The sequence below is a fragment of the Natrix helvetica genome (genome assembly GCF_964273705.1).
Source record: "Natrix helvetica genome assembly, chromosome: 1".
NCBI classification, from domain to species: domain Eukaryota; kingdom Metazoa; phylum Chordata; class Lepidosauria; order Squamata; family Natricidae; genus Natrix; species Natrix helvetica.
This window is the reverse complement of record NC_138548.1, coordinates 123,806,736-123,867,683: the sequence shown is the minus strand read 5'-3', so window position 1 is coordinate 123,867,683 and position 60,948 is coordinate 123,806,736. Positions and strand designations below refer to the sequence as shown.

The 60,948-nt window shown below is 39.3% G+C and overlaps 2 protein-coding genes across 4 annotated transcripts in view; both read right to left on the bottom strand.

Moving 5' to 3' along the window:
* Positions 1-788: 788 nt before the first annotated feature.
* On the bottom strand, positions 789-43,814 carry GRK2 (G protein-coupled receptor kinase 2). The gene is made up of 21 exons (XM_081937184.1): positions 40,678-43,814; positions 30,539-30,615; positions 26,263-26,336; positions 25,013-25,114; positions 23,507-23,581; positions 22,592-22,653; positions 19,259-19,310; positions 18,540-18,631; positions 16,204-16,303; positions 15,321-15,399; positions 15,062-15,192; positions 14,239-14,333; positions 12,976-13,083; positions 12,735-12,801; positions 8,430-8,530; positions 6,697-6,763; positions 6,486-6,581; positions 5,227-5,389; positions 4,885-5,021; positions 4,490-4,603; positions 789-2,768 (listed from the first exon to the last, which is right to left on the bottom strand). Exons 1-21 carry the CDS (start codon positions 40,788-40,790, stop codon positions 2,598-2,600), a joined length of 2,076 nt encoding a protein of 691 aa, XP_081793310.1. The 5' UTR covers positions 40,791-43,814; the 3' UTR covers positions 789-2,597.
* A 13,708-nt stretch (positions 43,815-57,522) lies between these two features.
* Positions 57,523-60,948, bottom strand: part of KDM2A (lysine demethylase 2A) — a 74,307-nt gene continuing 70,881 nt past the window's right edge. For all 3 annotated transcript variants that reach the window (XM_081943292.1, XM_081943293.1, XM_081943294.1), the window contains one exon: positions 57,523-60,045. In XM_081943292.1, the coding sequence (XP_081799418.1) occupies positions 59,864-60,045 (182 nt within the window). In that variant the 3' untranslated portion in view covers positions 57,523-59,863. The remainder of the gene's footprint in view (positions 60,046-60,948) is intronic.

Below are 60,948 nucleotides of genomic sequence, written 5' to 3'. Positions count from 1 at the left end.
AAGTGGCATACTTTTTGTTCACAACTGTTATGAACCGAAGTCTTTCGCCTTGGGAGAAGGGCTGGTCTTCCCAGCATAATCCTGAAATTCTTAAGATTCTTAGGATCTTCTATCCAAGAACTGACCAAGGCTACATAGCTTTCAAGATCATCCAAGGTCAGGTATTTTATTGGAAGCCCCTTAGAATCACATGATTGAGAAAGGTGGCTACATATATTAAATAATATAAATAAGTAAATAAACAAATTTGCTGCTGCTACTTGCTGGGGCATTCCTGGTATATTTATATGAACACATCCGTGCAGATTTTCCTGTATGATGCAAAAATGGCTTGCCGCTGCATTTTTCTAAGGTATTTTTTTTCCTCAACTGCTATCTAGTTGGGTGTTAAGGCAGCTGCTTCTTATACTGCAGCTAATAGGCCACTAGTCTTTTGACTGCAGGGATGATAAATTATTACCTTAATTAATATTCCAAAGAGGGCCATTATCTCCCATTGTCTACACTATCTTCAAGGCCTCCCTTCCTGTCTAGTAGGGGAGAAGCCTGCAGGGTTAGAAGCAGTAAAAGATAAAGCTTCTCTAAGCAGCATCTGTAATAAGAAGATAAAATATTCTTTAGACAAGGCTGAAGATAAAAACTGTCCCTACCAGCCAATGTCCTCTGAGCAGAGGCTTGGTGACTTCTAGTACTGCAAACCCCAAGCATATGTACCTATATGGTCAGTGCGGGTGATCTGTTTTATCATTCAAGCAATAGACGCCACAGAAGAATTCATAATGCACTCGTGGGTTTTGGATTTTTTATTATAAAAACAGTATTTATCCCACTCATTAAAATCACATTCAAAAATCGGCAAAAAATCCATAATAATAACCCAGAGAAACGAACCAGAGATCAATATTTACAGACACTGCAGGGACAGAGGGGTTTTTATTCCACCTCTTCTTGGAAGGAAGGGGAGAAATCAGATGGCAGAACAGGCAAAATTCATCACATGGGGGGAGGGGGCATGCAGCAGAGGCAATTGCATGCGCTTGGGGCATGAGACCTGACCCCCAACTGAAAGCCGTCCACCCCAACCCCCATTAACTGCAAATGAAAGGAGGAAGGAAGGATACAGGGAGGATTCAACCTGAGATTTCTCACCATCCTGTGGGAGAAATCGTAACGCTTGGGTGGGTGGGGAGCTTGAAAGGGAACACTGTTTTATACAAGGCATACTGGAAAGGGGGGAGATGAGCAGGCTTAGCTTTTCAAACCCAACCTGGCCCCTTGGCACAAATTTATTTACAGAATCCTTCAGACACTTGGGAGTTGGCACGAAGCCTTGATCAGGCTGTTTTCAGCTACTGCAGTCCAGCTCCAGCCTCAAGAGGCCCCGAAATGAGGCTCAGGCAGGTCCAAATCACTTTTGGCATGAAAACCACTGCCCCTGCCTCTTTCCACAGCAAAGCAGCATAGATTTTGGCAGTGGAGACAGCAGAAATAGGGGCAATTCTCACCTGACTTCAAAGAAAAGAGCTGGAGGCATTAATATATTTTGGGCAAGACGAACACAGGGGGGCTCTCCAGATCTCTCCTGGGGTCACAGGGAGCACAACTTCATCTTTGCTAGGCTAACAGAAACAGGCACAAAACCATCTTGACATTTGGCACCGTTGATTGAGAACGCCTGTTCAGGCCTGGAATAGCAAGAGTTTCAGTTCCTAAGGCTGTTGCTGAAGAGGCAGCTGCTGTACTGGGTGGGAAATATCGTATTTGGAATGGCAAATGATAGGATAAGAAGGTAGTAGTAAGGGTTAAGGACCTGGACAGAGCACTGGGAAAGAACAGGACTACATTTTTATTAGGAATTTCTATTACTGTGTAATTGTTTAAAAGCCAGACCTCCTTCCCAGCCTGGAGTGGAACACCAGCCAATCCTGAAATATATGCTTAATGCTTAGCAATGGACACCTACGCAACACTCTTTGGATAGGTGAAAATGCATTATTCAGATCTCTCCGGCAAGAACTAAGATAGATTTCTTCGGGATCTACCGTAGAACTCTTGTCAAGAGTTCGGTATGGGAAGGTAAAGGGACAATTTCAGATTGTCTTGTGGATTTCTCCTCATTTCTGCTAGCGTTAAGAGGGCTTATTTTAAGACAATGTACATTCCCAAAATGCCATGTCAACAAGGCCCAAGCTAGCAGGATTTGTGGTATTCCTCATGTATACTTTGGCACACATCTGACACCACGGTGAGAAAGTAGGAAGGAACTGCTCAAGATGCATGTCACACTTCAGATTTCCTTCTGTTGGTCCTATTTAGGGGCAAGGCCTTAATTTCAGCCTTGCTCAGTAAGGAATGAGTAGACTCTTATCCACCTTATCAGTCTCCTGCCCCTGGAATGGGTATTGATCCCCATGTGCAGAGGGGATAGGGGAGGAGGGAACCTGTCCCATGCTTTCTGAATACCCCCACCCCCTCATTATATCCCTGGGGGTTGGGTGGACATCACAATGATCAGCAAGAAGAGACAGGAGAGGGGGTGGGGATGGTGGGCAAATCCAGCTGAATAAATTAAGGATGGGAAATGAAGTCAAGGAAGGTCAGAGGCCATTGGTACTGCTGCTGCTGCGCTGAATCAGTGGGACCTTGCTTAGCTCTACCACTGGAGAGCGTGGCTTATGTTTCATTTTGGGTACCCTCTGCAGCAGCTGTTGAGCTTCTTGATAAGCGTCACGCAGCTCCTTCTTCCATTGCACCAGCTCTGGATCACTCTGAGAGAAAAAGAACATGTATTAATGGAGAAGCACAGGAAAGACATATTCCAGAACAATAGCAATAATTTCCCTGACGGAGGGAGAGAGAAATTGCATTTCATCATCGGTCTTATTCTTCATCCTGTGAGCAAGACTTTGCCCTCTATGGTGACCATCTGATCCAGAGCCCTTATTACAAATAGATTTGTCTTTTTAAAGAATATTTGCTGTAAGGAGTCAGCAATATGCTCACTATATATTTTAGACTGCAACTTCCATCAAACATGAACAGTGGTTAGGGCTCATACCCCAATACCACTTATAATCCATTTAAGCTGAACTTGCAAAACAATTACACTTTAACATGCATTAGGACTCTTGAGCTGTTGATCCAAATCAGCAAAGACATCTATCCTTTTAAAATTTAGATATAAATGATTAAAGCTTCCAGGGATTCCCTTAGTGCTTAGCACCATGTCTCTATGCCAGCTATTAGCACCAGTGTTTTCTCCCAGCCAAGGAGAGCAACTGGAGAGAGAATTTCAATCTGACCCTATCAGCATAGTCCTGGCCCCTGAGGATCTACTTATTATTTGCCCTGAATGCTTTTTAATACCCACATAGTCTGCAGTATATGGAACGTGCAAATTGCAAAACCATTTTGGTTACAAACATCTGGGACATTATTTAGCAAGATAAAATCCCTCTAGATATCCACGGAAAGCAACAAGACAGAATTGCTTAGCTTTGCTTCCCTAGCTTGTATTTCTCTAGAGAGAATATAAATGTGGCTTTTAGTGACTGGGGAATATCTGCCACTTATTGCCTCCCGATATTGAAATAAAAGCTGCTTCTGATCCTCTGGATTTATTAACTAGATAATAATTGCGCAAATAATTGCAATTCAGCTCTATTTGAAAACTTAATAGACACAGATTATTCTAAGAAGCATTTGCCAAGCATACATGACCACTAAAACAATTCACTGTTCAAGTCACTTTTTCCATAAGCTGAAAAGAGTCTCTAAGACAGTAAATAATGGGGATTTTAGAGAACCACAATTTTAAAAAAGAAACACAGATTAGCCTAGAGCCATGATGGTGAGCCTATGGCACTCATGCCAAAGGTGGCACGCAGAGCCATATTTGATGGCACGCCAACCGCCAGCTCCGACACACGCATATGCGCACCAGCTAGCTGATTTTTCGCCCTTTTGGAGGGCCAGGGGAGGCTGTTTTTCACCTTGCCCAGGCTTTAGAAAGCCCCTGGAGGACGGGGAAGGTGAAAAACAGCCCCAATGGGCCAACCAGAAGTTTGTTCCCGAACTTCTGGATGGGCCCTTGGGGCCGTTTTTCTCCCTCCCCAGGCTTCAGGAAAGCCTCTGGAGGCTAGGGAGGGCAAAAAACGGCCTCCCCCGGCAATGGATCATTTCTGAACTTCCAGTTGGCCCGTTGGGGCCCTTTCTCACCCTCCCCATCCTCCAAAGGCTTTCCTGAAGCCTGGGCACGCCATAAGAAAAAGGTTCGCCATCACTGGCCTAGAGTGAAACAGGAAGAACAGGATGCAAGAGAATTTCAACTTCACTAGTTTTGCTATTTTTCTATTTTGTGTGGAATAAAAAACAATATCTTTCTTAGACAGATACCAAAGTTTAACTTCACAAAAGATTAAATCGACCACCAAGAAAGGTTCTTAGGAGAGACTTTATGAGAGGTGAAAATCAAAACAAAGCAACTTACATCACACTGCAAAACAAATTGCTTGCCTCCCCGGATCTTAAGCAGGATGCATTTTCGATCTTTTACTTGTGTCTCCTCCACTGACTGGATCTCTTCCATAGTGAGCAGGGACTGCTATAATGCCCCACCCCAACAAATATTTGATTAATGAAAAGAATTTCCAACATATATCTTAAATATTCATCTTTCACTTATATCTAAACAATGCCCTTCTCCTGGTGCTGTGCTATGGCCTTAAACACACACAAACCTGTGCTTCCCTCGGTATGCTATATCTCCATAAACACACACAAATGAATATTGAATTCTTCCAATCATGTATGGCAAGTCTTCATACAATCCCAAGTCTGATATTCTATCTTTCCCACCCTCTGGAAAAAAAGTTTGTTCCTTACCGGAGATTCTCCCTCTCCACGCCATTCCAAACGATTTGGGAAGAGGTAGAAATATCGCCTCTGCCACTGAGTAAGGAAAGGGTTCCCTAGTTTTGACATATAGCCATGCATGATGCAGTCTTTGCCCAAGGCATAATCTGTGCAAAATAAGTGAAGATAACAATATCAAGGCTAATAAAAAGTTGTTATAGGGAGCAGAATGGGACTAGTATCAATGAATCCAGACAGCCTTCCCACACTAAGAACAGGGAAGAAACACCCAAGTTTCCAAAAAGAAAATTCTTGCCGAATAAGTCTGCTTTGGCAAAGGGGTTTTGTGTACAGAACAGCAACGAGGCTCACCTTCCTCATGGCCCAACTGCTTGTTCTTTGCTCTTTTGCGGGCCTCCAGCTTGTCAGTCTCAGCATTGACTGTATCAAATACAGTCTCTGTCACCTCCTGCTGCCAGCGCTCTGAGATGGTGAGCGGAAAGTTGCGATAGAGCTCCTGGTCACTATCCAATAGCTGGGAGGAGAAACAAGTTATGTCACTGTGTCTCCAGGATCAGAGGAAAGCAATCTTCTGGGTTTCAGCTGATGAAACAGCAGCACAAGAGGCTACCTACTTCTGGATTTCCCACAACAGTCTTTCAGTGAGTTTCAACAACATTCTGCTTATGTTCTGTTTGCTCTTTTGGAAAAAGGCCTATTGTTTTCTCCTCAACAGTGTTATTTGCTCCAGCTCTGTCCTTTCTATTAGAAATATCTACAGTTCTTTGTGAATGTTTCAGATGCCATCTTTTCTACTACATCCTAATTTCCTCAGTACCTTTCCCAATCAGGAACATATTCCTTCACAAATCTCTTCAAATTTCAATGAATGACATGTCACCTGTTCAAGAGGTTGACTAGCTCTATTTCCTAAGGCATCCGGCTGGGTACAAAGTGCTGGACTAATTGGCCATTTGCCAGCAGAACAATTCTTAACATTACCTTATGTGCACATCATTACAAGCCAGAACATTCAGAAAATATGTATTAGTTCCTGAACTTCACTTCTTTTATTATCTAATAATTGTTGTCTAACAACAGACAAGAATTAGTCACACATTGCTCTTAATTGGAAGACCCCTGAATTGAAGAAAAAAATTGTATGTGGTTTTCTTCTAGGCTATGTCTTCCATAAATAAGAAACCATACTGAGTAATAGAATAATTGATGTATTGGATCTTAATACAATGGACTTTGTACGCAATAGACAAAATTTCTGAAAAAGTTATGTCACTCATGTGATGACTTTGTTATGCAAGTAATATAATTTGTGTCCATTTACTTTATTATCTTAATGAAGATAGTGGCGTACTCTCTAATTTAATTGACAATCTAGAAGACACCTTATTTTCCATCCCTGTATTAATTCCACTGTATCCTTTCTCAAAGTCTTTCTAATTTTTAAAAATGAGATACTGGCTGAATCAACAAGGCAACAAGATATTATACAGCTGCAAATTATGACAAACAGTTCTTCAACTATCATCGATGCATGACAGTTCTAATTGCAGGAGTACAGTTCCAATTGGTGGAAGCAAGCAAAGGGAAAACTAGAAAGTCTCCTTGTGTACCTTAATTCCTTTGGTGTCTTCTTCATCAAATGAGCCAATGTCAAAAGCATCTGCTGCATTTACCTCCCCGCGTGGTGGAATCAAAGGTGGAGGATACTACAAAGATATGATGAAATAAAGTTAGCAAAGAGCAGAATGCCGTATCTTTTCATAATGCCCAAATACATGTTATTTTCTTTTCCATCGGCCTTTCAACTACGGCTCCCCTCACCTTCTGGAGAAAAACCATCTGCCAATCCACACCCTGGAAAAATGAATTCTCCTTTATTTCAAGTGACCTAATGAAAATATAGAAAACAAAATAGTGATCATCTTTGACTTTGCAATAGCTGGACCTAAAAGGCAGGGGATAAAAAATGCAAGCTATGATGACCTTCATGAACAGCAAATATAACTTATCATGCTTATGTATTTTTATAATCAGTGAGGAATTCCATTAGTGTGGAATTTCAAATTTTAATTTAAACCTTTAGAGAATTCAGATAAACCTAACTATATATACCCTAACGGCATAGGGTTTCCTGCCTAGGCAGGGGGTTGGACTAGAAGACCTCCAAGGTCCCTTCCAACTTTGCTATTGTATTATTGTATATATCAACATCTATGGACTATTATCTTCTACTGGAACGCCCTGCTTACTCAGAAAAGTACATGTGTCTATTGCTGCAGTTACAAAACTAAAAATTCTGCATGTGTGCAGAAACAGCACAAACCAGTGTGCAAAATCTAATCCATGAACTTCAAATCTAGTGCTGTTGTTTTTCTATGAAAAATATGCTTCTTCTCCAGTTTGAAACTTAGAAATAATACTACTTAAAATCTCAGAAACTAAAGAAGTAACTGAATAAGACTTCAAATGGTTTTGGAGGTAGAGGAAGGGAAGGGAAATTATTATTCTATGGGCTCTTCCCCCCTCCCAATGAATAGCAAATAGAAAGGAGGGGGCCACAAAATAAAACTCCAAGATAAATTAAGCAAACATTCTAAATTTGCATATTATATGGTAACATTTATTGTTCCAAAATCTGGATGATCAGTCCACAGAAATTATTAGCAGGGTATACATTTAATCAACAATATGTATACTGTTAATCATAAGAGAGGCATGCAAAGAAAAGAGCCCACTTCATCAGATGTATGGCACAAGTAAAGGTTTGGTTCATCCTTATGGGACATGTACCAAATCTAGGGCTCTATGCATTTATACAGAGACTACATTGTATCTTATAATGGTTAGAGAAGAAAATAAATAAATTGAATAATGGATGATTTTATGAAATGGCAAATGAACCATAATATAATGCAAAAACAAGATTGCTGGTTGATCTTTCTTACTCAGGAAAAATGGTTTTTTAAAACAATAGCACTTCATGCTTTCAAATTAGCTATTTATTATTGTTCTGAAAACCTTTAGATTTCAACTCCTGATCTATATTCAATGCTAATCAAAAGACCATGAAAATAAAAGCCTTACTTATAAGTAAACAATATTTCTGGAGTTTACATAACCCTGATGTGTTTTCACCCATGCTACAAGGTCATCTATGTGGATTTATCAGATTGTGGCTTGAATTTGCAACTGAGGAATGGAGAAAATTGGCAGCCTTGAAAACTAAGGCAGCAGTCAGATACTGGGGAGTGGTTTTTATGATGCTGGTTCTGTTAACATTAATTTCCAAGTTTTGAAGTTTTGTGCATATTGTCTCTACAGTCATAGATTCAGGGAATACGTTATGATAGCCAAGGATATGAAAAGAATATATTCTTTGCAGGTTTTTGTTTTTCTTAAATAAGAAGTGAAGGAATTGTTCTCACCTGACTTCCAAACCCAACTTTATTCTAAGTAGAACTTTTTCTATGACTGAATATGGATGAATAACCTTAAAACTCCGGCCCATCCTCTACATCTCACATAGTCCTTCAGCACCTTGGCAGGACACTCACCCACGACCCATACAGCCCAGCCGACGGTTGACATCTCTCTGTAAAAGTCCCTCCAGCAAAGAACGTAGCTCAGGTGAAAAGGAGTCTGGCAGCTCCACAGCCTGTTGAAAAAGGAGGATAGGTTTAGTTAAAAGGTGAGAGATTGGAGAGGTCAGAGGAAACCAAGCAGAACTACCAGGGGTTCCATATCCTAATTCCTTCAACCTTTGAAACCATCATTTGTTATTCACTCAGGCTATCAGAATTGAATTTGAATTTGAATTTATTAGATTTGTTAGCCGCTCCCTCTCCACGAAGGGACTCGGGACGGCGTACAATAAATAAAATAAAAAAGCACATATTATACAATTAAACATTCCACGGAGGAGGTAAAAAATCACACAACAATCATTACAGTACATAGAAATAGTAATAATAAGATTAAAAATTAAAATACCCCAATATAAAATTACAAGTTTAAAAGATTGCCAGGAGGATTAAAATGGAGCTATGGTTGAGCCAGGCCGGCTAGTTGAAAAAGGTGGGTCTTGAGTTTTGAACGGAAGGAGCAGAGGTCGGTGGTAATCCTAATGTCGGGGGGGAGGTCATTCCAGAGGGCTGGGCCCATCACAGAGAAGGCCCTGCTCCTGGGCGCCGCCCTTTGGCACTGCTTAGTGGACGGCACCCAGAGAAGTCCCTCTCTGTGAGAGCGAATTGGTCGTAGGGATTCCCTACGACCAATCAGAAAAGACAATATTCCCAATTCCAGAAGCTGTGGGAGATCCCACAGAAATAGTGAATAACTTGGGTCCTACAGCCATGCCGTCATAATTCTAGTAGAAGGAAAGGAAGAATGCTAATATGCCAACCCAAAATCACATGCAATCAGCCTCATTTCATTTCACACAGCCCTCAAGCATTGTTCTGCTGCTTGAAAACTACAGACCCACTGGGAATTACTTTCACTTCTATCCTGTGCTTGCATATGTTTCGGCAAGAGATAAAGGGGGTTCAACTGCAATGGAATAGTAAAGAGGAAGGAGAGCTGAATAGTTTTGCAGAGTCTATCTATTTATAACTGTGGTTTTGCCCTCTATCAACAGTGGCCAGAGGGTTGTTTCTGTATCTAGACAGTTTCAGAGGAACAAGGTTCCCTATCTCTGTGTATAAATCCTCAGATAATTAAGATGATGATAATAAAATACATAAACCGTGGACATTGCAAAACCTGGAGACAGCAAAATAGAGAAGGAACTGGAGAAAAATCACAAAGGTCTGCAAATAGCAGTAGAATGACTGTGGCAAGAGAAAGTAAAGATAGTACTAATAGCGATAGGTGCCTTGGGTGTAATTTCAGATCTGGAGTACCCATTGAACGCCATCAGCATTGGCAAAATCAGCATCAGTCAATTTCAAAAGGCAGGTTGACTTGGAACAGTTTACACTGTGGGACAATCATTTTAATATTATTAAACAAATAACATTGGCCTATCTCAAGTCCTTGACTGTATAACTAGAGGACAACGGCTATGATCCTGGTGCCACCTGGATAGCATCAAGTTGAGGAAAATTACCAGTACTTGGCAAGTCAAAATCCAAGGTTAATTTACGGATCCCAGCCCCCCCCCCCCCCTTTTTTTTTTAGTCCTGGAGCTTCCTAAGACCATTGTGGCTGAGCATGCCCACTTCAGTTAGTCACCTTGTTTTATTTAATAGCTCACTTAATTACACAGGTTAATTTAAATGGAGGCTCATCAACATTGAAATCAAAATATAACTTGTCTTCCTGATTTCATACTTGATGATAAACCATTTCCAAATATCCTGGGTGTGTTTATACATCACATGCATTTTCTAGTTAGTGGGATACAGGCAACTGTATGTTGGCATTAAAAGAAGTCTTGATATTGGAGAGGCCAAACTTTCCCAGCATAGTATGAACACATTTCAATTAAAACCGTGTTTTGGTTCTTCTTGGGGCAAAAGGTGGCCAAACTAACCAGTACCAGCCTTATTAGCAGGGAATGCTATAAATGACACATGAATAAGACTGGTAACCTACTTTATACAGTCCCTATCCCACTCAAACATTTTATATGAAAGTCTTAATTGGGTAAAGCCATGATAAGTAATGGAGGTCTGTATCAGCAGATGAGAGAAAATACATTTAAAACAGCTATAAAAATGAGGAAGATTATATAATATGTATAATGGGTTTAAATAGTTAAGATTAAAAGAGACAGAGAAAATGTAGTGATTTTGATACAGTAATCTATTATTTGAAGTGATTTGAAATAACATAAATAACTTATGGGAGCCATTGGTAACTTAGAACACATAACTAACGTACACTGTACTGATTACAGTACTGAACAAAATTAAAAATAAAGCTGATGAAATAATTTGGGTTACGTCAGTGCTGTAAAAAGTATTCAAAGTTCCCTATCGAAGATAATGATATGTTGAAGAATGGAATAAGTACAAATTCTATAAATATTAGCGTACAAGCAAAATTGATGCAAAAGAAATTCTTTGCACTGTGAGAAGGTTGAAAAAGACTGCAGGTGATGTAATTGGAAAAGTACTAAAATTTGAATGTGGAGTTCAGCTTATTTAATGTGTGAGAACTCCATCTGGGCCTGACAATTGAAAAATGCTTTTATTGCCCTCTACAAAAGGATAGGAAGCAACAGTGAATATGAAAAGTACAGAAGGATTAATCTACTGGAAAGATGTTTGGCAGGATTTTGATTGAAGAGATGTGAGGTGATAATGTTCTTTTTAATGTTCTTTTTTCTTCCTTTCTCTTTCTTGTACTGTTTCTTACTCATTTTCTGCCAAAAGACGATAGCATAATATGTGCATATGTTTATATGTATGGTCTTTTCAATGTCGGCACTTAAAGATTACCCAATTCAAGTAACTAGCAGTAATTGCAGAAATGCTGAAAGTCAATTCTATTTCATCTAGCTAGAGAAAGACCCTTGACAAGGGTTAGATCACTTTCAAAGGGACACATTTAAGAACAAGTCTATTCAATGAAGAGAAATAAAAAAAGAATTTTTAAATTAAAAAACGGCGTAAGTTTAAATACCAATTCCTGAGGAAGAGGGAAACAACATAAGAGATTTTCTTCCCTGGTCTTTCAGCTTTCTTCTCGGAAACTGGATGCTGGACTAGGTGGGCTTTGGATTGTTTCAGAAAAGCCTGCTTTACACGCTGAAGACACTTGGATAATTTTATATTGGGGTTTTTATCAGCACGTTAGTATCAGCTTCCCAAATAGCTTCCAATTCCATTACTGCATGAAGTAGATGCTCATGTAAAAAAAACACTATTAAAAAAGCCCCACAGCCCTTTAAATTTTTCTGAGATACAGTGAAAGATAAAAAGGGAAGTAGCATTCAACTATCAATCTGGCTGAGTCATCTTGTTCCTTTCCTCAAATAGTAAAGTGTCTTGAGGTAGCACTGAGTATCACAACCCTCTCCTTCTTCCTTCCCCCCTATTTCTTATTTCAGGTTTGACTGCTGTTTCTGTACTGGCCAAAATGGAGGTATTGCTAGACTTGGGGAATCCCAAAGTCTACGGAAGCCAAACTTAAAAAAAACAAAACAGGCCAGTGGGGAGAAAACAAATCCTACAGTCATGAAATACTGAATAAAGCCAAAAAAAAACCCAAAACACCCAGGTTGTCATGAAACCAAAGGGGAAACTATAGAGCTGAGCATAACTGGCTGGTTAACAATCACATTGAATTTTGTTTGTGGCCCTACTTACTTAAACACATTGTTTTAATTTTCCTCTTTGGATTATTGTTGAAAGTCAAGAATGTTTTGTATTCTTGATTCTCAATCATTCTGTGTGATGAGGCCCTCTTATTTCCTGTTTTCTAAGGGACAGTGTACTGAATTTTGAGAGCTACAGCAAGGAGAACTTCTGTTCAGGCTTTGTAGGTCTTAAAACTGAAACTCCCAGACTTGGAAAATGACTTGTGAAGAGAATCTTAGGTTAAATATTTTACCAAAATACTGAGTGGTAGTGGAATTAGCAAAGAACCCTTTTCAAACAATTGACTGGACAAATATTCAAGTGAGCTATCTCACCTGATAAAGCTATCAAGTAGGTACACAGTATAGCAGTGGGAGAATCCAGTGGATTCTGCAAGGATTCCAATATATCCTTTGAGGAGAGGACTGGTTCAATAAGGAGGATAGAGATCATTTTTACAGAACAAAGGGAGGGAGAAATGCATGTTTTTTGAAGATGGGAGGATTGGAATCAAAGCTTACCCCTTACTAAATTTAATAAACAAAAGTAACTTACCATAGTGAGCGTCATGCGGTCAATCTCATGTTTATCTTTAGTCTTGTGCTGTCGAAAAGGGCTGTGCCTATGTAAGAACAAGGAGAACGTCAAAGGAAAAATTCGGGAAATTTCTCTTCCCTACTCTCTTGTAGTGCCAATTACGCCAGTCAACCCCAGTCTCTCCAGGCAGTTACATACAGCTCATGTGAGTGATTATGTTTCCACGTACTGCACTTTCTCAGCCTATTTGGCCACTTACCCCCTCAGAAGCTTGAAGAGCATGCAGCCTAAAGAAAACCAATCAGCACTGCTGTCATAGGCCACGCCTTTCTGCAAAACCTCTGGTGCCATGTACCCATGTGTGCCACTGTAGAGAGGATCATACCAAGAATTAAAAGAAGCAGAGCATTAGGCTAAAGATCCTTAGCGGGATGCATCAAAGGAAAACAGAATTTATCCTACTTTTCCACCAGAGATTTGAACTGCACTTTTCCCCTATCTTATGTGGTTTGTAAATGGAAAGCAATTACTAATTCTTCCTTGCATCACACTTAAAAATTGTAAATATGATATGTGGGTGTGTGCTTTAATACATTCTTAATGGAAGTGGTTTCAACTGGATAATCTGCTAAAATTCCAGAGATACCAAAATATATAATTACATGTGTAGGTGAATAAAGTCATTTCCACATAGGTTTAATCACCAACGCCCAGTGGTGAAATTCATTTTTTTTACTACTGGTTCTGTGGCTTGGTGGGCTTGGCAGGGGAAGGATACTGCAAAATCTCCATTCCCACTCCACTCTGGGGCCAGCCAGAGGTGGTGTTTGCCGGTTCTCCGAACTACTCAAAATTTCCGCTACCGGTTCTCCAGAACCTGTCAGAACTTGCTGAATTTCACCCCTGCCAACGTCCTGAGAGCATCCTTTTATCTGATCATTTAGAAGCAGAAAATGCAAAAGGCAAGTATGCAATCAAGAGATTGGAATGTTGTGATCTGTTGATCCATGTTGCTAGTGTATATATATATATATATATATATATATATGTATGTATGTATGTATGTATGTATGTATGTATGTATGTATGTATATATATATATATATATATATATATATATATATATATATATATATATATATATATATATATATATATATATATATATATATATATATATATATATATATATATATATCCATTATGCACAGTTCATATATAAATGATGGACACGTTCAGCTAGAATGGAATGATATTATTCCCTATCACAGATTAAATATGATCTTTTTGAGGAAGTGACGCAAAATGTTTCAAATTTTCCAGATAGTTTGAATTAACCCTAACCAATAAACTAGCTAATGGGGGTGGACACTTATATCTTAAATCATCTGGAAGGCATAATAACTAAGGAGTTAAGGGGTCTGGTGGATGGAAGCATGCTCCCATATTTATTTCTGTGATAAAATTAGGTATATATCTAGTGCTTCTGGGCAAAAAAAGGAGATTTCTTTCAGATACTCACACACTGGCATGAGGCTTCTTTTTGGAGAAGTCACAGGCGAGTCCCAAATCTGAGATGCGGACGTGGCCAAATTCATCTAGCAAGATGTTGGCTGGCTGTAGAGACAGAGCACCATTTAACAAAATAAGTGTTTTATTTTTATTTCTTGGACTCCAGAGTGCTGCTGTGAAAATGGTGATGAAAGAGGGCAAGCAAGCCCAGCCTATTGAAATTCTTCTGCCTCATGCTGTGACCCCAAGCCTCTGCAACAGCAATTTGGAATCAACCAAATAAAGGTAAATCTCTGCAGGAGAATTGAAGAAGTATTTTCCGAATGATGAATTCAGCTCCCACAGTGGTTAGCTTAGGTTTACAGAGGAGCACAATCAAGGTATAATATACAAAACAAGCAACAAAACATGATTGAATCCTACTTTATATGAAGCTATAGAGTGGGTATCCATTATTTTAATAATTCAAAATAGTTAGAACAGGAATGTGAGGTACTATGGAACATTAATATTTTAGAATATTACTTCAATTTATTCAGTAAAATAATTCACACAGTAATCAAACTTCCATTTTCTAAAAGAGACAATAGAGCTTGAGTTTAGTGTTCTCTGATCAGAAATCCCTCAGCCATATCATATTGGCTCCTAGATAGGAGATGGAAGAAATCCGAATGCACTACCTTTTTCTCAGAGAGGAATGAAACATTGAAGCCTCATCATTGAATACCAGCAATCTACTCCTTTTGTGAAATAAAGCCAGTAATGGTGATGGTGGCTCTGCTGGACCCATTATACAGGAAATGGGATTGGTTAGAAGAGGTGGATGGTCTCACCTTGAGGTCACGATAAACCACAAAGCGATTGTGCATATGTTCCAGGCCCAGGATGATCTCTGCTGCATAGAAACGCATCTCTGTCTCCGAGAAGACCCCATGCTGGGAGAGGTGATAATGTAGATCACCCCCTGTAAGGAGGAAAGGAAAGAGCTATGTGATGGAACAAGACACAGCCGGGGGTGGAGGAGTCGTTTAGGAAAGCACATGAGGATGGCAGAGAAGAAGGGGCTCTTAGAGGCAGGATCCTGGCTCTCACCATTCATGAGGTCCAGGATGAAGCTGAGCTTGTCGGGTGTTTGGAAGGCATATGACATGCACACGATGAAGGGGCAATCCTGGCAGGGATCCAAAGAACAAAGTTACAACAGAAAAAAAAGACGAAGAAACTGCATGCATGCGTACATCATATATTGATTGATACATTTCAGCTCACACTCTCACGCAGTTCGGCTCTGGCATCTTTGCTGTACCTTCTACAATCTAACACATTCTGTGTTCACACTTATTATCCAACTCATTCAACTGCACACACTCACGCTTGCTTCTTACAATCTTGTGACAATGAATTGTGTAATAAATCACTCAGTTTCCGGCCTCACAAACTAGTGCTGCCTCTTGTATTGATCCTATATTCTACAATTTCTGCAGTGTGTCCTGCACCAATACCTACACAATACATAGTATCCTTCCTTGCTTTCCCACAACCCCATCCTGTAAACACTTGTAGGTATTTTCCTCCTGTTTTTCCTACATGCTAAGAAACCTCCCTGCCTTTCTTTCTCTCTTCAGCATACTCCATACACAACACATGCTCTCCTCTAATTTTCAGTGCATGCTGCACTGCCCCTATTATTCTTTCTGGCACAGATGTTGCAGCATACAGGGATGCCATCTTTGCTGCTAGGTTACACTCCCAGTATCAACAAACCAACACTACCTCCTTTACATATCTTCTTCCCTCTCCATGTCAGGTGAGTTCAGCAAAATATCTATCTCACCCATGCCAGCTTTGACTTCAAGTCCCCAAACTGTCACTTGGAACGTTTTTAGACGTTCCACCAAAAACCTATAGGGTGTAGGTTCAGAGCTTGTGCATTCTTCCCACTTCTCCCAATTCCTCACAGAGTAGCCAAGCTCACCCCAGTGCTGACAAGAGACAGCATGATGCGTTCATTCAAAGCCAATGTCTCCCCCTGCTTCATCTTAATACGCTTCTTATCTAGACACTTCATGGCGTACCTATCAAAAAACAGAAGAGGTCACAAATTGAATGATCAGAGTGTTAATTTTTTTGCCAAAAGTATCTGATGATGCTCCTATCTATGAAATCATCCCTGCAGATGTCCCTCCAAATATAACCATGTGACAGTACTTCCGATGAAGCTCATAATGTCCTTATCATGTTCTTTCTGAAGAGAAACTTGTCCTCCCGTTTAGGAACTTCAGATATTTTAAATGAAAACACATTCTCCCTGATCACAGATGCCACTATATTATCCTATGTTTTCCAAGCTTTCCTTTTATCTCCATAACAACTCTAAACAATAACTGTCCAGCTTGCCAACAATTGGAAAACTCTTCGGTAATTTTCCTGCTGGCTCCCGCTCAGGATGTGGATGGGAGGGAAAGCAGACAATTTCTTTTTGCCTTATATTTGGCCTGGCGGGACAATGACTGAATCAACTTGTTTAGAGGAGGGACATTTTCCAAGGCAGCAATAAGGAAGCACATGATCAAGTCCACAAGGGATGTATTGTGGAGAAAATGTAAAGGTTTTAAAGGAAGCTGGAATTTTCTTAAATTAGTGATACTTATGCTTCTTTAGATACTGACCAGGTTACACATGCTATTGAACAAATAAGATTACAAAAATATATATTATGTCCTCATCAATTTATTCTTTTGCCACTGAGGAGCAATAGAAAGAAATCAATTTTAATAAAAGTCCAACTATAAAGAATAACAGCAATCGTGATGTATCTGCCCAAGGCCTACTGCAAAACCCTGGAGGGTTGGGGCCATATGGATTTCACCAAAAATAGGCAGATTTTGCCACTGAGGAGCAATAGAAAGAAATCAATTTTAATAAAGTCCAACCATAAGGAGTAACAGCAATCGTGATGTATCTGCCCAAGGCCTGCTGCAAAACCCTCGAGGGTTGGGGCCATATGGATTTCACCCAAAATAGGCAGATTGGGATGTGCCTTTAATTAAGTTACTGCATTCTGGATCAGCTGTAGTTTCTAGGCATCTTCAAAGACTGTATCACATAGATTGCATTGCAATAGATTGAGAGATAAACAAGGCAAAAGTTACTGTGAGAAGGCAAAACACTTCCTTGAATCCTGTAAGCCAACATAACAGAAGGCAATTATTGTTCATCTTAAAGCTAGCAATATGCATATTTGGGACCAGCACATTTCTCTTATCCTGCAGAGTTCTCTTTATGGTCATTCAACTTGAAAGGAAGCATTGTCTGGCTAATGGATGAGGAGCATAACCTTGGGGGTGGGGTGGGGGGGAATGTCTGAAGGATCTGAATCTGTCTGGATATTTTTTTTTATTCTTATTTTGTATCTTGTTCAACTGGTTCTCCTGCTTGTCTTCATTCTAATTATAAGAGATGTGCACACAACAGCTGATCTCCATCTAACCTGAAACACGGATTTTAGAGGTTTATGTCTGTTCTACAGACCAAAATGAAGCCGTTTTGTTCTAGATATGGCGCAAAATGCATTTGTTGGCAGCAGAAGTGGTTCGGGGAATTAAGCGAAGGAGACTGGCAATGACTGTGGGAGGGAAGATGCTGGGAAGTTGGGAGAGAGGCAGCAGATGAGCAGGCTGGTGGAATGAACTGCACTGGGAGTTGCTGAGGAGAGAGGAGTAAGATGTAGCAGTCGTGCCCTACTCAACCAAAAAATCCCCAGGGATCCTTCTACATTGTGTTTCATTTGAAAACTGAAATAATTGGATTTTGCTTCTGCTGCTTTGAAATGCTGAACTGCAATGATTTGTTCTGGAATTCAACAAAATATTTTATAATAAAATCCGAGATACTGATTGTATGTATGGATTTTTTGTTTTGTTTCAACAGTTCATGTATACCTTGAAAGTCTTGAATTGGTGCTGAAAATGTTGTGTGTGTCTCAAAAATACAAGCAAGCTGGCAAAAGGTTTTGGGAAGCTTACTTGGCACCTGGGTCAAGCAAAGTCTTCAATGTAATCTGTGGGGAGTAGCAGTCCAGCGCTACCTGGGGGCCCACCTCATGACTTAGTCACAATAAGATTCAGAGAGGAATATTTTTTTTTTTTACATCTAGTGATGTTAAGCATAGATGGCTAGCAACAATTAAGTATTACATAAAAAAGGAATTGGGAACTGCCAGTTACTGAAGCTGAACCTTTGTGCATCATTTTTGACTTGCTCTCCTGCAATTCTCACCACAGAGCATGACAAGACAATCTCGCATATTACATTTTTCCCGTGTCTGCTTTCCGGCAGCCATAGACCTCTCCAAATCCACCACGTCCGATGATCCTATGGACACTGAAGTCGTTCATGGTCAGCTAGATCCCATGAAACAGCATTTTAAAAAAAATAAGAGAAGAGAAAGCAAAACAAGAATGTTAACCTGAAGTGAGCATGATCTTGTTTCCATAGAGCTGTCTAAGCACATTCATATCCGTAGGCTGATTATCACTGGATTTCAACTAATGTCAACACATACTTTTCCTCATTTTGGTCACCACTGCTTGTGAGTTTTTAGTATTAAAGGAGGTATCACTGGTTATATAAACTCATATCTTGAAACAGAAACCAATAACCTTAACTCCCAAGATGTTGATAGATGCCAGCTAGCAATATCAAGAAGTTGTATGTCCAGCAACTCCAAAGCAAAATATTTTCTGTTCCTGTTTTAAGATATTGAGCCTGACACTGGATTCATTTCTCTAACTCTCACCATTATCTAGTTCATTTACCAAATGAATAACAGACATAAATAAACTTGTTTTAGCTACCAAAACGATGAGCTTTTTAGGGACGGGATCTCCTTTCTCACTACATTATGATTGCTTTGCAAATCTTGTAAATTCTGCATGCTATAATAAAGTGACCATTAGCACCTCAATGCTAAGTGTCTCATGACAGTTTTATCACAACCTCAAAATATCCTCCCAACACTAGCCACTTACATGGATGTTCAGCTCCACATTTTTCCACTGGCAGAAGCGTGTGAATTTGTCACTAAAACAGAATAAGAGACATAACTCACAATATACACAAGCAATTTCTCTTGCAGTTGACTCCAGTTGCCAGCCAGTACGTTTTTAAAGCTAAAATCTCTATTTACAAGATTTCTATTTCAGTATATCATCAATGAAAGAATATAAGAGGCATTTTAAAGCCAGCCCAACCAGAGGGCATTGTGGTGATGGGAGCTCAAAAGGCAGTAATTCAGACATCTTAATGCCATTTCCCCACAGGATGGGGGAAAGGATGTTTACCTCTAGTATCCGGGTGCAGTTAATGAATGCTAGATTGGTTAATGGGAAATGAGGCATGATCATACCAAATTATGAAACAGGATGCCAACCTGGCTCACATCATTAAAATCTGACTGAATGGAGGGGGAAAATATTTACCTCTTCCAAATGTGTCTATCTGGCTAGCTTGTATATAGCAATCTTAAGTGGTAAAGATAGACTTGGTCTATCGACTCTCTCTTTGATCAGTCTAACACTCAGCCAATTTTGACTGCCTGCATTATCCTACTTGCCTTCTTGTCTAGGCTGAAGGAGGTGATTTCGAGTACAGGGCTCAAGGCTTGGGGGAAAAGTTAACATTCAAACTAAGACAATGTTGTTGTTGCCCAAGATGGCATGACTACCATGTCAAACATGTTCATGTCTCAAATTATAACTCTCCCAACATCTGTGATAGAAACACCTTGAATCTTGAGGTTTTTTTTTAATGAATAGGAAGAAGTGATCTATAGGGGGAACATTATGACTAAAGTTATGACTAATACTCTCCAACCAGAGTGCTTCTGGGTCGAAAGGATTTTCTGGTGACAACCCCTTTGCTCAAGGGTGCCAGATTGCGAAAGCAACTTTGGGGAGGCTCCTTTCATGTCCCTCCTCCCCACACTGTGTGAATGTGGAGAACAATCCATCTCACGTATGCTACAGTGCATACGATGTTCTTCAACATGTACAGAGGGAGACCTCAAGCTGGTGAGAGATAATGCTGCTGCCCATGTAGCCCGATACTGGGTGAATGTAATCCAGTTTCAATCCTATCTATTTTACATACTTTTTACCTGTTATTTGCGGGATCGCATTCTACCCCATACATCCCTGCGACCAATCCGCTCTCACAGAGAGGGCCTCCTCCGGGTACCATCCGCTAAACAGTGCGGGCGGGCGGTGCCTAGGAGTAGGGCCTTCTCTGTGATGGGCCCAACCCTCTGGAACGACCTCCCCCCCGATATTAGAACCACCTCTGATCTCCGCTCCTTCCGCAAGAAACTCAAGACCCACCTGTTTCGAGTAGCTGGTCTGGCCTAATTATAATTATAATCATAACTGTATTTAACATCTATTACTAACTTTCCTGGATGGCTTTTTAAATTTTATATTGGGGTTTTAAACGGGTTTTAAAATTGTTTTTTAATTATTTAAATTGGTTTTGGGATTTTATATACAGACAGTGTGTGTGTGTTGTTTCTGCTCTATGTCTTATGTTATTTTCTGTTGTTTTGATTATGAATGGTCTGTACACCGCCCCGAGTCCCTACGGGGAGAGGGGGCGGTCTATAAATTAAATAAACTAAACTAACTAAACTAACTAAACTAATTAACTGTGCTATATCTCTGTTACCTATTTTACACTTATTTTACCTGCTCAGTATTGAACACTATATCTTTATATCTGAAAGTGCTGCTGACATGAATAAAGAAAAAATGACTAACATTTAAAATAAATGAAATGTCACACAATTAGAATGTGACTGTAAGAAAAATGCAAGCAGAAAATGGTAGGAATGGATATTTGGTTATTGCTATTACTGAAAACCCAGCCATCACTTCATTTATAGAACGTTGTCCAACAGAGTCTTTTTAATCATTAAAGGATGTTCTTGTCATAGAGCCAAATTTAAAAGGATTGGGACCTTCAAAGGTCCTCTGAGACCTACTTAATGGCAATTTGTTTTATGGACAAACACTTTGAGTATTGAAAGCCCAAAAGTGTTTGTCGATAAAATTGCTGGGTCACATCCTCTATTAAAAAAAAACCCACATACAATATGCTGTGTGATTCTTAGACTGCATGCTAACTGGAGAATTTAGACAACCAGGTAGCCAACAATTGTTTTTACCAATGCACTATAACTAAGATATTTCTATCGTTAAGTAGCATGTAAGTAGCACCAGTCTTATTATACATTTAAAATGTTGGTGTTAGTTTTAAAGCTCTGAATTAAGAATAGGCTGTCAAAAATCTCAGCTTTATCCATGCCTTTAAATTGACTCTGACATCACGTTAGAAGACACAAGGCATTCTGGAAGATGGCCCCTGCTATGAATAATGTTTTTGAGATTCCGTCATAGTAAACTTTCAATTGGGCTCTAAAGACATATCTGTTTATCTTGATCTATAACCTTTTAGGCTTCTTTCAGACTATCATGTATGGTAAGATTTGTACAATGTTAACAGTCTATGTAAAGTAATCATAGTTTTTATACATTTTGTGATTTTTACATGTTTTTGCTAGAGAGAGAGAGAGAGAGAGAGAGAGAGAGAGGGAGGGAGGGAGAGAGAATGAGAATGAGAATGAATTACAGAATGGTTTTATGTATATTTATTCCAAAGGCACTTTCACTGTGTTCATAGGATCTAAATCCTATGTAGATCTTCAAACTTGAAAAGATATCACTGCATTTTTGCAACCACCCGTCCCAGTTACGCAACAATGAATAAAAAGGATATTCATCTCTCCACATTGCTTTTAAAGGCTTATTTCAGTGATATTTTCCAATGACTTTCCTTGGGAAAAGATCTCTGTCAACTGTGGGTTCTCTCCCTCAACTCTCTTTAAACAGGGATTATCTCAAAAGGAAGAAAGCAATAGACCCATGCTACCTGGAGAAGATGGGACAGCAGTCCAAGACATATCAAGAGCCTCAAGGGAAAGTTGCCATATACACATAGTAAATATGGAGCCCCACAGCACAGTTTCAACTAACTTGAGGAATTTCCAAGATGTTCAGAAATATTACTTTTAAAAAGCTCCCTAGAAAGCTCCTAAAGGGGGATTGTCAGAACAAAACTGTCAAAAAGCTCAGTGAGGGCCACGTCAATATACTGAGCTGGATTTGAAAGGTGGCTAGCTAAATGCTGGAGGAAGAAAAAGTCTTCAGAGAAAAAAAAACAAAACCCAGAGCTATCTGGCTGAAAATCAAAGAAAGTTCACAGTATCACTTTAACGTAAGCTCTAAAATGAGTTTATGTTTCTCAGGACTCACCTCTCAATGAACCTTTGGAAGACTGACCCACGCAGACATTGGCAGATCTCTTCAATGTATGGCTGGCAAAAGAGGATACAGATTGAAATATCAGCAGCCTACCTATGATCTTTGTCACTCACTTGTCCCGTTTCTCTTCTGAATAGTTCCAGCTGTAGATATTAACATCCCTGCCCAGGGAGATGTAAGAACACTGGCAGCAAAAGGTGTACAGGTAGTCCTCAACTTACGGGTGTAATGGAGCTTGGAATTTCCTCATAAATCAAGGGGTGATAAATTGAGGCACTCACACGACAGACCCAATTTTATGACCTTTTTTGTGGCAGTTGTTAAGCGATCGCTGTAAAGCAAACCAATATATTCCTATCGATGTTTTTTTTGTTTGTTGATAACTGGCCCAAAAGGTCAATTTCCAGGAAAAGCCCCATTGAAAATTTTGTCACATGATCTTATTGCAACTGACTGTAAAGGCAAACCAGTTGCCGAGTGTCTGAAATACGGACATGTGTCTGTATCTGTTGTTACAAGTCCAGAATTGGATGGTAAGTACCTTTGGGGGAGGAGGGGGGTCCATCATAACTTTGTGAATGGTCACTAAGCAGCCCATCACAAAGCGAGGACTACCTGTAAAACAGATGGGCCCTAGATGAGTCAAGTTTCTTTACACGTGGTAACACGAGGAAAAGCAGGTCACAAGCTGTGGTTCAGACTGGGAAGAATCCGGTGCAGTGAAACACTATTCAAGCTGCACAGATCTCTCTCACTCAGCAGTTTGTCCCAGGAAAGGTACCATGCCTATTCAAGGGCAAAGGATGCTTTGCGGGAGCTCAGAGATCTCCCTTTCTGGGAGAGGGGCGGTCTAAAAATCTAAGAAATAAATAAATAAATAAATCTCATCTGTGGAAAAGGACTTACTTGGAACAGGTCAGGCAGCACTTGTTTTTTGCTCAGACGGGTTTGCACGTACTCTGTGGCAGTTTTTGAGAAGGGCTGTGAAAGGACACAGAAAAACAAATGAGTCTAATGCATAGGTGATCATTAATTTAGTAGGATGAGCAATAACCTGGTAGGGCAGGTGTCTCTGTGTGCGTTTGTATGTGTTGACCTGTTCAGTTCCAACCTTGTTGCTTGGTATACTTCTGCCAAGGAAACTAAGAGCCAAAAGCATTTCTTCCAAAGAAGCTGGTTACAGAGAAATAGGAAGGACTAATGCAGAACAAGAAGCAGCTGGAATCAGACAAATATGTAAGCGGTGTCTCTTTATTCCGCATTAAGTCCTGCAACTTTGCAGCCATTTTCACCTACTCTACTTTACTCTCCCGATCCTTGTGTTTAATTCATCTTGTCTGCAGATTGTCTAGATAAAATTCTATGTTCATAGCTCTCATTTGTTTCCAGTCTTGAAAACATCTTATTTATGCCCATCCACCTACTTATATGGAAAGGTGTCTTATACCACATTAGTTTATTTATCCATCAAGCCTAATACTGCTTATTTTGGGTGATGGACAACTCTTCAAAGTCTCTCTCAAAGTCGATAATGAGTCTCCTCATTATCAACTATTTGACTGTCTTAATTGGAGTTGTCGAGAACTGATCTTGGGAATTCCTGAACCCAAAGTTGGTGTTCTACCTACGAGTTAGGGCCTTTTAGGAGGAAGAAAATCATCTTGCAATGCTTATTTCCTGTCCTCTGACCCCCCCAGTGAGAGCATTGATGAATGCTCTCACTAGCATCCATCAATTGTTTCCTCTTGTTTGATTTCAACATTAGGAATCTTGATACCCATAACTGAGCTAGATACTAGAAAAGACCACTATGCTACGATGCTTTCATGCCTCTTCTTTCTTCATCCAATACAGACACAATAGGATGTGATATCATCACACAATGCATCTCCCCTGCTCCCTCTACAGTCAATGTGGTACAATGAGGACAGGAAACAGACAATTCCATATTGTCTGTTATGGTATACCTAACACAAAGAGGAAGAGGGAGCAGAGTTAGCTGTCCCTAGTAGAGAGAAAGAAGTTGTCTGTCTGCTGTAGTAACAACAACAACACTGCATTTCAAAAAGAACTATCTAGGTGGCTGCCTGCAGTTCACTAATAACAAGATCAGCGCTGAACAGGAAGAGCGCCACTGCTTGTCAGCATCAAGGGAGGGGTGGGGGAGAAGAAAGATCACGGAGAAAGTTTAAGAGCTGAGATAGGCCGTTCCAACAGACCTATGTGTGCCACTCAGTGACCCTCAGAAAGTATTTTGCCTATCATGATGGTGGTCTAGCTCCTCCCACTTAATCTGGGGAGCCTTACATTTTCAAGGATCTCGTTCAAGGTGATTATGAAGCAGCCTTTCCGCGCATTCCCAAGGGCCTTTTCAGACTCTCTCACATGGCAGCAAGTGTCCGAAGCACTCACATGAGAGCAGGACAACAGTTCCTTCATGATGTACATGTCAAAGATCTGGCGGCTCTTAATTGCTCGATCCTCATCAGAATCCAACTTCTCATATTTTTTGATCTAGAGAGAAGAGAGCAAGATAATATTGGATATGTAAGATAATGTGGTTTTTCCCACAAAAGATTCAAGGCCCAGCAAATAAGGCCATATTTACAGATATCACAGTCTAAATCTGAAAAAGTCCGAAGTTTAGCTTAAAAACTAGGTCATCAAGATTCATTTTCTTAGGTTATTTTGTTTGAGTAGAAGGTGCAGGTTACAACAGGGATGGTAGTAATAACAAAAACAGCATGGAAGCAATAATTATATAATAATGATAGAAAGGCAAAAGGACAAGAACTGTGATTAAGAAATTCAACAGTGCACTGAAAAGTAATTACCACTTCTTCTCTTCCTTGCTTATGATCTACTTTTATTTTTAATTAAATCAAGGGAGGCATATCGGCTTTTCCCAAACTGGAATCTATATGCATCGGTCTATAACCACAAACATTCCCAGTTAACACATCACCAATTCCTTAAAATTAGATACACATACATAAAATACTTGTACTTTTCTGTATAATATTCTCCAAACCAACAAGATCTTGCAGAACGTTATTAATATAATGATTTATATCCCAGTTTGCTGCTGAGAGGATAACAGTTTTGACAAAGCTACTAGGCTTTGCCAATCTGCTTGTTTATTTAAAATTCTAGCTAAACTGCAGCTGGAGGTCCATAATCTAATGTTCTTTTGGATCCTTCATCTGTTGCATGAACAAAACTCCAGTTATTCGAGAAGGAAGGCCATTTCATCTCCTAATTACCTCCAATATGTAAAAGGGGTCGGAATCACTTAGTTGTTTCTAGGAAGCCTAAGTCTAAAAACAATGTTCCGTGCTATAAAGACAATCAAAGCAAAGGGCTCTCTTCAGTAATTTTCAAATGGGTTTCTATTCCCCAAGTCCCCAAGTCTAGGTTCCCGCAAGCTTCAGGAGCAGATTTGGGAAATGTGAAGGGAGGGGCTTACATGAGGATAGAAAAATCTATTCCACCAGCAGTGTTGTTTACCCTTTTGGGGAACGCTTTTCACCTTGATTTTGTTCTTAATGCTTATACCCTCCTTCTTCCAAGAGACGTGTAGGCTAACAGTCTCGAACATATCTATCCATTTCAAAGTGTAATGTTTGAATATTATGCTTTTTTGTCCATAGTTAGTGCCTCACCTCTTCATAGAATTCCACCAGTGGTTTGGCCTCCTCCACCTGATTCAAGCAGAAATCTCGGAATAGGAGGAATCCTAAAATACACAAAAAGTAAGCAATATGAAACTCATATGCCACTAACTCTTTCAATATATTTAACAAACTGCTCCTAGTCTCATTTATCATTTCTACCATAGTAATCCAAGTAATCCGTATGCCACTCTTGACTACTTATACCCTTAATGTATGCAGGGAGAAACTGAATAACACAGAGAATAGGATAATGCTGAAAATGGTTACAAAATGATCTACAATTGCCACATTGCCTTAAAAGCAGGGATCTTTTAGTGCTGGGTGGATCAGAAAGCCCTTCTAGTCTCACAAGATACTTCCAATTAGGGCAGCCACAAGCCATTCAATAATCAACATCTGTTACAATTGCCAAGGCTAAGAAATTAAAACCTGCAGTGTGGCAACTCCTTTTCTTCTCTTATCCAATATAATTGCCATATTGGAGCAAAGAATCATGCCATGGAAAGTCAGGGCAGAAACTACAGTTGCTTTGATTCAGCAGTTCTTTTAAAATGAATACTGCATACTCTGAAGCCAGGGCTGATTTTGCAATGATTTTTTGAGTAAGCTACAATTGGTTTGTACAAAGTAAAACATAAACAATGGTTTACAAAGGCAAAATTCAGTAACATGTGAAACCACGTATCATGGATAGTTTGGATTGGCATGAGATGTGAATTCAATGTCTCTGGGATTGACAATCCCAGAAGATGCATGGTATTGTTGACTATCCACATGTCTATCAAAGTACCGATCTACTGTCTCCAAATAAAGCAGGTTTAATTTAATTTGCCATTGTTTATTCCTGCCAATGTAATTTACTTTCTATGAAAATGCATAAACTTTTTCTGCAAATCAACAGCAATTTTTTTGCAGTTGCCAGAACAGGGCTGCAAAAATCTGTCTTATATTGTATCGTTATCTTGCTATTTTACAGTTGTCCAGAATTTTGCAATGCAGGTCTACTGCTAGTCTTTTAACAGTAATATAAGAGGAAAAATTAATGAATTTGGAATTGTTTATGTGTCATGCATCAGCCCACTGAAAAAAAAAAGAATTGGATGATTACTGCCAGTAGCAAACAGCCTCTGTTTAGACAAAGCCGAAAACCACAGACATCTAGTCCCAAGAAAAAGAGGAGTCTGAGATTTCTAACAAGAAACATTTAAATATTTTTGTTTCTATAAAAGGCATATAATTTCAGTTTTATAGGTTACATTAAAAACTGTGGAAAGTCATAAGATGTCATTAGATTTGCTTGCTTCCCCTCCTCTTTCCTCAATTATTTCATCTTTATGCCAGAAAAAGATTCCCGTGGTTAATTTTTGCAGGTCAAATGCACCAAATATCAATAAAAAGTCAATGACAGTTCCCAAGCTTGTTGGTCCCTCTTCAATTGTTAGTCATGAGTCACAAATGTTCTACGATTCCAGTAATCAAAAGCATATACCTAGAGCAACTTGGAAAGCTATTTATCAATCACAATAAGTGATTAACTATAGCTTCCCAACCTATATAACTGCATCATTTTTGAACCATGGATTATTTAATTAATATTCTGTATTCAAACGTCACTCTAAACTGTGAATTAGGTATGCAGGTTAGGTTTACATAAAATATTGAACAAGAAACTAGTGAGCGTTGCCTACTCTGCTATATAAACCCAATTCATATGATTAGTTGACGGTTCAGTATATCATGTGTGACCAAAACATGGAGTGCACTGAGAATTGAACTCTTGGCTCTGTTAATTAAAGGTGTGTTATTGTGCAAACATATCCAATTGAACCATATACCAGCAAGCTATAGTTTTGCCTCATGTGTTGTGTAAAGCCAATCTCATCAAAATATTAATCCAGGAGTCTCACCCCGCCAATGTTAAAAAGAGAGCAACTGAAACTGGACATTCAAAAATTATTAATCCTTGCACCATTTATTAATTTCTCAATCATAGCAGCCACCCATCTTCTGCTTCCTGTTCCTTCCCTTGCTCACTCACTGAGGTGCAGGCTGATCAATTTCAATTTCAGTTTGTGGCTCAACAGCTCCCAGCGTCCCTATCGGCCTACACTTCCCCAAGTGCAAGGGGAGATTGCTGAGGTTAAAAAACTATTGAGAAAGCAACACAACCAGGAGAGAGAGAGAGAATAGGCAAAATTGGGATATATCATGCGGAAACCACAAGTGGCTGTGGGTGTGGGAGGAAGCAAGAGCATTTCCTGTTGGGGCGGGGTGTAATAACGGAAAGGGGAAACAGCGCTAGTGTACTTGTTGTTGTCTGGCTGAGCATGGGCAACAGTCCAGTATCACCCAGTGAGTTGTTGACCAAAAGTCACTACTCAGTCCCAAATTTATGTTTTCTATATCTTTTATGAAACTTTATTTTATGTAAATTACAGTCTTCTCTGTTATTTATAGCTGGAGCAAATAGATCCTTCCTTTTGCCAGAAGGACAGAAATATTGGGTTTAATGGTTTTGCACTCCTCCCACCCCTTATTCTGAGCAGGATCTTGTGTCTTCGACAAAAGACAAACAGAAATTCAATAGGTAAATTCTCCCCCATCTATTTTTCTATGGAGGCAAATATTCCACCTGCTGAAATATTTACTCCTTTCGCAGGTGTTGATGGTATAGACATTCTGAAAGAAAAGCTTGACAGTTTTGATTCCTAAAGGTTCTTGCATCTTTAAGAACTGCAGAAGAGAAATTTCCTCCAGTGCAGATTTTCTGTTAACTGCAGTGAAGAGAAAAATCTGCAGGGAGAAATATTCTGCTTGCTGTGCAACTCTTAAAAGCACAGGCACCTATAAAGGTTATGCAGTGGATAATCGACAGACCTGGAATAGCAAGAGGAAAGGCATGTTCATGTACTTCCAATCCAGATGTTTTAAATGCTTTTCCCTTCCAACAGCAGAAAGTGCATGATTTGACATGCTACACACTATTTGGACTGCTGTAAGAACCCAGAAAACTGGGTGACTTAATCCAATAAATGATAGTTAACATAGATAAGCATGTCATGCAAACACCACAAATATTTACCAAGTGAAGCAAGCACTTTTCCAAACTAACGGAAGAGGAAACAGACACCATTGTAATGAGGACAAGAGGAAGCAAGTTTCTTTGCAGACTTCAGCTATTTATTCTCTTCTCCATTTTTTCCCTTTTTAATAGAGGCTTTAAGCTCATCTTGAATTATCTGGTTTGCTGTGCATCAATATGAAAGGCAATGTTACTAGACTGAATGGATTTCTCTAAGTAAGGCAGCACTTTTTAACCTGGTACAGCATTTATCCCCGTTTGCAGTTCTATGATGGGATACATCTTACCATTCAAAAGCCCTTTCCCTCATACAACTTTCAAGATACAAAGCATCAGTTTCCTTTGCAAGTAGTCATCTTGGAACAGCCCTACCACTTCTATTAAGACAATGGAAGCTATAATCCTCACCAAAAGGAGCATCAGGCTCGGGGAGGCAAAAGACTTGCTAACTCTACAATTAAATAAAGGTGGCCAAGGCTGCTCTAAACTGTAGCAGTGACTTAAAAAAACTAAGATTATATCTCCCTGAATCAAAAGATAGAACCTTTTTTCAATTTGCATTATGAGTTTCCCTTTCAATTTTATTTTGGTCAGCTATGTGTTTGTTATTATAAAAATTATACTGAATGAAAACTATGAAATAAAAACTGAGTGAAAAATATGCATAGCTAGATTGATTGATTTCTGGTCAGAACTTGAGCTCTTAACAGCCAAAACCATATATTGGTTATGTCTGCCTATAACTTGTTTATTCAAGGTAAATTAAGCTGCAATGGCACAATCGGGCTGCTTGCAAATCATTCTAAACTTGAAATCGTGGTTAGCAAACTGTACTGGATGTGTTCACACAATATGTTATGTCAAAACAAAATTACTTTATAGCTTGAGGTGATGATTTGCTTCATGCAACATCCTACCATATAATGCCATTTGTTGATTCAGTTTTAGACTTCGTATGAAGTTCAACTTGTTATGCAAACACAATCACACTTAACCATAAAGTAATCTCACAGTTCACATAATATGTTAAACTAAAAAGTGCCTGGGTAATTTACAGATCATTGTGTCATGCTGCAGCCCCTGAGTAAGCAGCTCTGCAGATTTCCAATTCCATTGAACTTTCCTTGTTTTAGATAATGCATCTAGCTGAACATATAGCCATGCAAAGATTCTAATACTTACCAATCTTTTGAGAAAATATCTTGTCAAAGGTGACTTCACCCCGATCCTCCAAGTATTTCTGCATAACACTGCGGATGCTGCCAAGAGAAGGCACAGAAGAGAAGTTAATTGTGAAATATCTTTCTAGCTTGGTGTATTCTCTCCAAAGTCTTTTCCCAAAGCATCTTAGAAACTAGCAAATTTAGTATTTCTGATACTGGGAAGACTCTACAGCAGATTAGGTGTGTCTACCTTGGTGCTAGTTTTATTAAAGAGACTTCTCCAAATGTAATTGACAAATTGTTGTCTAGCAATAGGCTTGAGTCTAAAATATCTAGAGAGCACTAGATTAAGGAAAACTTTTAAAATCATCATCTTCAACAGAAAATATTTGACCACTCATGTACTAGCTATTCTGTTTTAATTTTAAAGAAGAATGCAGTTCCTCTTTTGCGCTAATTCTAACCATAAAAAAGAAGGTACATTTGCAATAGGGATGTACAAATATGAAGCTGAAAAAGTGCCCTGCATTGGACATGAATGTATTTGTAGATGTCTCCTTAAAGTACCTGTGTATTTTCTTGGGTGTACATAGTAACTCTGCAATCCCAGGAAAATACAGTATAAATCTCAGGTAAGAAGGCACACAGGTGCCTGCTCCAATGTACTCTGGCGCACTCTTTCAGCATTTAGTCAGTAGTTAATTACTATAAAGAAAATGCGGCATTTCTAGAATGGCATTTAGATCTGAGAGATTAATTTTAAACAAAATAAAATATTTAGGATCACCTCTACCTCTTTCAAATGTGTAAAAAAGCAAACTGGGGACATATTCCAGTATTGTACTGAAACAGAGCCATGCTCATTTTTCTAGGTGGTTTCTCAAAAGAAATGACTACAGGTATTCCTTGACTTACAACTGCTTAGCAATTGTTTGAAGTTGTGACAGTCCTTGGAAAAAAGTAACTTACTGTCTGTTCTTGAAATTAAAGTCATAGCACCACCCCTGCAATAACATCAGAGGTGGAATTCAGCAGGTTCTGACCAGCTCTGGAGAACTGGTAGCGGAAATTCTGAGTAGTTTGGAGAACCTGTAAATACCACTTTTGACTGCTCCTGCCCCCATCTATTGTCTGCTTCCTGAGTCCCAGCTGATCGGGAGGAAATGGGAATTTTGCAGTAACCTTTCCTTGGGGTGGGGAGGGAATGGAGATTTGACAGTATCCTTCCCCTGCCACACCCACCAAGCCACACAATGCCCACCAAGCCACGCCCACAGAACTGGTAGTAAAAAATTTTTGAATCCCACCACTGAGTAACATGATTGCAATTCAGGTGATTGGCAACTGGCTTGCATTTATGATGATTGCGGTGTCTTGCAGTAACACGATTACAATTTGCAACCTCCTGTGGGATCCCAACAAGCAAAGTTAATTGGGAAAGCCAGATTCACTTAACAACCATATGATTCGCTTAAAAAACCACATTAAAAATGATCATAAAATTGGGTCCAGTCACATAATGACTCAATTAATGACTGCATTGTTAATGGCCAAAATCCCTCTATCTACTTTTGTCTTACATCAAAGATTATCTGTAAGGAAGATGTAAACTGCCAAACATGATATTGGGACAGAGTATAGTTGGGCTGAAAATGAGCCAGAAATTTCAAGTTACAAAGGTATCTCAATGATGAGTTGGCAAGACTTTTAGGTGGCAATCTGGAAAACATACGCTCTCTACATGGGGCTTCCCTTGAAATGCACTCGGAGACTACAGTTGGTCCAGAATGCGGCCGCGCGGGTGATTATGGGGAGCACCAGGTACTCCCACGTGACACCACACCTGCGCGAGCTGCACTGGCTTCCTGTGGTCTATCGAGTGCGTTTCAAGGTTTTGATTACGATCTTTAAAGCGCTCCATGGCTCAGGACCTAGTTACCTCCGGGACCGTATTCTGCCCCATACATCCCTACGACCTATTCGCTCGCACAGAGAGGGACTTCTCCAGGTGCCGTCCACTAGACAATGTCATGGGGCGGCGCCCAGGAGCAGAGCCTTCTCTGTGGCGGGCCCAGCCCTGTGGAATGACCTCCCCCCGGATATTAGGACCACTACAGACCTCCGCTCCTTCCGTGTTAAGCTCAAGACCCACCTTTTTCAAATATCTGGCCTGGCCCAACCATAACTTCGTTACGCTCCTGAGGGGTTTTTAATTCAGCAATTTTATTTAGGGGATTTTAAACTGTGTTTTAACTGTGTTTTTAGCTGTGTTTATTGTCTTTCACTTGCAGGTCTACTCTCCTCCATGCACAAATGTAATTGTCCTTGTTCTTTCGTATGTATGTGTGTCCTATGTGTATTTTATCTTTTTGACTGTACGCCGCCCCGAGTCCTTCGGGAGAGGGTTGCGGCTAATCAAATAAAATTTGAATTTGATTTGATACTACTGTATAATAGCTTCTCCACCAGCTAGACATGATGAGTTAATGTATTACAAAGTATTGAAACTCTAATTTTAAACTTTTGCAATCTTTTTGAGCTAATCCAAGGCCTTACTTTCTCTGTAAATATCTGCTACTGTGGTACAATTTTATTTCCCTCACAGAGAACAGCTAAATTTCTGAACTGTGTGAGAGCTCATTTTTTATTTCTAAAAATGAAAAAAAAAATCTGCATTAGCATCCTCCTATTTCAGTCTTCAGTACAGTTATTCAAAAATTCCTCAATAGCTTCAATGTCACCTACCCATGTTTACGCTAAAACTATGTGATTTCATGACTTTTTGTCTTCGAGAAACTATGTTATCCATCTAACATAGTTTCAGAACCTGAAACTATGTTAGATGGATTTTTTTAATGAAAAGAACGTATCATCTTAAAAGGTGCAACATATTCTAATTATCGCAAATGTAACAAGGCAGCATTCCTAAAACCTATAATTCATAACTAAACCTAATTTAACATGCCTTTTATGCCTGTGGTTCTCTGGTCAGATTATGAATGTACAATTATTACTCCATTTATGTACAGAAGTTAAACCTTCTTAGCTTCTAGACAGCTACTTTGTGCTCAAGCCAAGCTGGAATACAGAAGCAGGCTTGCTTAATTTCCTGAAGTAAACAAAAGTGAACCGGTGTTTCTCAACCTTAAGATATATGGACTTCAACTCCCAGAATTCCCTAGCCAATTGGTCTACACAACCAGAAAAGTTTTAAGGAGGATTATTGGAACCATAAACTGTTAATAAAAAACATGTTAAGAGGAGAAACTCCTAATTTCTAGTAATTTCACATCAGTGGGAATACCAGTTATAGTTTTTCCAATGACAACTGTCGAAATGCAAAAGTTGAGCATTTGCTGTTAAGGTTTAATAGTAATTATAGAAGTTTTAGGAATCTGATCCTAGGATTGCCTCCATTTTTTCTTAGTAAAATAAGGTTATACAGCACCGCAAAAGCTACTGAGAATGTTAGTTCCGTTGAACTCTTCCAGTACAGGCATTTAATGAGAGATAGTTACTACTAAAAATAATCAGCCAGATGTTGAAAATGGTTTTACTCACACATAGGCCATTGGGAAGGAAATAGGAAATTACTTACAAGTAACCCTGAATATCGGAGCTGCTTTTAAACATATTTTTGGACTGGGAGACTTAAAACACTTCAGTACTGACTCATTAACTCAGAGGCTCTTAAAAGTGTAAGTTGTACCTTATGGAAGAGGTGAGCAACTTTCCTGAGGTTTGTGTGCAGGCATATCAGGATTTTTGCCAGATATATTTATATACCACACAGATCTCTCTGTGAGAGAGATGAGTGGCTTCTAAATGTGATAAATAAAATTTTGCCATTTGCTTTGTCAGGACAAGCCAACAGCTCTAGCTTTGCAAGAACACTGGTTTGCACATCCAAAGATGGATCTTATCAAAATGTGCTCCCATTCATTCTAGACAAACTGGCAGCCACGTTTTCCAAGGAAATCTGAAGCAAGTTCTGACAAGTTGCCCACTCTGCATTTCCTCCAGCTTGCACACTTGAATCTGGATCATTGCTCTGCCTGGATAAGCCAGCAGCTCCCTGGCTGAACAGGTAGCAAGGAAAGGGCAAGTATACCCTGACTAGAACTCCTGCTTTGCAGACTTCTCTGTTCTGTATATTAAAAACTGGATCACTCTCAAAAATTTGCTCCTGCTCTGCCAAGAGACACTGGCAGGGAGCTTACTGTTTTGATAAATGTATTCCTCACCATGCCTTCTCAAGAACCCCAAATGGCTTATATGGCCATTACACTTCAGCATATCCCTACAATGTCACCCCTCTTTAAAAAAAAGTGCATTAAGAGATAATAATTGGCCCAAATTCACCCAATGAGTTTTTAAGGCTAAGAACAGAATTGAACCTGGACCTCCCACATTTTGACCCAAATTATAATGATCACACCACCAAAACCTGGAAATAATTTTGACATGGGTCCAATTTTAGGTGTGCAACGCTTGTGGCACACATACATAAAACCGAGCTCAGTCTTGCTCTGCCTTGTTCTGCAAAGTCAGAATTTTCTACAGTTGTTGGAGTAAAGATCAAAGGAAAGTGGCTATATTAAAAATAAAAAACCTCAGAAATGATCTTATCTTTTGATAAGATCATTCTTATCAAAAATAAGATTGTAAACTGTTATTTGCAATGTAATGTTTTTATTTGACAAAGTGTTATCATTTTCTTCATTTGATAGATGAAAATGCATTTTCTTAAAAATGTTGTATTCATTGCACAATCACGCTGAAAACAATAATTTTATCCCGGGAGGTCACACAAATTCATTTATCATTTAGGGGGTCAAAGCACAGCAATGGATGAGGGCTGCTGCCATGACTAATCACAGAAAAAGGAAATAAATGCATAGAAAATAGCCTGCTTCCCTTAACAGGAAAAAAACAACAACACGCTCCAACGCAGTAACAAATAGATAAGAAAACTTTTATTAGTTGTTTTATAATCTTCTCTTTCAACATGAAATGCTAAATTCTGCCCTTTCAAAAATGCTACGCCTGTGTTATAGTAACACATTTCTAGCATCTGTGTACAAGACATTGATCAAGTGGTTGCAGCAAATAACGGGATCTAAATTGCTACAACTCTTGGTCTGTGTTGCAATTGCTTCTGTTGTAGATGATCCAACGGGTTTAAAACCCGAGGAGGTACCATTTCCTGAAAGCTGCAATGATTCTTCGATTCTAGGCGGAAGTGATGCTAAAACGACACTTAAAGTTGCCAAGGCAGGAACTGCAGAATATCAGAATCTACTGAGAGAGGATGAAACTGTTCCATAATTAGAATTATGAAAGGCTGCTGTGTCAATTCTGCATTCTGATGTAGCCCAATCTTGTCCACTCTTTGTATGAGTTGAACTATAGTTTCCCTGACTCCTAATGAGAATGCCCTATAGTCCCAGCTACTGTAAAGTATGGCAACTGTAGCCATATACATCAGAGGATGTACAATTGGAGGAAGAGCTGTAGTGAAAAACCCACCACAGAAGGTAATTGCTCAAGGGGGACTATTTGCACCATTTTGATTTTCTTGGAATAAAGTAGAATTCAATGTAATCTGTAAAATTTTGAGTTTGCTTTCTCAAGAGAACAATACGAGTCTGATCAGTTTTGAACATTATCTCTTGCAATTAGTATGGCAGCAATTTTCTTGTCTAAATTATTAATATTGTGTGGTTTATGAGCTAGAGTAGTGAGATTGGGTGGTGAGAAATTTGGATTCAACGATCAATTACAAAATTCAAGGTGTGGCTAAGGCTCTAAAGTAGCTCAACAGATCCACATTCCCAAAGTCCCAAGACACTACACGGTAACACTTAATACTAAATCCATACAAGTTACGAGCCTAGGAGCAATAAAAAAAGGAGACATTAAGGCAGGGGTGTCAAAATCAATTTCATTGAGGGCCACATTAGGGTTGTGTTTGACCTTGGGGTATGTGGTCAGGCGGTGTGGCCAGCTCAACTTGTGTCGGGGGGCGCCTGTGGCGGCCCGAGCACTCTGCCAGGAAAAACAGACTCACAAGCTCCATTTTCGGCTGCGACGGTTCCTGCAACCCTCAGCCAGCAAAAACAGAGCTTGCAAGGGCTGTGTGGGGCCCTCCTGAGCTCCGTTTTCTCTGGCTGAGGGTTGCAGGTGGCTGTTGCAGCCAAAAATAGAGCACGCAAGGACCACATGCGGCTCTCCTGAGTTCCATTTTTGCTGGCAGAGGCACCACGGGCTGGTCCTTCACTGTTTCCAGGGCAGCCCCACAGGCCAAATTTAAGCACCCCGCGGGCCGGATCCGGTCCTCGGGCCTTCTGTTTGACACCCCCTGCATTAATGGGACCATGAACCAAGAAAGACTTCAAATATTTTCAGGAATATCAAGAACAAGCATAACAAAGAATATACAGAGAAAAAAAAAATTCCTACTATGCTAATGAGCATCATTTACTCTGCAGCTTTTGTCTGCTTTATTCTTCAGTCCTCCATCTATTACAGTTAGTTCTCAACTGACAACCATTTATTTAGAGACCATTCAAAGCACTGAAAAAAATGACTTACAACCAGTTCTCACACATATGACCCTTGGAGCAACCCCCCATCACATGATGAAAATTGAAAACTGGCATGTATTTATGATAGGTACAGTATCCCTGCATCATTTGATTACCATTTGCAACTATCCCAGTTAGATTCTGACAAGCAAAGCTGGATTTGCTTAACAACCCTATGATTCATTTAACTGTAGTCATCTGCTTAACAATTGTGGCAATTGTAAAAGGTGCAACTTGTAAAAGGTGCAACTCGCTTAATAACCGACTTGCTTAGCAACGACATTCTGATCCCAATTGTTGCCTGAAGTAGAGATCTACCTCAATCTTAGGCAGAATTTTTACTCCAGATCGGAATAGAAATACTGCCCCAATATCACATGTGGTGGACATGTAACCGCTCCCTCGACAAAAAAAAAAGAGGATTGGAACATTTGCACACAATCATTTAGAGAATCTCAGAAATCAAACTCAAAATTAAAACAATTCTTTTTATTATGTATAATTTCAGAACATACCAATGAAAAACACCATAATTCATTAAGATGAATTATTCATGCCTGTGAGGACAAACTACACAACATTGGAAAAAAGACATAGTACAAAAGTTATCTCTTTGGGAACTCAAACTTGGAGTATACACATCAATAGCAAAATTAACTGTATACGTAATAGAAATTTTGTAAATATAAGAAAGAACCGTTTTCATATATACTATATATCAGACAGCAAGTACGTACAAACACTTAGGAGCATAGTTTCTACAGCTATGTTTATAAATACTGTAAATTGTTTAGAGTACAAAGAAGGGGGAATTCAGAAATCAAATAGTTATCGATACCATTTTTAGTGGTTTTCCTCTTTTTTAGTATGCACAGATAACATTAATGGAAAGATTTGGGATTAAATTAAGTGATTTATACTTTTTCATATCAAAAAACCTCAATGTACTTCATCTGGTATGGTCAACCTTCTCTACTGTTTAACTTCAGTAATTGTCTTGTCCAACTTGTTGACATTATATCTTCTTGAAGTATCCCTTTGTTTAAAAGAAAACAACAATTCTCACATTTCACAATACAGATCAAGCAAACAAATAAAGAAAAAATAATGGAAAGCTACTTGGTCAGCTATCCATGAAGAAATGTTTGAGAAGAGAATATGTAGGGTCCTCACTGCCAGCGGTTCCCCTAAATCATGTGTATCTAGATGCTTGAGAATTAACATTCTGGCCTTCAGAAATGTGACACTGTTAGCTTTGACTGGGATTGCTCTCCCATGCCAAGATCACGTCAAGCAAAGCAATCACAAAAATCAATACAGGGGACAACTATTCAGCACATCTTCTGATCTACAAAGACAATCTAGATATTTAAGGACCGGTTAAATATCAGAACAGTTTCTGAGATGTTATGCCCAATCCCTGATTGCCCAAAGCAAAATAAAATATGCATAAAACAATTATACAAATAAGCTTTCTTCTGCAATGTGATTTTGGCTGAATTATGTCCAAGGCCTACCTCTTTGATGTATTTCCACTATCTGGTTTCAGAAGACATTTAAATTACATCCCTGAATCTGCAAACCTTAGCCCTCATTATTCCATCAGACTGGAATTCTCCAGTACAGCTCCTGACTATGAAAAAGTGCAGGCTTCTTCAATTCCTAACCTTATTTTAGGGCCTTGCTCCACTGATTTGGTCTTTAATTTTTTTTAGGGCAACCTCCTAAAATGAAAATCTTGTTGGTGTCTTCTTCTGTATTTAGATCTACCCTTAAGATCACCTGTCTCCCATACTTCTACATCAGGGTAGCTGCAAGACTAAGAAAACTGAAGGTCTTTCTAATGAGTTTAGAAGAGAAAGGTAAGTGGGAACATGCCACCAGTAACACCCTTAATACAAATAGAATTGGTACTTAAATGAGGATAAATATAATTTAATTCTGCTATTTCTGTTAAATTGTTGTACGCTGCCCAGGTTACTTCCAGTGAGATGGGTGGCTATATAAATTTGATGAATAAACTTTCTACATGGCTGTGACTTAACCAAGAGAGTTGCCAGAGAAGTGTTACTATCCAAGGTGGGCATCCAAGGCTGCTGATCGATTCTCTCTGTTTTAAGATTCTTTCCTTCTAAGACTGTGGAGGAACAGCACCCAAAGTTCCCATGTGGGCAAGTACTTCCATATTGAAACCAGCAGCATGTGAAGAACACAAAGGCTCCTGGGTCTTTCATGCATTGCTATGGTTACACATCTGCTTCATCTTCTAAAAGAGCAGCTGCCATTTTTCCCCCTCCAAGGGTGCTTTCTGCTTTATTTCAGAGACCATCCATTCATTCACCCCTCAATGGTAGGGGAGTGGAGGGAAGCTGTGTCTGAATAGCCATTGGCCTGAGTTGAGAAAGCCCAAGGTTATTGGATGAGATGGAGTAGAGCAGAATAGGCCAGATGTCATATGGAGGTTGGCAGAAAAAGAGGGAGGTAAGGGGGAGAATAGAAGGCAGCCTGCACTTCCCTATGTGCTGTCGGTGCAGAATGCCTGTCAGGCCCAACCCAGTTGCCCTTGGTAACAGCTGCTGGGAAGCGAGTTAAGGGTTGGCCAAACTAAATTGTGGCCCTCGGATTTCATGTGCCAAGACCATTTTGGTGTCACTTGACAGTAAAATCCTTACATAGGAAGCAAATCTTCTACCAAACGCATTCCTCCTTATTTGTTTTGAGAAAAACTGCACCTTGGTGACCTTGCAAATGATTTGCACAGGATTGCAATGTTGTTTGTGCAGCTCTAATTCCCATTTAAGTTTAGAGTGACAAGAAAGGGCATGAACGTCTAAGTGCAATCCCATTTCCAATCCACAGTGCTAAAGAAATAAAGACACAAGCATTTGTATATAAGTGTTAGAAGAGATCCTTGTGAGCCAAGCGACAAGGGTCCACTTCCTGAATCGAATACCGCAAAAACATATATGCAAGTGGCTAGGCTTTCTGAACATAGCTCCAGCCTTAATGCATGCTCTCTGGACTCACAGAGGGGCAGATACCAGATGGCTCAGAAAAATCATCATATAATTTATTACAGCCTCCCTCTGCAGAGATTAATAACCGCTTGTTACACATACACCAGAAAACAACAAAAGGGGGAACTGTGACGTGCAGATAAGGAAAACAGCAGTGCCGTCGTGGAAGAGGCTTATTCCTCTATAAAGGTGGCCTAGGAGTCTGCTGTTGTAAGGAATAATGCACCCCCCCACCTTAAAATTGGGCCGAGGGAAGAACGGGGACACGTGACACCCTATTGCCCACGGTAGTAACCCAAAACATACAACAGGACAGATGCCATTCTTCCTCCCATCTTTTCCTCCGAGGGCAACACGTCTTTCAGAAGGGGCGAGGGAGGCTGACACGGTTCATTTCAAGAGCGCCTTCAAGACAGATGGAGGTTCATACACGCGCCCGCGCACTCACACAGGCAGGCAGGCAGGCACCCGGGGCAGCCAACTCCTCCACGGCGCTGGGTTCCCACACACCTGCCCTCCAACGCCCCCCACCCCACCCCCAGCACACAGCTCACCTCGGCTCAGGTAGGATGATCTTCTTGCTAGCTCGAGCCGCCGGAGTCGATTTACTTTTCTCCATAGCCATTAAGTAGCTCACATCGGCGAGCACAGCCTCCAAGTCGGCCATCTTGCCAGGAAATATTTTCTTCTTCTGCTTTCCTTTTCCCCCCACAATCAATTCTCCGATTATTCCCCGCGGCCTCCGGGGGGGCTCGTCTCCTTCTGCCTTGCCGGAGCGGGTGCCGCTGCGCGTGCCGCGGGAAGGGGAGCGGGGCGGAGGAGCGGGGATCGGTTCCCCCCCCACCCCTCTTACCAACAGACCCACATGATGCCTGTGCGGGAAGCCGCGCGTCCACCTTGTTTCTGCACCGACGCCGCTGGCTCCTTCGCCTGCTCGCCGCCGCCGTGCCTTCTTTGGGGCTAGGCGCGCAGTAGTTATGTGTGTACGCACAAGAGGGGTGGGCTGCCTGTCAAAGCGGAGAGGGAGCGGGGTGCTGCTTTGGCACTCGAGCGCTGGGTCCGTCGGGGTTTCTCTCTCTCTCTCTCCCCGAGGCGGAGCGCAAGCCCGGCCTGGAGGAAAAGGCGCCGTCAAAGCAGCCCCGCTTTGGGAAGGGAAGGCAGGCTCGGTTCACGCCCGGGCGCGGATTGAAGCTTAGGAGTGGAGCCGGGCTGCTTCCTCCTCCTCGCCCGCGGGACTCCTCCCCCCACCCCGCAACCTCGCAGGAGCAAAGGTCTGTCTCTGGACACAGCGCTTCGGATCCTTTGGGGGCAACTTCAACAGCACCCGCGCTGCTGGCGGGCAATAAGGAGAGGTTGCTTTGAACGCCGAAGGAAGTTCGTCGCCCCAGTGCTGCCCTCCAGAGACCGCGGGCGGGCTTGCAACGCGCTTGCTCTACGGCAGCTTTAGCCTCTCCCCCCGCATCTTCCCGCCCCAAGCACTTTCCATCTCGATACGAGAGAAGCCCGAGGCAGCTCGTTGCAATGGGGAAGCGAGGCGGGGGGACGACGACGACGACGACACAACGCTCCAATCGAGAAACGCTCCGAGGCCTAACGGGGCCGATTCGTACTGTCCTCGGTTGCTGCATAGGCATGCGCAACAGGCCCTTTGGCTAGCATCTTCCTTCAGAGGGGAAAGTTATGAGGCAAGAAAAATAGGTGCTGCACTCTTGATTAACAAAGACATTCACGCAAGTGTGAGAAAAGAAAGGAGCCGGCGATGTTCACGCACGGAGGCAGGAGACGTAGAGCTGACTGATGAGGGTGAGAAGTGCCGCATTAAGGCCAAGAAAACAGAAATGGGTCATCAAATCAGCCCAGAGTTATTACTAGAGGGACAAGCTATCATGGCTCAAATGGTCTTACTTTGAACTCATTCCTTGTGAAGATCCAGCTTTTTGGAGAAGACTTACTCTGGGAAAGAATTACAAGAACTTGATAGGAAGATGAATGGACTCAGCTACAGTGTTGATGAGTACACTGGCGGCGGAAGAGCTGAAGGACCAGGTTAAGCAAGGACAGATAGCAATTTTTTCTTGTCCTGTCAATAAGTAATTGAAAAGCCTCATAACTGCTTCAGGAGTTTGATATTGTGTACTCTCTGAAATTATGCCCAGAACAATTTAGGACATTTATCTGTGTACAGTTTGGATATTCCTTCGGATCAAGATAAGGCAAATTAGGCTGACTGTCATCAAAGAAGAAATTCTCAGCACATCTTCCTCTGGTTTCAACACACAGACTATCATAATGACTTCAAAAGCAGGTGTTGTCCTTCGCGTAGAAATGGAGTATCATCACAGATGTAATGTTACAAACAGAGTTTTTGTATACTTCTGTTTCCAGAAATTCAGTTATTTTTTTTCCTCAATTTATACAGTAAAGAAGCATCCATCCAATGTAACAGAATCAGCTGATAAAGACACAAATCAATTGTATCAATCATGTTTCTTTTTCTTTTTTGCTTGTGATCATATGGATCCCTTGCGCCCCTTAAACTCTATAGTTAGTCATGCCAAAAAGTTGTTAATCTGGTTTTTCAGTATGAACTGGTCATCACTATGACTAATATGAAATTCAAACCGGATATTTTTTTAAGGAGTCTATCACATGGGTTGTTAATTTCCTTAAACAATCCTGCCTCTCTACTTTTTATTTGCATTTTGCATACCAGAGTGACCACCATTATTACTATAGATACAGCACATACACCAAATATGTGCCCTTCTGAAAGCTGGAAAACTGAAAATGCAGTTGATGTTTTCTTTCATCTGAAAATAAAGTTTATTTTTTTTCTTAAATTAAAACAGCTTCCTAGTTAAATATTTCAAAGCTTTTTTTAGGATTTTGGAAGAGCAACCCAATTCTACATGAGCTTCAAATGAATTGATTCTGCATCAGTTGAGTAAATAGTGATGTGGAGCAGCTCTAGAATACAAAACAGGATATATAGAGCATAACAGTTCACCTTTTCTTCGGACTAAACAACTAAGTACATGTAAGCAACAGGTATAAATCATTTCCCTATATATCGTAATAGCTTTTATAGTGATCTACAGGAATATTTCCATAGGTTTCTGGTTAGCCACAGTGGGAAATAATATTGTAGTCTAGCCAGGCCCTTTGATCTAACCCAGCAAGATACTTTTTTTGTACATTTCTAAATATAGTTGTTAGGCACCTGACTATAACAGGCTGTGAAAGTGGGTCAACTTAAGTCTTTGTTTGTTTGTTTTGCATTTTAAATCACATTGGGATAGATGGCATGTTAAAATTATGTGAACAATATAGAATCTGGTATGGCCACTACTATAACAATGGATAGAGCAACTTGACAAGGAAGTTGCCAGTTTTATATTAACTGTAACTTTGCTTTTAATGTCAACCAGAATAATAAAAAATATAAAAATAATTCTGCATTCTATAAAGCTTCAGCCAAAATGCTACCAGCATGCAGCCAAAAGGTTCTTGGTATCTCTTACTGATAATGTACCTTTTCATGGCATGCATAATAGTTCTAAATAGTTCATAAAACTAATCATTTTTTTTAACATAAGAAAATGTACAACATACTTATACAAACATCTATTATCTGTGTCTTAGATCCAGTGAAACTTACCGTAAGCTTGTAATAATTATTGCTCGGGGATTGCAATAGATCTGTTCTATGTATGGATGAATCCAAATCCAATCCAATCGACATCTCTTCTTGCCAACAAATAAAAACTCCACTTTTCTTAGAGATTATACAATAATAAAATGACATTCTGCTGTGACTGCCCAACTTCAATTTCCCTTTCTATTCTTATTCCTTGTAAAAACTTTATATAAAATTTTTGTTTGAATTTTTGTGGTGGGCTTAAAATGCAGTATACTTATAAAGGTCTGGAATAGAGGTGGAGGTTTTTTACATTTTGATATGTATCACAATACTTCTTTATTAATTACATTGTTTTTAAATTTTGGAACACTATATATAGGAACAAAAGTTTTCTTTCACTGTGGTTTAATAAACATGCCTTTGTTTCCAGTGTTTGGTACTCAAGCACAAGAGAGATAATCATTACAGCAACCACTTCTTTACAAGCTCTCTTCCCATATCACTGGCTGATTTACTCTGATGATACAACAGATTTGTAGTAACAGGGCTCAGAAGAGTATACAAATGGACTAACTATTACATCGGAAATGAATATAAGTGGATTAATCTAAGCTTTTTGCTGTCATAGATTATTAGGAAGCATCTCCAGCTGATGATATAGTACTCCAAATCCAAGGTTATTACAATGCCAGGATTCTGCTCTTGTTTTAATAATGACCAGTGCAATTTTTTTTGGATAAATTGACTTTTTTGAGTAAGAGAAAATACATTATCTCTATTGATTAGTGACTGGAAGCCATTGTTTGTTTATTTGTTTGTTTATTTATTTTTACCCCACCTTTATTTAAAAAAATAATTCAAGGCCGCAAACACCCTCCTCCTAGTTTCCCCATAACAACCCTGTGAGGTAGGTTGCGCGCTGAGAGAGAGAGTGACTGATCCAAAGTTATCCAGCTGGCTTTTATGGGTAAGGCAGAACTTGAACTCAGGCTCTCTCTTTTTAGCCTGATCTCTTAACCACTACACCATAAATAATAAATAAAAAAGTGAACTTGTGATTTATGTTTTGGATAATTAAACAAAATAGATGATAAAAAAGTAATATGATATAACTTCAGAGAGAAAAATTAAAATATATTCGTGGGTATAACTCCAGTGAAGAATATTGGAAGCCTCTTTATATCTTTTTTTTCTTTTTTCTTCTCCCCCTTTTTTTGTTTTGCACTTTTGCATTTTTGTTTGTTCTTTTTCCTTCCTTAGCTGTAGTAGGTAGTTTAGTTTGTGTTAGTTTTTAATCTTCTTGCTTAAAAGTTTTAACAAATTATACACAGTATAAATGCATTTTATTTTTGTAGATTCCACTAAACTCAGGTTTTCATTAGGTTTTCTACCATGAATTCAAGATCACTTCTTGTTTATCATCTATAAAGACTATCATTATCAATGTGAAATTATATATTTTTTCTCCAATGTATTTCACATTTATTGAATTTCATTTCCATACTTTGGCTTTTGCTCTAATTTTTGAGAAATGTTTGAATTTTTGAACATTGCTTGGCTGTAATTTATTAATCTGACTATTTTGTTTCTCAACCATAGTTCCATTCTATGTTGCAGTAGGTTACAATATTAATCCAGAGTGGGTAGTGTTATTTTTTTATTACAAGAACAATCTATTAATTTTATCCTATGGTTTATATTTTTAAAAATGTATGTTACCAATACAGGAGTAAATCCAGGTTTTTTTGTCAAGATTTTATAAAGAATTGTTCATGAAATATTTCCTTAAACACGATTTTGGAAATCAATTATACAATATGCCTTTACCCCTATTCCTTACTGTCATTCAAAGATCACTAAAAATTAAACAGAAAAGCCATGCTTTTAGCCCACAAGGACTATGATATTTAATTGATTGATTCCCATTGATTTGTGTGGAATAGATTATTAATCTAACAGTATTACTATTCTTGTTCTTATTTGGGTTGTTAAACTCAACAGAATATACATCTGCATAATGATATTCAAACATTTGGCTAAAATAAGTTTCATGGAACAAGGGCAGATAAATGGTGCTACTTCCTTGTAATTAAAAGCAATAAGGATATAGTGAACAATAAGGAAGCTATTTAAATCTTATAGGAAGAGATAAATATGTGGAGATAACGTCCATAATACTTTGGAAAAGTTAAATGTATATGCAGGACAAGTTATGTAAGACAAGATTTTTAAAAAATAGAAGTAAAATACAGCAAGGGGGAAAATGGTAATAAAACCTTCAGAAAATTGCTGGTTTCCTTAAAAACTTGAAGAATCTAATGTTTTACTTGACAACTCTTCAAGCACTTCAAAGGAAAGAGAATCCTGGACCATCAGAGTAAATCTCAGTGGGGTTTACTTCAAAGTAATCAAGCAGAGATTGTGTAGATTGTTGAAGCAGCATGAATGCTGGGAAACTAGCACTTGAATATTTCATCAGATACGTTGAGTTTGCTTGGTGTCCAAAAGCTCCTGCAGCAATAAACTCTCTTCCAAGTTGCAGTGGGATTCTTTGCTGCAACAGCGCAAAAAAAACCCCACCAAAAACCTTGCCTTTTCTTCCTTAATTTCTATCTGCACTAGAACATTTAAAATGTAGGAATTAATATTTTAAAACCATTCCTCACGATCAGAGCAGCAGCAACCTTCTCTGAAAATACATTTGGGAGAATCCCAGTGAAATCATCCATGTCATCTTTTCCTCGGGAGAATTTAGTGAGGCATCTACATTCCAATCTTGGAATTATCCACAGCTCTCCTCCTTGCTCCTGCAGTTCTGTTTCTCATCATCTGTCAACATAATATAGTAAGTAGGTGTTACTGCAGCAGGGAAATCTAAAAATAATCTTACGTTTGCAACTAACATGAAATCATTCTATGTGAATGTGAGAGGGTAAATCAATGTTTTAGGGACCCACACTAACCCCATGGTAGGTTCCACATTAAACAGTTTCCTTTACTTATATAATGGGTTTTTCCACTGTAAGTGCTCTCGACACGTCCTTGAATCAGAAGAAAACTACCTGCGTGAATTTGCTGTCCTAGCCCACATTTTAGTAAGATAAGGCTCAAGATTTTGCAATCTAGATATCAACAGCGCACGGAATGAGAAATGTCAGGTGTACAAACTGCATTCAAAAGAATCAGATACCTGAGATCGCATTGTTAACATCCAGTGGACAATGGGGAAGAAAAAGAACTTTCAGAAAGAAATCTGTTTGCTTTATGCAAGATACAAAGCTTTTGAGGGTGTAACCACAATAAATTGGTCAAATTATGTCCATTAGATTACAACAAGTTGGAAGGGACTGAACAATAACAATTCCTGTGTACATTGCCTGTTCCCAGCCACTACAAATCCCCCAAGGCGATAATGGGCAAAAAGTATTATTTTTTATTCAGTCCCTTGAGTCAGAATGCGGGGAGAATATTAGCACGGATACAGCTAAGGCCAACCTAAGATTGGCTTCCTGGGCTAAGGACAAGATGAAAGCAACATTATGGGGCAAGGCAGAAACAAATACGTTGTGGGGCATCCCTTGATTAAGATGTAAGTGTAGAAAGGCCCTCATCCAGAATGCAGCTTGTCCATGTTGGAAAGAGGATCAAGTGCCATTTACCATGGTCAGTCCAAATTAAGGCAAAACTACCTTACAATTGATATCATCCTACGACCTTAGCAGGTGGAAATGGGTGTCATAGCTTGGCCAGGAAATTATCATTTTAATTATAATTAATTAAAATGATAATGAATGCTTTAATAGGCTCTAAGGTAGAATATTGTTCTTTCACCTTCCTACCTTAATTTTCAAGGTCAGCTTTCCTGACAAGGAATTCAACTTGTAATGAAAACCCAGCAGGTGGTAAAGAATAGGAAATTGGGAGGTAAAAGCACCCCTCTTTTTAGAATAAGAGGTCATACTTTCTCATAGATAATCTAACTCGTTACCAGCTGGCAAAGCCCATCCTGATAATGCCTTTTAGGTGAGAGCTTTGCCAGCATTGCACCATAAACGTCCCTTAAAATACCTTTTAAAAAATTATTTGATGGTGTTCCTCCTAATTCTTCATCATTGCAAATGTTAAATTTTAGTTTTTATTTCATTTGCTTTTCTTCTTTTTCTGATCCTGCTACAGAGAATATTTCTAAAAATCCTATTTGAGTACTATTGATTCTAAGCATTTAATTATCCAACTGGTTGGAAGTAAAGATTGCTTTGCTATACATAAATGACATTTAATTTTAAACATAAATAAAGTTTAATAAGTGTAATATTTTAAACAAATGTTATAATTAAATTGCAGTATTCTAATGGTCACCAGTAGAAGGTTACAGTCATGTGATCTCAATTTCCAATGTTCCCTGCCACCTTTCCACAAGCAAAGCCATTGGGAAGCTGGCAGGAAGTTGGAAACTGCTATCAAGTGAGTTCCTGTCTTAATGATTTACTTCTTGATGGCAACTGAGACTGCCAAAACTGCTGTTTCTAAGTAATGTGATACATGTTACACTTTATAACTACATGATTTTTTTTTGATGAAAATTCTGGTCTCAATTGCCATTGTAACCCGAGGACTATTTGTATGTTTAAATATGATTATAGTCTGTCAGAAAAAAATAGGTCTCTTTCAAACAAAGAGGCACTTTGGTGTACAGGTAGTCCTCGACTTACAACAGTTCATTTAATGATGGTTCAACGTTACAATGGCACTGAAAAAAGTGACTTATGACCATTTTTCAGAGTTATGAACTTTGCAGTATCCCCATAATATTGTGATCAAAATTCAATGCTTGGCAACTAGTTCATACTTATGACTGTTGCTGTGTGCCAAGGTCATATGTTTTACCTTTTGTGACCTTTTGACAAGCAAAGTCAATTGCAAAGTCAGATTCACTTAACAACTGGGTTACTAACTTATCAACTGCAGTGATTCACTTAACTGTGGGAAGAAAGGTGGTAAAATGGGGCAAAACTCACTTAACAAATGTCTCTCTTAACAACAGAAACTTTGGGCTCTATTGGGGTCATAAGTCAAGGACTACCTGTATTTTAAATAACTCTCCGGCAACTCTCAGTTCTCCTGTATTAACTACCTTCCTATGATGTGTAATTTCTATGGATGCTGTAATGCCAATATTAATTATGAGGGCAGAAAATCTTTAACACTGTGAAGTGTTTAACAAGCCACTGGTGCAACCTCAAGTTTAAAGCAAAGTTGGTTATGTGATATTGTGCTATTTTTAACATGTATATTTGTATTTAATCTTGCTTTCAGAGACACCCTCTTGACAATTAATTAACTGAGCAACTGTTGAAGCTATATCCTCTCAGGTTTAGCTGTGACTCTAGAGACATAGAGTGTGCTGTTAATTCAATTAAATTTGATGGAATAGCATAAGCTTGTCTGGGAGATCATAGCTAGAAAGGCCTATTTAATTGGCAATAGATACACCCATTGGCGGGACACAAGGTAAGTCCTTAAAACATATAAAAATGAGAGAACCTTTATAAAGGTTAAAATGTACTTAAGAGAAAATATTTTATTTTACTACTGTTATTGTAAATAAGACCAACATTTCTGATAAGATGATGTTGGGACATAAGTAATTCTCAAATGTATATTATTTTTACAGCACAACCTGTAAATACACCCTCAACCGGATGCCCCCAGTTGTCTTTTGACTGGGGCCCAGAATTCCCAGCCATGTCAGTTTCAAATTTTAAGATATGCAGTTTCAATATGTATGGAGAGCATTAAGTTTGGAAAGCAATCCACTTCTGGTAAGACATAACAATCCACCTGAAATGGCTGGTAAATAAATCCCATGCTTAATGTAATGGCACAACTGGTGCACAGTAGCTGGTGCTTTTCTCATGGATTTGCAGCAGTGTTTCCCAACATTTTCGGATGGCCGTTGCTTAAAATTCTGGAAGTGGAACTCTATACATCTATAAATGACCATTGTTGGGAAACACTAAATTACAAAAAGACATTAAGAAGGTGTATTCAGCTGTTACATAATTTTTTTAATTTACTGGTTAGCCCCATGATGTCAAAAATGAAGTAATTTACTTGATTGGACAAAGTGGGAATATCACCCTAGGCGTTTGTTTTGTTTTTCTAAAATGATGTTAGAAACTCAAGCAGAGGTCTATTCAACACCATTCATTATATATCCTGAAACTCAGCGTCTTATTCAAGCAGATAGTAAATAGTTATTGATTGTATGCCCTTTTTCCTAATATACATATTTTTCTACCTAAATGTCCAGCTTCATCCCATCTCCTCCCCAAAAACACCCACTTGCATGATTGCACCAATTCCCCTTGTGTATGGCAAAAGGCTGATTAAATTCTGTAATTCTGAGTTTAGGCAGGATTATATAAAGCTGGGCTGAAGGATGTATTTATCCATTTAAAAAATTGTGCAGTAGTCCTTGATTTACTTACTACCAAACTTACTAACATAGTTTTTCTGTTGCCAAATGAGGCGGTTAAGTGAGATGTGCTGATTTTGTGACTTTTTTCCCCCTAGTTGTTAAGTGAATCACACTGTCAGGTAAATTCGCTTTCCTCCATTGACTTTGGTTGTTGGAAATCGGCAAGTAAGGTTGCAAATGGCATGACCCTGGGATGCTGCCATAGCACTTAAGACTTATATACCACTTTACAATGCTTTACAGCCCTCTCTAAACAGTTTAGAGAGTCAACATATTGCTTCCAACAATTTGGCTTCTCATTTTGCCCACCTTGGAAGGGTGGGAGGCTGAGTCAAACTTGAGCCTGGTGGGATTTGAACTGCCAAATTGCAGGCAGCCGACAGTCAGCAGGAGTAGCTTGCAATACTGCACTCTAACCACTGCGCCACCGAGGCAACCATCATAAATATATGCCAGTTGCCAAGGACCTGAATTTTGAGCCCATGACTGTGCCAATGCTGTAATGGTTGTGAAGGCTGGTTTGAGTCATTCTTTCCAATGCCACTGTAATTTTGGTTGCTAAATGAATGGTGTGATTTGAGGACTATATGCAGTCTTCTTGCTAGCAGTACAGCCATGCTTCCATGTTTACTCAGGCTAATCTACACCCTTAGTATCCCCTAGAGATTTACCATCTAAATATTAATGAGCTTCCGAATTGCTTAGGTTCTGTGCAGGTATGTCATGCAACTGACTTCAAAGTATTTAGGATGGATAAAACAGGAGAAAGAACTTGAAAAAAATCTCTATGCTTGGGGAATAAGCATTTTTAGAAAACCAAAACATCATGATCTTCCCTGACGGGGCCCAAATAGCTGGTGATTCACTAAGAAAGGAATCACAGGACTGCTGTGGGTAAGTTTATGAATGTGTTGGCTTTGTGTTTATATCTTTTTAAAGCCAAATCTATGTTGAAATAATTACCAAGTGGCTACAAAATAAATGTACTTTATCATTTTCCTGTTTGCTTTTACACAATTCTGGGTACAACACTCAGAATACTGATCAAAACTCTCCCCCCCCCAAATGATAAATAAGCTCAGTTGTGGTTAGTTTGGTGCGGTGGTGAAGGTGCTGGCCTAGAAACCAGGAGATTGTTCTAGTCTCACTTTAGGCATGAAGCTTGGCTTGAGTGACTTCGGGCCAGTCACTCTCAGCCCAGCCCACCTCATAGGGTTGTTGTGGGGAAAACAAGAGGCAGGAGTATTAGATGTTTGTCCCCTTGAGTTAACACTCATTCTTTCTCCCAGGTCCTTGGGAAAGACCTGATAGGTGAATAAAAATGCCAAAATTAACATCTTGCTGTGTGACCAACCATAATAATAGCAATAATTAGAGGTATGGGCCACTTAATGCATCCTGAATGAGTCAAGATCCAAGACCAGTAGGGATAGCTTTACAGTGCACTGCATTACAGAGTAAAATTTGCCATCACAACATGCTATGTTATCAGCACAGGATTAAAGAGTGGAGTAGGCACATTAATGGAAGATATAACTATCAATGACTAATAGCTGTAATTATCTGTAACTATCAGTATTGGGGGTAGAATGTCACTCAGTACTGGTTGCTAAGAGAAAAAGCTTATTGCCTTCAAGACTTGCTTGTGGATTCCCAAGGTACTAGCAGCTTTGAGAACAGAATCATTAACTAAATGAGCACTTAGTCAGTGGCTTTTTTTATTGACTCGAAGAGCATATATTTAAGTCTGGAAAAAAGGAGATTCGGTAAAACTAGCCCCTTTGGACGATAATATGCAGTTAGTTCTAGATGAATTGCATTCCTCTTGAAGGATCAGCAGTTTGTGTGCACATCCTGATCAGGTAGCAGCAGGAGCCGTAAGCAATATTTACAAGCGCTGGCTTGTAATTATCATTTTGTAGCATTTTAATAACCATTTTAGTTTTAAACAAGGCATCAGTATGACTTGAAAAATCAACGAGTCACAAAATGGCATGGCACAGCAATTACACCCAATTAAAAAGTAAAAGGACCCAAGCCCCTCCCCCCTATAATGGTGACAGTGATGGTTACTTGTACTTGGAGGTGGTAACAATTATCCATGCTCTAGATACCTCCAAGTAGTTCTACTGTAAAATGCAAATGAAATGAAATGCAAATACTCAGTGCTGGTGGGGGTCAGAAAACTTGAACACACAAATGAGATTGCTTTAAATTGACTTCTTGGAGTAGTAAGATGTATCAATCATGTTAGTGTTCTAGCTAACAGTCAGTTGTCAAACCTAACTAGACTTATATACCGCTTTACAGTGCTTTACAGCCCTCTCTAAGTGGTTTTAGAGTCAGCATATTGCCCCCAACAATTTGGGTCCTCATTTTACCCACCTCGGAAGGAGGGCAGGCTGAGTCAACCTTGAGCCTGATGAGACTCCAATTGCCAAATTGCAAGCAGTCAGCAGTTAGCAGAAGTACCCTGCAGTACTGCACTCTAACCACTGTGCCACCATGGCTCATACTTAACCAGGACCTGGTTATCTAAAAGATTTTAATTCATGTGGTTATTTAAACCAACTAGAGAACTTGTTCTCAAACACCTATCCTTAAAATTGGATCTATCTATCTATCTATCTATCTATCTATCTATCTATCTATCTATCTATCATCATCCTCTATCTATCTATCTCTATCTATCTATCTATCTATCTATCTATCATCTATCTATCATCTATCTATCTATCTATCATCTATCTATCATCTATCTATCTATCTATCTATCTATCTATCTATCTATCTATCTATCTATCTATCTATCTATCTATCTATCTATGCATCCAATTTCTAGTGATTCAAGTGCTAAATAATCTACCAGTTACATGGGAAGGGGGATTTACTGCCATTTTCTTGATCTCCTACCCTTGCTATCTACCATTCATCTTACATAATTTCTGAGAAGCTCCAACCCAAGAGATTCTCATAATGCAGGAAAGTCTAGAAATTCTGTTCTGTACAAGGAAGCATGGGTATAGTTCAAAGATTTGTGCTTTCAATATTAACTTCTAATCAGGAAATGGACTCCCCATGGTTATCTTCTTGCTTTAATTTGATGAAGAACAAATGTTGGCAGGGAATGCTTCTGCTAGTTTTTCTTCAATAATTCATAAAAAAGTAATAAATGTGAATATCCCCCCAATAAATAAAAATAAAATAAAATTGCTTCTCCTTTGAATGTTGAAAGGGCTTGGACTTTTTAAAGAACAGCGCTGTACAGATTAAACATTTAGTATGGTAAATTTGAACTTGAAAAATGTTTACTTACAAAAGCTTAACATTTTAAAGCCTTTAGGTTTTTATCAATAACATGGCTTTTTTAAAAAAAAAATGAATAGACGTATAGTTTTATTTAGCATGGTTAAGCATATATAACCAATGAACCAGACTGGATTTCCATACAGCAAGATCAGATACTGGAAAAATCCACCCTGGCTAAAAAAGAATATGATAAAAATAGAATCTTCAGCCTGTGAGCTTGAGAAATAAGTTAGGCCTATAATCTCCTAAAGAAGTAGTTCTCAACCTTTCCTATCTTCCCATCATTCATTCTATCAAATAACTTGGGTCCCACTATAAACAAACAGGCATTTTTCCCAAGGATGGAGGGATGAATGGACGAATGAATCTCTAGATCTCTGTATCTCTATTTAGATATATACACACACCCAGGCATTCCATGTTGCTATCATCTGAGGTAAAGTGTAAAGTCCTTCAAATTGAAAGGGCTAATTCTTTATCTGATGTCTGCATACTACTGAGAAATCTTGTAAACTACAGATAGTGTGCTTTTAAAGTATTCTTTCTGGAGAGTAACTTTTTCACAGGAAATTTCTTAAAATCAGCTCACTCTTTCCTTTTTAGAGCACACCAAAAAGCACATGCAAGCCTTAAAAACCCATTGTTAGTTTTGCAGGCTACTTGTTGGATGTCATAAACTCAGATTCTCGTGTTGTTCAGCAAAGTTCTTCGGACTTCTCATGCAACCTGGTTTGTATCCTTTTAGATGCAGTTCTCATTTAATTCAGTGGAGCTTACTTACAGACATGTAGACATTAGATTTTACACTTAAGTACTTGTCCCCAACCATTTTTAGTTTTATTGGACTCTATTGACGTGAGACCCAAACCCTTCCCCAAGAGAATAACTGTTTATAAAACCTGATGCAATTTGCAGTATGCTAGTTTTGATGGCTGGAGTGTACTAACCCATAAACCATGGCTTGCAAATCATGTAACATGCATAGCTCAAACCAAACAAAGCATAATATCACCCAATACATTGTACAACCTAGGACAGTCATTCATGCTTGATATTGTAATATATAAAAAAGGCACTGCCCTCAAGTATCTCATTCCTGAATGAGAATAAAAAGTTCTGAATTTAGACAACTGGATTCTGGAGTGATATTTAAGGGATTGCCAGAGATGGGAAATAATTTGTAACTGTTGCTTAGAGAGGAAACTGAAGTTATGGTAGAATGGATACATTTTTGGAGGATAGAGAGGAAAAAATGGGGGGAGAGAGGAATAGAAATATTCATTAGGGTAAAAAGATGGCAGTGGCTTAATAGGAAGGCACTCATATACACAGAAAATATACCAACAACTTTTTAAAGAACAGAAATGCGGAACTCAGTTAGCCAACCACCTAAATATTACATATGGGAGAAAACGGCAGGGATTTTAAACCTGCAAAAGGTGCAGAGTATGTACCTACATATATACTGCCTTTGATGGGCTATGGTTACTAGACCACATAGTCCAATGTTGGCAAATCTTTTTGGCCCTCAGTGCCGAAACGGAAGTGTGTGTGCCAGAAATGTGCATGAGCCCCCTGGGAAGGTGATCTTCTAGTTTCCGGCACATGTATCAACCACCTGGTCCTCCGGTTTCTGGCGTGCATGCGCATGGGAAGAACAGCTAGCTGGTGCGCATACGCACTCCAGAAACGATCATCTTCCCGGTGCGCACCGGGATGCTGATCTTCTGGTTTCCGGCACCCCCACGCATGTGAAGGCCAACTGGCCGGTGCACCGGATCTCAAAATAGCAATGAGCGACTACTCATGTGCCCAGAGAGATGGCTCTGCATGCCATCTGGCATACGTGCCATATATTCATCATCACGGAAATAGTCCATAATTAATTATTTCCCAGCCGAAGAAAACTTCAGGTTCTGATTTTATACTCAGGGCTCCTTATTTCAAAAGAACTTTACATATTTGTGGAAGGCATTTACTTTGTCCTTTGTATTGTTCTAAAAACTCATTGGTTTTGAAACTTACTAAATAAAATGCTTTTTTGGATCGTAAGCCCATATCCTATTGTTCTTATTTTTATTTATTTGGTGCCTTTGAGTCATTGCTGACTCCAGGCGACTGCCTAACAAGTCTGTGCGGTTTTCTTGGCAAGGTGTTTCAAAAATGATCTCGCCATTGCCTTCTTCCTAAGGTTGAAAGGGACTGGCCCAAGATTACCCAGCTGGTTTCATGTCTAACATTGGATTACAAACTCAAGTCTCCTAATTTCTAGAGTGATCCCTTAGTCACTGCACCAAACTGGTTTTCCTTGCTCTTGGCTTATTTATATGGCATTTCCTGAAACTATTCCCAAGTTTTGTGTCTAATCAGAGCCATCTACAAACATTCCAAGAGTTTTCTGTGTGACTCTTTTCTGTCATTTTAATGCCACAGAGATCCGTTTATATTTAATGATCAATGAGACCTGTCAGAGATAATTTCAACCATCAGGTTTCATTCCCTTAATCTGTTAAGGTTTGTACTTGCTGGCAGCAACATTCACCAACATTCTTCCCCAGATTTTATTCAGAGATTTGCTGTTTTATTCTTTATTTTTGCTTACTGCACTGATTATATTCCCAGGATAGCTTTAAAGTAAATTTAAATACCAAATCATAGCTGTTTGCTTAATTCTGGTTTTGTAGTAGAGTTTGAAGAAAACTAATATGCTGTTTTTGTACTAGCAGGTTGTAGCTTTTGATGCACAAAAGATCAGATAGATATAGGTTAAGAATAACCACCACAAATTAAAACAAATCAGCATGAATAATCTCTATGTGTTGACTACATGCAGGTGTTACATCCCACCAGAATACATGTTAAATATTTATAAATTCAATTCCTATTAATTAGCACCTTGTATCCAGAAGACATAAGATCCCAGTATTACTTGTACAATATATTATGTTTACTCTTTTGTATAAAATAAACAGATTGTAGTTCATATAGAAGCTCAAGAATTCAGAGAGATTAAAAAGCAAGAAGGAAATAAAGACTCTAAACATTATTTATAATCTTAAATGTCAAAAGGTACTAAATACGGCTAGAAATTTTTAGTATATGGCCATATTCCACTGCTTTTATAACATTTCAGAATAAACTCCTCTAGCTCATGCAGGATATTTATTCCAAGAAGTATGCTCCATATATGTTCAACTGTCATCAATGTACTGCAAAAAACAAAATCACAGGTATTGGCCTAGAATACTGAGCCTAGTTCCTAAATTTGGATAACCTCGAATATACTTTAAAGTATCAAAATAGCATTTTCTTCAATTTTGGAAGCTGGAATTGGCCAGACAAAATAAATGGTTGAAAAAATGGTTTCAGTGCTTTGTGTATGTAACTTACTGCCCTTTGATAGAACTGCTAATTTTGAACGCATTATAAGATTACTAAGATTTGCAAAGTTATGCAGATAGAGCAAATGCCTGCTACTGATATATTAAATTTTTTCTGACTAAAATATTGCTAGCATATATCATTTTAATAGTGCAGAATTCATAAGAGAGTAAATGTGGGAAGGAAAAATGCATAGTGGATTAGATAACTGAGTTTTCTCATTCATGCTGTTACAATGCTGCTCAAATCAAGGGTAATCAATATGCAGACCCCACATATTTTTTTTCTTGAAATGTTTATTCCAAAATCCACCCCATTGAAACAAAGTCTCCCTTCAGAGGCTGGTATCTTTTCTTCCCCCTTTCACTTGTGCCTCAGATCTGTGGTAATATGTTTGAGGAAAGAATCTCTAAAACTCTTATTGGCAAATGATTAGAAAATGAAAAATCCCAACTAGGTTCCCTCCCCTTTAACCCCAAATATTCCCCAACCCTAAACATGTCAACCGCGAGAGCGCAAGACTTGGTTTCTTTTACCCTTAATGCTTACATTTAATTTTGAAGCACAACATTGGAGATTGACTCTAAGTTAGCAACAAAAAATATATATTTACAATTTCTTCAAACAAACAAACAAACCAAAGAAAAGAAAAACACAAAATAACAACCAAACCCTTTTAGACAATAGTGACTTTCTTAGGGAGTTTTATTTAGGGAGCATGTTTTGTCTTCTTTTGTTTCTTTTTTAAATCACCAAGTGATTTTATATATAATTTTTCTTTCCTTTGTGTCACCACTTGCCCTCTGAAGTGATGATCAGTTTAGGCAATGAAGTTTCACAATTACTTTAAGTCTCTTAAGCCACAGTCATTTGAGGGACTTTTCTGAGAAGGTTGTAGGATAATAAAGCCTAAACTCACAATACCCTCCCCAATCAGTCTGCTGATGCTTTTTCATCCCTCTTGCCGCAGGACGAGATTCCTCCCAGACTAATGCTCCTGTCATGCCAACTTGCTGCAGTTCAGCACTTCTCAGGCTGATCAATGCACATGGAGAGTTATGAAGGTGCTCCCACTTTTGAGAAAACAAAAACACAAAATACCCAGAGTGTAGAAAACTCAATGTGGGAGTTATCTGGGCAGATGCACTTGAATCTCCTATTTATGGCTATTCTCACCTTCCTCTTGGAAACAAACAAAACATTAAAAGCACAAAAAGATTGGTTCTACAATTTTTTTTTCCACAGGAGCCAATACAACAAGGCAGAAAGTTTCCACTTCTAGGAGATCAGTGGGCATTTTTGCAGAAAAATTCAATTTGCAGCAAAGCTCCTGTATATTGAGGCACTCTGGAACTCATCACACTAGCATTGTCCTCTTGGCAAAGAAGCCTGCTCCTCTCATATGGAAGTGAGGGGGGGGGGAACCATTGGATTTCAGTAGATCTAAATGTATCTCCCTCACCCCATCCCCAATAGTGCAGGGGAAGTCAAGTCTTCCCCGAGGCTCAGTTGCCACAGCATTCAATGCAATTAGGCTGGGCGATTTGGAGAGTTATGGGTGGATTCCTCCCCCTCCCTTATTGCTTCAGAAGCAGCAGCAAGGGTGCATTGGGTCTTCCTCCCAATTCTGCAACCACTCTCCTCCTTTCCCTTGCTGCACAGACACTGGAGAGCTGCTTTTTTTGCCATTTGAAGATCAGAGGGGGAGGCAAGGGGGAAGGGCAGTCCAATTTGTGCTATCACTATGGGGAAGAGAGCAGAGTGCAAAGTGTGCATTCAAACCCTGACAAACTCAGACAGCTGGAAGGAGTGTCCAGTCACTCAAGCAGGGGAAAATAAAATAGGGATCCAAAATATTACCTTTCTTTCTAAAGTGCAAAAAGCTCTCTGCTGCCCAAGAGAGAAGTTCTTTGGACCGGCCATTCATTGCAAAGGAAGAGAGGCAGCTAATGGAGCATTAACCCGTCTCCCAGCTCAAGAGCCAACAGCTATGCAACCCCAGGATGTAGGCATTTGTTCTAGCCAGTATCTCTAAGGATGCTAATTTCAGCAGACATACGGAACAATAGAGACCATTTCTGCTGGTGTTAGAAATCCCAAAAGATGCCCCTGAAGCCTTCAATCTATACTGCAGCCTTTTCTCTACACAAATGCTGCCATCTTTTCATGGCAGGAAAGGTAGAACACATGCTTGTCTGACACCCTCTCCCTTTTCTGGGATAATCTAGGGTAAGAACATGGCTCCCTTATTCTGAAAGTTCTGCCATCCCCTCACTAGCCTTACGTTGGGAGATGCCTGCAAGCTGAACCGAGGGCACATGGAGAGACCCTCACCACAAAGCAGGCATCACTACTGCCAACACTGCAGCTCTGAGTGATCGGCACAAAGCAGTAGCTGCCCATTCAGCTGCTGGTGAGTGAAAAAAGGAAGCTTAGCAGAACATGGTGGGCAAGAGCAGTTACTCTCAAGTCTTAGTAAATCTGAAGACTTAGTAACACATTGCATACCAAGACAGTAAAGAAACAGGGAGCAGAAATGCACCTGTTTTATACCGTCCAGGTCACGTTTCCCATAATCTGATGAGGAAGTATAATCTGTTTTCACAGGATTTATGAGAAGGGAAAAAGGTGGAGAGAAAAGGTCATGTTCCCACTGAAAAAGCGACTACAAAAAGTTAAGAGCATGTAGCTGATGAGCAAGTACCCCAACAAGAGCAATTGTCCATCTCTTCTTGCTGCCACTTACTCAACTGCCTGGTGGGATTTTCTGGTTTACAGAAGTCCCAAGTAGAGGAGGGTCATTACAATCACAATCAGGCTGGCATCTCTCCTGACTGTAGAGATGGGGTAAACTGAGGGAGGATCTGCTCTCCAAGAGGGGCTGTCTGGGATCTTTCCTTCTTCTCTTCAGTCTTTCTGTGGCAAATTTCTAGCTGATTTTTTGGATCAGCTTTTCATCTGACAGGCAATAGAGGCTGTTGATTGACAGGTCTGAAATGAAGTGCTCGCAGGCTTTGCGGGTGATCTGTTTGCAGCCACGCAGATCTATCAGAGTGACATTAGAGATGCGTCGCAGGTACAGCAGGGACTGGTCTGTGAGCTTATTGCAACCTATGGAAAGTAAAGCAATATGATACACATAATATTCATTTCTTTATTAGCTTTTATCCTGCCTTTCTTACTTTATAAGTAACTTAAGGTACAAACACATATAACACTCCTTTTACACCATCTATTCTCTAGAACAACCCGGTGAGGTGAGTTAAGAGAGTGGCTCAAAGTCACCCAGCTGGCTTTCATGCCTATTTTGGGACTAGAATTCACAGTCTCCTGGTTTCTAGGTCAGCACCCTCACCACTACACCAAGCTGGCTCTCATATTCACTTCTTCAATGTGTAAAAATATTACAGAGAAGAAGAGATATAAATGCACAAGAATTCTGAAGCACACATTTAAAGGCTAATTCTCCATTAGTGGTTCTTAATCTTTTATACAGTCTGATCTCCTGATCAGTTAAGCATGTAACAGAACAGTTCTTCAAGATGACACAATTAGCAATTAGACAAGCTGTTATAGAATAAGACAAGTAATATTGAACTCTGATCCTTTTGTGAAGCATTATTTTCCTTCTGGGGTATATGTCAATTTTTATTGAATGTGGATGTGCAACAATCAATAAAACGCTTGTACTATACATAGGATTTAATTTTAACATGCTACTTCAAATGCATTTCTTAAAAAAATATTTATAATGGAACACTATCCAAGTTCAAATACATGGAGGGTAATTTTTTTTATCTCTGGTGACAGATTTGTTCTATCCACATTTAATAAAGACTGGAGAAAAAGCCTATGAAGTATGGAAGATAAGCATCTCAAACTTTCATGGGACTTTGGATTCTGAAAGGTATCATATCTTGTGACTTGGGAGTAAAAGGGGTCACTATCTACTTAAAACTGCCCTCTTCTGCAACCACAAGGCAATAAGCCAGAGGTCATGCAGGTCAGTGATTC

Excerpts from the sequence above, each read along its gene's own strand:
- GRK2 (XM_081937184.1), bottom strand. The coding sequence starts at position 40,790 with ATGGCCGACTTGGAGGCTGTGCTCGCCGATGTGAGCTACTTAATGGCT. Across the intron at positions 22,654-23,506 it reads TGCTGCCTGACCTGTTCCAA|CCATACATTGAAGAGATCTG; the intron begins GTAAGTCCTTTT and ends CTCTTTTGCCAG. Across the intron at positions 4,604-4,884 it reads GTGGAGAGGGAGAATCTCCG|CAGTCCCTGCTCACTATGGA; the intron begins GTAAGGAACAAA and ends GGGGCATTATAG.